The 72,089-nt window shown below is 37.4% G+C and overlaps 3 protein-coding genes and 1 pseudogene across 10 annotated transcripts in view; 3 read left to right on the plus strand and 1 right to left on the minus strand.

Annotated features, from left to right (window-relative positions):
• The first annotated feature begins 7,714 nt into the window (after positions 1-7,714).
• Positions 7,715-15,214, plus strand: LOC137026488 (serine/threonine-protein kinase pim-1-like; annotated as a pseudogene).
• Positions 15,215-22,597: 7,383 nt separating this feature from the next.
• On the minus strand, positions 22,598-24,941 carry LOC137026489 (serine/threonine-protein kinase pim-1-like). The gene is made up of 8 exons (XM_067393841.1): positions 24,635-24,941; positions 24,204-24,407; positions 24,016-24,110; positions 23,778-23,828; positions 23,314-23,689; positions 23,042-23,239; positions 22,815-22,896; positions 22,598-22,700 (listed from the first exon to the last, which is right to left on the minus strand). The coding sequence occupies exons 1-8, from the start codon at positions 24,939-24,941 to the stop codon at positions 22,598-22,600; spliced, it is 1,416 nt and encodes a 471-aa protein (XP_067249942.1).
• A 2,891-nt stretch (positions 24,942-27,832) lies between these two features.
• Positions 27,833-59,068, plus strand: kansl3 (KAT8 regulatory NSL complex subunit 3). Of its 8 annotated transcripts, none has more exons than XM_067395429.1 (22): positions 27,833-27,928; positions 28,633-28,918; positions 30,518-30,688; positions 30,887-30,977; positions 32,412-32,597; positions 32,708-32,839; positions 33,006-33,122; positions 33,332-33,430; positions 34,834-34,905; positions 34,997-35,071; positions 35,205-35,362; positions 35,445-35,508; positions 35,751-35,939; positions 36,822-36,978; positions 37,508-37,585; positions 43,586-43,765; positions 45,130-45,217; positions 45,857-45,984; positions 47,699-47,787; positions 47,915-48,122; positions 56,079-56,191; positions 58,487-59,068. In XM_067395429.1, the coding sequence occupies exons 2-22, from the start codon at positions 28,704-28,706 to the stop codon at positions 58,487-58,489; spliced, it is 2,613 nt and encodes an 870-aa protein (XP_067251530.1). In that variant the 5' UTR covers positions 27,833-27,928; positions 28,633-28,703; the 3' UTR covers positions 58,490-59,068. The 8 variants fall into 8 exon arrangements, 6 of the variants coding, with proteins under 6 accessions (XP_067251530.1, XP_067251529.1, XP_067251534.1 ...); XR_010896022.1 differs by lacking the exon at positions 58,487-59,068 and adding an exon at positions 53,600-54,154 and having other exon boundaries at positions 27,845-28,037; positions 56,079-56,179; XR_010896021.1 differs by lacking the exon at positions 58,487-59,068 and adding an exon at positions 53,600-55,383 and having other exon boundaries at positions 27,845-28,037; positions 56,079-56,146.
• A 10,427-nt stretch (positions 59,069-69,495) lies between these two features.
• bmp1a (bone morphogenetic protein 1a) overlaps positions 69,496-72,089 on the plus strand; it is a 112,474-nt gene continuing 109,880 nt past the window's right edge. Inside the window, exon 1 of the mRNA XM_067395435.1 lies at positions 69,496-69,681. Coding sequence (XP_067251536.1) covers positions 69,537-69,681 — 145 coding nt within the window. The 5' untranslated portion in view covers positions 69,496-69,536. The remainder of the gene's footprint in view (positions 69,682-72,089) is intronic.

The following is a 72,089-nucleotide window of genomic DNA, read 5'->3' on the forward strand; positions in this document are numbered from 1 at the left end:
AACATATTGATTTAAAATTTCCTTTTACAGTAAGATTTTAATTTGACATTATTACAAAGTGCACTTTTTAAAAGTATACTTGAGAAACAGTCAGTCAAACAGTGTCTCTTTAAATACACTTAAGTTGTCTTTTATTTCATTATTATTATACATCTGCAAGTACAGTTTTGTGAAAATATACTTTTTAGATTTAATGTAAAAATGCACATTCGATATAATTAAGCGCACGTATTTTCCACAAGAGAATACTTTAATAGCGCTTATTAATCTTAGTTATTGTTACTGTTTACATATATACATTTTAACCATTTCGAGTTAATGTAATATGAACAATCATGAATTACCGCAATGAACATTAGAATATTTATAAATTAACATTAACCTTGACTACTAAATGCTGTAAAAAAAAATATATATATAAAAATTAATTAAACCTTTTTATAGCTTGATTTTTTTTTATTTTTTTTTTATTTTTTTTGGTAGATTATGTTCATGAATTTAATTATTATTTTTTGTTATTGTCTAAAGTTTTCTCTGACTGAAACTGAGGGACATGTCTAAATTATTTAGTTTTAAAGAACAACATATTTGGTTTTGTTTTGACAACAATTAACATGTTAAATGATTTACGTGTCGCAGCATTCCATCATGCCGGAGGAACATGTGCATCTGGTGCATCTGTCGTTTGTCCAAGCACTTCCTATTGGATGCCGGGATTTATCATAGCCATCTGTACAATATTTTGCCCCTATATAAAAAATTTAAAGTAATTGTGTTAATAGTTATACACAGTTTCCTTGAAACATTTATACATTTTGATATTTTACCTAAATATTTGTTTTGCTGCAAAACAGCAGGGCAATGATTAACTCGTGACACTCTCATGAACCATGCACTTGTATTCCAAATTTTGACTTCATGTTGATTTTAAAAGGCTTTAAATGTCTTAGTAGTGCATTAAAATATTCATTCACAATATGCAAAATATGCTATTATGTGTATGTGTTTTATTTACCTGGTTTTAGAAGTTCACGGAAACAGGCAGAATCACTTAAAGAGACAAAGGCACAAAATACCAAAACCAGAGCCAAAGATGTCTGTAAAGAGAAAAACTAGAAACTTATAGAAAAGACTGGTATACATAAGGTCAATGTTTATGTATAAATTCTGTATTGATGAGTAGCTTTATTAAACTTACCATTTTTGTACGTTTAGCGCAGATGATGGTCTGATGAAATGCAGTCATAGCACATTGGGTCTTTTTAAACAAAACAGAAGAGGGCGGAACATCTGGCCAAACCACATGAGCACATGATCAATTTGTTTGATGACTTTAACAAGATCTTTGCACTTTTGTGCAGCAAAATAGGTGTCATGTCTTCAGTGTACGTGTGATGAGCCTCTTATACCTTTATGGATGTAGAATGAGTGAAATTTATTTTTGCGAATATTTAGTGTTATTGTTGGTTGCTGCATTTGTGGTTCGTTGTGAAATCGTTATCTATTTTCATTGGATCAACAGCAGGCTGTTTCACAATCACTTTCACAACAGATGATAAGTGTTATTCTTACATATTTCTCAATTATATCATGATTGTGTCAGCCCCAAGTGATTTCCTCACTGTGTATTAACAAATGTTGAATTCTTTTTTCCCCACAGCATATTCAATAGCCAACATTATGACCTTAAACACAAGCTAGTCCAGCCAAGCCAGACCAAGAATTTTAATACTCAATATATGAAAGCAAAATTGTGGATATAGAGAAAATGTTAGACAACAAGGTAGAATGTGTCTAACAAAGGAAAATACACTACTGCAATGTGTTTTATTCATTTGCAAGCACAGAAAGTAACCCAGAGATCTTGGTGGAAAGTAAGAGCAGCTTGTACATTCTGCAAAGTTTCTCTTTTGTGATCCACCACCAGGGGTGAAGAAAATTAGGGTTCAATTAAACCCCTTCTCATACAGAGTCGGTGTTCAGGGGCCAGACCTATTGGCCTGTTCACTGTATGACCATGACCATGATTTTAAAAAAAGCAGGGTTCCCACGCGACTTGAAAGTACTTTTTTAGACACATGAATTCAAGGCCTGGAAATACTTATTAATACAAATATTGGTCCTTGAAAGTGCTTGAATTAAATTTGAAATAATTTTGGTGAAAATCATAACATTCCCCTATTTGTCCTAGTATATTTGTTTTGGAACATTATTTTACAATCAGTTTCCAAGTGTTTTCCATTGCAGTACTTCGTCTTGCTTGTTATTAGGCGGGGTTTAGACATTTGAGCTGTGACACTTGCTGTGTCCGAAATGAACGTTCTTATAGGTGTGTGTGCGATTTTGATCGTGGACGATTAAAAGGTCTCCACAATCTGCTTTTGAAGAAATATCGTTGTATCGTGCTATAGTGCTTTCTGTCAGTTGCAGACGTGGTGCCTCTAATACCTAGAATATCAAAATTAACCTTCTCCTATTTGGTATCTAAACTCTGGAACAAACTTCCTAGCATTGTTCGGGAAGCAGACACACTCTGTCAGTTTAAATCTAGACTAAAAACGCATCTCTTTAACCTGGCATACACATAACACGTGATCAGTTTGTATTTTCAAATCCGTTAAAGGATTATTAGGCTGCATAAATTAGGTCAGCCGGAACCGGGAACACTTCCTATAACACCAGATGTACTCGTTACATCAGAAGAAGAATGGCGTCTACGCTAATATTAGTCTTTCTGTTTATCCCGAGGCTTACCGTAGTCAAACACCAGCAAACAGATACAGGAGGGCAAGGCAAAAGAGTAATCCAAACACAGGTAAAGGCAGGCAGCAAACGATCATCAAACAAAGAAACAGTCCAGGGTCAAAAACACAGGCCAGGCAAGGCGGGGGTGGGGGTGGGGGGGATTATAATAATATAATCCTTTTATTTCACTCAATTGCAAAATGTATTTTTATTTTTATTTTATTAAAAAATTTATTTTTTATTTTTATTAATATTCTCTCTATATTGTAACGTTTTACTTAAGTAATGATTCATAAAAAATGAAAAACTAGTATGGTCTTATTTGCATTCAAAGTGCAAATAAGACCAAATGTTTCTCTGATACAGAGCTAAGTTACAACTACACTGCCCATCCTAAAATAGCTTTCATATTGAGAGATATTTGCATTCATCAGGGAGCCGCTTTCAAAATGCGGGGTATTGAAATCATGTTTGAATGCGTGCTCGCGTTTACTTTCACTTTCACGATCGCGCTTAAAGGCCCTTTCACACAGGACGCGGTATGCGCTGTGCTGCAAAACCCATTTGTTTCAATCGCTTGCGCTGCGCGAGGACTGCGTCGACCAAAGCACACGCGCAGCGGTCAAAGTTCAAAATAGTTCAACGTTTGCCGCTGCGCTCTGTGACGATTACCCACACGACCAATAGCAACAGGGCATCCAAACAATCGTAAAGCAAAATGGATGAACAGCTATTTACTGTACAAAACAAGTTTGCTGGTCGTATAGAGACATCGGGAGAAAAGCTGTGCCCCGCAAATCGCTTTGTATCTGAAGGGCTGCGCTGAACCCAGCAGCGAGCGCAGCACATACCGCGTCCTGTGTGAAAGGGCCATAACTCTGTAAATATGGAGCGGTGGCGACCGTTATCCAACTGAATTAAATGTTTTTTATGTAAATATAAAGCAAAACAACAGTGGATGCGTAATGTAAACAAAGCGGTGGCATATTCTTTCCTAATCATCCTAACCACTCTGTCATGGCAACATCACAAGACTACTTTTCGCCTCGACGAGAAATCTCGTCACACCCCTATTAGACATATTTTATGTAATCAGTAAGGTACAAGAGGCTGTGCTGTATCGTGAATAAGTCACAGCTGAAGGGGGCGTTGTTATGCAGGATGCAAAGTGAAGATCAAAGACTGTCTTTATGAGTGTATCAGGCAGTAGTGAAGACTTTTATATTGAAAAGACTGAATTGTTGTGAACACGAAACAAGACGCAACTGACAAATGCTTTCACTAGTGCTGTCAGTCACGTCACATGAAAACCCCTTCAATGTTAAAGGATTAGTTCACTTTCAAATTAAAATTTCCTGATAATTTACTCACCCCATGTCATCCAGGTTGTTCATGTCTTTCTTTCTTCAGTCAAAAAGAAATTAAGGATTTTGATGAAAACATTCCAGGATTTTTCTCCATTTTAATTTTAATTAGAAAGTGAACTAATCCTTTAAAAGGACAAGATAATCCCTCCCTCCCTCTCCTTGAACACGCTCAATGGGGCCCCCTCCCGGAGATTTGCTTAGGGCCCCCAATAACCTAAACATGCCCCTGATCTGGTTACCATGAGAACAGTGTCAGGCGCTGCTGCTTCATCCATCATATGGTAGAAAAAGTCCAAATAAATAAATGTGTTCAACAAACTCCATTTCTTTGTTGAAAGGGTGTAAATGTAACTGTAGTTTTAATGTTTTCTTTGTAAATATTTACTTTCCCAGATGACCTCGGAGGGGCATCCAACAGACACCCTTTTTACAGTCTATGAAGACACCGACACACACTCCATCCTCGACAGTTAAAGACCTGGGTGTTATATTAGACAGCAACTTGTTCTTTGAAAATCATATTTCATATGTTACAAAAGCAGCCTTCTTCCACCTCAGAAACATTGCTAAGATTCGGAATATGTTATCTAGTTCGGATGCAGAAAAGTTGGTTCATGCTTTCATGATGTCTCGACTAGATTACTGTAATGCATTATTAGCTGGTTGTCCTGCTTCCTCAATAAACAAGCTACAATTAGTACAAATGCAGCTGCTAGAGTTCTTACCAGGTCAAGAAAATATGATCATATATCACCAATATTATCATCTCTACACTGGTTACCCATTAAGTTCCGTATCAATTATAAAGTATTGCTAATGACCTATAAGGCTCTAAATGGTTTAGCTCCTGTGTACTTAACCGATCTTCTATCGCCCTACAATCCTTCACGCTCTTTAAGATCTCAAATCTCTAGACTTCTGGTTGTACCTAGGATAGCTAAGTCCACTAAAGGAGGGAGAGCATTTTCACATTTGGCTCCGAAACTCTGGAATAGCCTTCCTGATAATGTTCGGGGCTCAGACTAGATTAAAGACGCATCTTTCTAGCCAAGCATTCACATAATGCATCTCATATCAGATCAATTGCACGTATCTTTGCTTAATGTTAAGAACATCAGCTACACTAATCATTCTCCATTTGCTTTTCTCTAGTCACCTCGGGCGTGTACATCAGCTTCAGTTTGGATCCAGCCTCTTAAGAAGACCTCAGAAGACCAACACCTGTGAAGAGACAGCGCCAACTCCTGCGAGGACTTCAGAAGATGCAACATGCACATTCCCAAATTTCTATATATCCTAATGATTGTTAATATGTAATTCATTTTTCCAGGAGCTCATTGCTTCCACCTTCAAGTAAACTGCTAACAGTGTTTGTAAATTAATTGCCTAAATTATTACATTATTTGCTAACTGCATTCTTTAAATTGTGATGTTGACATGCATTCTCTGTAAAGCTGCTTTGAAACGATATGTATTGTAAAAAGGGCTATACAAATAAATATGAATTGAACTGAATTAAGTGTGAGTAATGCTGGCAAATGTAATGTTAATTATTAAACCAAACAATGTACAAAACTTTCAAAAACACTCAGCTATAGTTGGCACTGATGGCCTCATGGGCAGCGCACCAACATGTAGTGCCAATGTGCTTCGGGTAACGCAAGTTCGAGTCCCGGCTCGTGGTCCTTTCCTGGTCCCGTCACCCTCTCTCTCCCACTTTGCTTCCTGTCTAATCACTGTCCTATCATAATAAAGGCAAAAACACCAAAAATAAATCTTTAAAAAAAACAAAACACTCAACTATGTGATTATTTTATTGAGTGATAGGGAGTGGGTTCACTTAGTGACATTAAACTTAAGTTGGTGTTCACTCAGTGACACCAACTCAAACTGTTTCCCTTAGTGTGTTTTTATACGTAGAAAAGGCTAAAATTGCATTAAACCGTTTTTTTCCTGAACGATGATGTGAGCTCCTTGATTCAGCATAAATTACCTACAATGGTGACATTTTTCACAATCACGACAGAAAATCAATATACTACTCTAACTTCACTAGCAGAAAGGCAGCATGATATAAACAAACCAGACTAGAACTGAACGCAGCGTGACGGCAGCTTCACATTCTCTATATCTATTTGTTGATGGCAGTCAAATCTTTTAATTCAGTAGAAAAATCGCTCCTCTTCATAACATAAGGTTCATGTCCAAAATATGTTGTGATTTTCTGTTTCTAAACCAGCACAGTACGGATTTTTCTCCATCTCTTGCATTCTAATTTTCACTGCTTGCCCTCCACGTGAATTTTGCGAGTCAGCAGAACCACATGATTGCAAACAACCTATTAGGCTGCTGTCCCTTTAAGAACAAATGCATGGATCTAATATACTGTTACATACCCAATTTGCTCCCAGCCATTTACATTCACAGAGGATATAACAGACTGTTTATGTGAATACTCCACACAATGTGCATTTTGACATATTTGTGTGTGTATTTGACCATTCAAGCACAATAAGCTGTGAAAGAGAACTGAATTCTGGATTGCATGCATTAGAGGCGGTAGAAAGATAGAATTGTGATTCATATGTGTATCAAACCTAGAACAACTGCTCCCAAAACTACTGCCTCCCATGCTTCCATGAATGCTGTTTTTTTATCCTCATTCACGTTCTTTAATCTTTCTTCCATCCTCTGTCTCTCCTCTTCCTCTCTCTGCCTCTTCAGAGCTTCCTTGTACATCTCATTTGTACACAAGAAAAGGTTCTATATACAACCTAAAAAGGTTCTATCAGGCGCTTCATATATGGAACCCCTAAAATGTTCTCTATAGAACTCTTTTTAAGGGTTCAACCAAAAGAACCCTTTAGGGTTCTTTATTGCCAGGAAAAAGGTTCTATATAGAACCTTTTATGGGTTCATTTTATTGATTTAGTTTTTAATTTATTTTAATTAAATTGTATGAATTAACCTGCTTATATAGTTACTTTATCACTAGAAAATACCCATAAGCATAACACATCAAAATAATATGTAATCGTTTAAGACATTTTTATTAGCATTTACAATGACACAAGCAATATAAAACACACTGCAATTCATAGAGCAATAGTTAGAAGAGTTAACATAAATAAACGTTTCTAAAAAAAAATGAACTAAAAGACTAGCTAGTAGAATTGTGTTTAAATTCATAAGCGTTAAATGATCATTTAACATTCAGATAAGCATTTAAACAATAAAAACAAATGACCCATGACAAAAGTGAGAAAATTAATATCTCTTACATTATTTTAATTACATTTGCCTAAATCCTTGATATTTTTACACACCTTACATGTTTTTTTCAAGAATCGAAAAGAAGAAATGTGGTTTACGGTGCTATTCTCTGCCAGGAGGTTTGTCATTTCTTACATGAATTCCTGAAAACTCTGTTTAAAAACAGTTGTGGACTGATCAATAATGGTGGCGAGAGTTCAGGTTATATCCTAATACACTTTTCTTTGCACTGTAGATTGTATTGGACCTAGAAAACGCATAAGAAAACAATGTTTCAGGAGCAGTCAAATCATGTGATCACTGTACAGCCAGACTGCACTGTTATAAACATGAATTTAAGAGAAACCCCGAAGAACAAGAGAGGAGCTGATGAAGATGTTTCTTCTGTGGATATAGCTGTATTTGGTGTTTGCAGTTATAGCACACTTTTTTTTTCTGAATTGAAGGCCTAATTTATGCTAAACACTGTATTTGGTTCTTGAAGATGCATTATGAAATGAAGAGTGCAGGAGAAAAGAAAGAGGAAGAAGAAGAAGTGGTGGAGGAGGCTGACCTCTTTCTTCAGAGCTGCCAAAAAACATCCTCCAGAGAGCAGCTCAGGTCAGGGAGAGGTGAAGCTGCAGCAGGATGAGGGGGAGAAGAGGAAGGTAGCATGGGCAGGAAGAAGTGTGGTAAATGACACGACTTAAGAGAATCTAAATTACTACATCTATATTTGACCATGTAATAACGTATACTATCAATACAATCACATACAATATCAAATACACATCAGTAAATATTATACCAAAATCCACATCCATGCCATGATGAGATCTTTACTCCATGACATTAATGTACAAATGTTAAAACCCTAAATATATTCTCTATTCAATTTTACAGGAAATTTAGAGTAGTTTTCGATAAGACACTTCTCTCACGTCAGTGAAGTGTCATGTTATTTTATTTTTTAATAGACTACATCTTCTGCCGCTACAGTGTTGGCGAACAGCTTGGGAAAGGCGGTTTTGGTGTGGTGTAAGAAGGGAGACGTTTGGATGATGATCTTAAAGTAAGTAAAAATAAATAACACATCATCAAGCCATATGTTTGCTCTGTCTCATCGTCCTCTTGTACTCTACATCCTCTTAGTGTGTCTTTTAATTTTTTTCATTAGTTGGCTTTGAAATATGTCACAAAGACCAGGGACACGGAATGTTTATTAATTGTAAGTACATTACACTACAAAACATCTAATTTTAATAACAAATCACTGTTGGAAAACCACCTCCATCTACTGAAGATGAAAATTGTTTGTCTTCTAGCCTGATCATCCAAACCCCCTTCCAATAGAGATCGCCCTCACCATCCTGGCGAATAAAGGTCCCAGCGTGCCAGAGATCATCAGGCTGCTGGACTGGCAGGACCACCCTGACCACTTCGTAATGGTCCTCAAATGTCCCTTTCCCTGTGAGGATCTTGTTCAGTTCATGAAGCGTCACGGTGGGAGACTCAATGAAGAGAAAACGAGGCAAATCATGCGGCAGGCGACTCAAGCTGCAAACATGTGCTGTCTTCGTGGAGTCCTCCAACGAGACATAAAACTGAACAACCTCCTTATTAACAGTGAGACATCTGAAGTCAAGCTGATTGATTTCGGATGTGGGGACATGTTGAGGACTTCGCCATACAGGTCATTCTCTGGTATGTGTTGTCACTCAAAGCTGCAGTTTGGCACTTGACGAGTTACGAGGTAAATCAAACTTACACATCAAACAAAATCTCTTTCCTCCAGGCACAGGAGTGTACTCCCCTCCAGAGTACCATGAGAGGGGGATGTATTATGGCAGGCAGGCGACGGCATGGTCACTTGGGATTTTGATGTTCGCAATGTTATGCGGACATTACCCAAGTGACTATGACCTGCTGCTCCTTAAACGGAAGCTCTGGTCCAAACCTGGCCTGTCAACAGGTGAGATCATTCAGAATCATACAAAACGTCTTAACATGATCAAATAGAGTAGTTGTAAAGTTTAAGGTAATAATCAGATGTCCCTCCCGTCTTCCTGCACAGTGCTGTCATTTACTCAGGGCTCTCCTGCAGGACAAGCTAAGTCGACGACTTGGACTGGGGCTAATCCTGTCCCACAACTGGTTTAAGGTAGTGAACCCTAGATCGGCTAAAAAATCATTTATTTTCTCATGGGAAGACATTGCCAAGTCTTATTTCTGTTTTGTTTCAGGTCGTTGCATAAGGCCACTCCAGTTGGCGTCTCTTATGGCAGCTTGGCTTCTTGCGGGCTGCAATGGGAGACGCTTCCATCCCTCCTCTCGCCTTCGCGTCTTGCGGGGTGAGCAAGCCTTGCATTGCGTCTTGTGCCTTGGCTTGAGGGAGCAGTATTTGCGTCTGGCGGTACTGCTTCCGGAGGGCTGGGAGATGCTTCCATCCCTCCTCTCGCCTTTGCGTCTTGCGGGCGAGCAAGCCTTGCGTTGTGTCTTGTGCCTTGGCTTGAGGAAGCAGTATTTGCGTCTGGCGGTACTGCTCCAGGAGGGATGTGTAGCTCCCTTCTCAACCACCTTGATGCCAGCCACAGGTACTAAAGAGATTTCCAGACCAGTCTGTCAATGCCTCCTCAATGCCAGTGCTCTCAGCAAGTCCTGTCACAGGCACCCTAATGGTGTTGTTGCCTCCACAGATATTCCTGCAAGCACCAAAGGCTGTCTGGTCCCAGATATTCCAGTCATTCCAGCCTGTCAAACCTCAGAGATTCCTCCTATGGCCACTCAAAAGGTTTCTGTGATGGCCACCTCATGTCTGCTCCAGTCACTCAAGAGGTTCCTGCCCAGGTTCCTTGTCTTGGCTAACTCTCTCTGTCTCAACCGCCCTGATGCCAGTACTCCCAGTTTTGGCAGCCCCAGTGATTCCTGCCACAGACACTTCAAAGGCGGCTCCTGTTGTTTCCTCAAGATCGTCTCAGTCACCTTGGTCTCTAAGCTTCCTGTCATGACTGCCTGGTCCTAGACGTTCATGTCACGGCTGCCACAGATGTCCGGGTATCAGAGCTCCCCATTTCATCTACTACTGGTGTCAGAGCTCTTGGTGTCCAACCAGCCAGTAAAAGCAAATCTGAAATAAAAAAAATTAAAATTAATGTTTACATTTAATCATTTTGGGAAATCATTTTGTACTTACTAATTAATGCAGGTAAGTAAAAGTGTAGATCTTTAAATCTATTTATAATATAAAATCTTTAAGACAAATATGTAAAATATTCCACAACATTATTGATTTGGCTTGATTATATGTCAACAAATAAAAATGCAGCATCATTTCTCTAAATAATTTGAAATGTAGGGACATTTTAATAAAACATGAGGTTATTCATAAAATAGTTTTTCTCAGTTATCTGTACTATAATAATGTATTTCCATTCTGTTTGTCACACCAAAGGAAACAATGCATACACGATAAACAAAGCTGTGTTTGGATAAGGTGTTTAATTTCTTTTGTCTTTGAAACAAACAAGAAGTGCAAAAGACAAAAGAAATTATTCGTAATAATAAACGGATGATTAAAAATTAGTTTATAAAATGTGTTTTTTAATAAAAAAGAAAGAGGGATCTTACACATTAATAGTGCACTTACTAAATTTGTATCCTTCAAAAAGAAAATAAATAAAAGAAATTGACAAATCCATTTTTAAATGACGTACACATGACATGCAAGCTCCAGCCATACAGGTAAACAGGGCCTAAAATTAACAATTTTAAAATTAACCAACCACCAAATGAGAGTAAAAATCGGTGTTAATGAGTATATGAAACTGTGTCAATCGTCAGTTGGCCGGTAACATTTTCTACATTTTCATTTCTAATAATGCATTGTTGTGAGAACATGAACGTGAACAAACATGAATGACGCTTGGGACAGTGCTTCATCATCACAAAAGTTTAAGCTTTGCCAATTTAAATATTCAAGTGCAACAAGATGCAAAAGGGAACTCAATTTGTTTCTCGTGCACTGTGTAGGAAGCTTAGTGTGCGCATTTTGTGCAAACATTTGTGTAAACATATGGCTTGAGTGAATGTAAACACTGTGCAGTATCAGTATATTGGATCTGTGCATTAATTCTTAAAGTGACAGCAGCCTAATATTTCTGCTGCTGCCTGTGTTTTTAATGTTAATCAAACAAAAAAAGGTAAAGGAAAAAAAAAAATCACTCTAAAAAGCTAAAATGTTGGTGTCATAAATGGCTATTTTTGCAAAACCAGTTCAATGGCCAGTAAAAAATATGTCACCGGCCACTAACAGGTGTGGCAAAAACTTTTATGCCCTGCAGGTAAGTGTTCCAGAAAAAGCTGTTCAATTCTACATCAGGTTATTGTTTAAAAGCAAACCGTTTTAATGAAAATACTATTATATATGACCGATTACTAGGGCTGGGTATCGTTCAAAAATGTTAGATACCGAGACGATACCGATACCTTGACTTCGATACCGATACCTAAACGATACCTTTTTCGATACCAATTTTATAAAATCTGTTTAAACAAGATTACATAACCTCAAAAAAATCTTTGGTTTTATATTTTAACTTTGTTGACTTTTTTCAGACTCAAAGACTCATCTCCTGAGCCACTGCGGGGAATAATAAAAAAGCACAAATTAACAAAATTTACCCAACACTAAATCACTCAGCAAATGTTCTTCTTCAAAAAATTAATTATTATTAACAAGATCAAAGCGGAAGTAAGAGTGACGCAAGTTTGTTGCGTCTTACCGTGAAATAAGAGTTCTGTGTCTTTATTAAAATCAACACATTAATGATTCATCTCTCATCCACCCGCAATTAATTTGAATGTTATTTTTTTATTACTTGGCCCGACCCGCAGATTATCCGCAGTATCAGGAGGACGCTGATACCCCTTTTTCAGCAGAATTGTTCGCGTTCTGGAGCCAGAGGCAGAGCCTGTGCTCGTGCAGGCGAACGAGCCTGTCACGAACCGGTCGCGTGTTTCCATAGACTTGAGGGACGAACGCTGATGTAAAGCTGCTGTGTGTTGTACCTGTCCATAACTAGTCTAAAAAACATCGCGCGTTCCGCTGTTTCTGCAGGCAGTGCGACACTTTTGTTTTCTGTTAACAGTATCTGTAGTGAACCGGCTGCTCACATAAACAGCCGTTTCTCACCCGTACATTCGGAGATAAACTGAAAACGAAACCGTTGATTCACTCGCCCTCTCGTACATAGGGTCTCTCTCGCGCGTATAGTTTTATATATTTAAATATAATGTAGCGCAACGTTACTTGCTCCTCAACGAGACAGCGCAAGCATTTCTCCGCCCCTCTACTCGGCTCCATTCTGAGGTACCGAAATTTGGTACCGAATGACAAGACACTTTTCGATACTCGATAGTATCGAGGCAGTTCGATCGGTACCTAAAAAGTATCGAGTTCGGTACCCAGCCCTATCGATTACAAATTGTAATCAAACTTGGATTTAAAGATATGGAAACTGTAGTAAAAAAAATCCGGCAGCCTGTCAGCTGTAGACACCGAGAGATTGTGAGTCAGAAGTAAGCACTAGAAAAGAGAACAAAACACACATTAAACACCACAGACCCTTACTCAACTGAAAAAAAATATGTACAAAGACATACACAGCAACTCAAAAATACGCAGTGCTCATTATATAACACACATGAGACTTAGTCTTTTCTGTTGAGATGATCACATTATACTCTACAGTGAGGTAAAAATAATTTGTGTAAAACAGTGTAGGCCTAATATATTTTATATACCAAAAAGTGTTGGAATGGAAATCATTTAGCATAATTAGAATTAATTATCCATGGGTGTTATATATTTTTATGTTTACTATGTGTAATTTAGTTTACCAACATGTTAACCGACAAACTAAACTGAAATCAGTTGAGAGTTGAGTGTCCCGTGTTTGGATGACACACATTTCAAATCCATCTTCCAGTTATCCAAATTCAGTTGTGATACAGCTTTAATAAGCAAGGGAGCTCACTAGATTTTAAAACGAGTATACTACAAGTATATGAACTCTGATCTGGTGAAGCGCGCCAGCGTCCCGAGCCCCACAATTCCTGTTAGGCCGTACATGCAGAGCAAGATGGTGCCAATGATTACATCAGCTCACAGGACGTACGACTGCCAAATGACAAAATAAAGCGCCAGCAGCACTGTGGCGATCAGATTTAAACCTGTGTAGCCCTCACTTTCTTATAGCTTAACCCTGACTCCAGAGGTAGAGAGACTAACGTGAAAACAATTAAATTGTTTTTACAAAACAATAAAAGGATATCGCCAGACTCACCCCTGTACACCCTCAGGACCTCAAGACCGCCATAAGAAACATCAGACACATGTCTAGAGCGAGTCGCCCACCAGTGTAACTCAACACATGAGCTGTTAAAAACCACAAGATACGCATGCGTTTTCATCTCTGAAATTTTGTACACCTCTTCTTAACAAGACAAAAATGTATGGAGTGTTGTTCACTTGCCTAACAATCAGAGCAGTACACAATGAGATAGATAGCTGATAGTTTGAACACGGATTCATGCATGAACGCTTTGAGGCGTTTTATAAGTTAGAAGAGGACTGGTGTCAGTTGCGTGTTCAGACAATGGCAAAAATTTTGTCACCGCAGAAAGAGAATTGCGAGAAGCACTGAGAAACCTGGACCATAACAAAATTGAAAATGCCATGGTACAGAAAGGGATTAAATGGATCTTCAACAGTCCAGCTGGTTCTCATCAAGGTGGGGTTTGGGAGCATCTAATCCGATACTTGGTGCTCTCTCTTCATTCCATCATGTGTGAGGTGGAAAGCATCATCAACAACAGACCAATAACTAGTATCTCAGAAGATCCAAATGACCTTGAGCCACTTTTTTTATCCACAAAACCTTTGCTCTCTAGAAACCATGTCAGTTTGGGTTGAAATTATTTGAAGTTCAAGTATTAGCATTATAAACACTGAATTAATACCAACATATGAAATTAAAATAAGGACCTGCATCAGAAAAATAGACATTTAATATATAACAAGGCATCTGTTTTGTTCAGAGGTTAAACATGTTAAGTTAAGTGAGTTATCTGCAGTATTCCATTCAGTTATCATGGATCAATGTGCAAGCCAGAGAAAGTTTGAGTTTAAAGTTAAACTTAATGTGTTTTGATTGAAATGTGTATTGTTTCGATTGAAATCATTGTTTTTCCAAATTCTCTAGGCATGATTGTTTATATTTACAGTTCTGGTTTGAATTTAAAAATTAAAATCAATAATCACAATCAAGTACTTCTGTTCTTATGTTTAGATAATCTAGTGTGACAACTTACTCGCCGATGGGGCAAATTGTCACAAGTGCACATTCTCTATTCAACAGTCTACAACTTCGTAATGAGATAAGATATGAAAATGTAATAAATACAACAAGACTTCTGTGCCCAAGACTTCCTTCTTTCATTTGGTATGAAATTTATACCATTGTAATGTATGGTGCTCAGATAGACATTGTGAAAACTGTGACAACTTACCACGCACTCCCCTACTGTTTATCCTTGAGGAATGCATACCGTGAATCTGCAGGGATTTCTGTGGCCAAGATTTTACACTGCTTACAGGGACCATCTTCACGGTCTGCGAATTTCCCCACAACCTTACTGGCCATATATCCAGCTATGTAAACCCGTACACTTCCATCATGGTCAAAGGCAGATGCTGGTGGTGAAACTAGTGGCCTCATCTCACTCAGCAGGTCCAGGACACGTTTTGGTAGGACACCCTCAGGGATGTTGATCAGACCCCAGCACAGCATTACTGTTCTGGAAAAACAAAATACATACAAATTTATTTATTTATTTATTTATTTATTTATTTGGAACCCCATTAGCTTCCACGAATGGTCGCTAATCTTCCTGAGGTCCATTTTACAAAATCAAAACATATTATATACAATCACATCACACTTTTTACAATATGTTAGCAAAAGAATAAATACAATTCAATTTGAATCATTACACTTAATTTCCATTACAGATCATACATTTTTTCACCATCTTTTTAAAATAATATCTGTTGCTTATTTGTCTTATACACATTGACAGTTGATTCCAAGCTACCGAGGATCTAAATAATACAGTTCTCCTCATACAATTTGACTGTGCAAAGGGAACAACTAAATCACCAGAGCTGACCTGCCGAGTAATATGTTGGTGGCAATACCCACTGTACACCAATTTATCCACAAAAAATCTGGGATTGTTTTTATAGATGGCATTATGCATGTAGCACAGAAGACTTATCTTTAATTTATCCTGTACCTTCAGCCATACTAATATAGTGTGCATCTCATTCACACTGGTCCTGTACGAACAGCCAAGAGCTACCCTGGCAGCTCTATTCTGTGCAAGTTTAAGTTTTTTCAAGTGCTCCTGTGTAGCACTGGACCAAATAACTGAGCAGTACTCCAGGTGTGACAAGACCAGAGACTGGACAACTGTTCTCATGACTGAGGGTGGACAAAACGGCACACACTTCCTAGACAAAGCAATGCCTCTGCCCATCCTGGAAACAATATGATTTATTTGATCAGTCCATGAGAGCTGATTATCCAGCTTGACACCCAAGAGTTTAGTTTTAGTAACCTGCTCAACCGAAGTTGTATCAATAGTCAAATTTAGGTTACAAGGTTTATTTAACAAATGTTTAGTACCAAAAACGATACATTTGGTTTTGAAAATATTTAGAACTAATTTGTTCAAATTAACCCAGTTGATAATCAAATTTAATTGGTTTTGAAGGTTCAGACTTAGATTGGTGATTGAAGGAGATGCACAAAATAAAGTTGCATCATCTGCATACAGTACAACTTCTGCATTTCTAACAACATGGGGCAAATCATTCACAAAAATTGAAAATAAAAGTGGACCCAAACAGCTGCCCTGTGGAATACCGCATGATATACATTTACTGTCAGAAAAACTACCATTAAAAAATACTTGCTGAGTTCTGCCATTAAGATAACTCCTTATCAGTGAAACAGACAATTGTGAGAACCCATAATACTTGAGCTTTGACAACAGAATATCATGGTCAATTACATCAAATGCAGCTGTAAAATCTAAAAGTACTGCACCAACAAGTCTTTTGTCCTCCATATATGTAAGCCACTGATTGACCATATGCACTAATGCGGTGTTAGTTGAATGGCCTGGTCTATAGGCATGCTGTGAACTAGTAAGCAAATCATTTAATTTAAAGTACTCTAGCATTTGATTAAAAAGTAACCTTTCAAATATTTTGCTTAATACAGGAAGAATATGAATTGGTCTACAATTAGAAGGAGAAAACCCTGCCTTATCCTCTTTAAGTAAAGGTACAATTTTAGACTGTTTCCATAGCTTAGGAAACACTCCGCTGAGTACTGATCTATTAAAGATATGACATATTGGTTTGCACAAAATATTTGCAACAATTTTAAAAATTTTGCCATCAAGATGATCAGTACCAGACGTTTTCTCATCAGATAAAGAAAGAAGCAACTTCTTAACATTGTCCTCACTAAAAGTATAAAATGACAAGGAGCAAGTTTTCCCTCTCATAATAGATCTAACATTGTCACAAGGAGATTCAATATCTAGCATTGTCATACAAGATCTTAATTGTTCTACTTTGCATATAAAAAAAATATTCAAATGATTGGCAATATCATATGGTTTACTAATAATGTCACCATCATTAGTCTCCATGTACATATTCAAATTATTTGGCTTTTTACACATCAATTCCTGTAATACTTTCCACAATTGTTTGCTATCATTCATAGAATTGGAGATTTTTTGTCCATAATATGCTTTCTTTTTTATGTTATTTAATTTTGTAGCTTTGTTTCTCAACTTGCGATAATGTGCTCTATCTACATCACATTTTGATTTGAAGGCCAGATCTTTGACATCGTCCCTTTGCCTCATGAGGGACATTAGCTCTTCATCTAACCATGGAGCGCTGTTGATTTTTATAGATCTTTTCCGGAGAGGTGCATGTTTGTTAACTATTTTACTAAAAGTGTCCATAAAAATGTTAAGAGAAGCATTTACATCCTCCTCCTGAAGAGCTGCAGAACAATTTGAATTATTGACCTCATCAACAAACAGGCTGGGATTAAAGTTTTTATACAATCTACGATACATGATCACTTCACTCTTATTAAAAAAAAAAAAAAAAAAAAAAAAAAACCTTGACTGTTAAAATAATCACCTAATTATTTAAACCTAAAAATGACCTCTGCACATGATCCTTCCACCAGATACATGATCAAACCAACAAATATTAATCATTAGGTTTACCTGATGATATTTCACAAATAAAATTAAATGTGTTATGAGAATTTCCATTAAGATTAAGTGCAGGCTTATTTACAGAGGATTGCATTTGATATGTTTCTCCACTCTTTTAATCGGGTTTTCTCTTTAATTTTACCCCTCTCTGTATATTTTAGTTATCACTGACTCCTTATTAACACCAGCCTACCTAGTCATCTTTGGCCCGTTTACTTTCCTCATTTTACAGTTTGTTTTTGCTTTTGGCATGTCTTTATATATTTTATAGTCTGTTTAACCCCTTGTGTTAATGCATAATTAGTGACAATAAACCAATTCTGATTCTGAGTTGCCTAGACCTCATGTTCTTGTAGATAGCTGGTCCTGTCGGAGTACTCTCCCTGACCTGACTCAGAAGTCAAGTGGATGACCACAGAGCAGTCCATTGGTTCTCCTTGATGAATAAAAATAAAGCTGAGAGCTTATCCCCATCAAAGATGCATTCCTGAGATGCAGCAACCACCTGGCACACCTGTAAAAGACAGCATTGTAGGGTACATGACATTTTCAATACTAAATGAACAAGAACTGCTGAGGAAGTAGAAAAACAGGATAGGCCTACATTCATTCTAAATCAAGAAGGGAATAAGCCTAAAGCCAGTCTGTTTAGTCTATTATCATTTAAATATGCATTGCAGGTAAGTATAAATATGACTACTACATATATTTTGTCCAGTGCAGAGGTCATTTTTAGGTTTAAATAATTAGGAGATTATTTTAACAGTCAAGGTTTTTTTTTTTTTTTTTTTTTTTTTAATAAGAGTGAAGTGATATTAATTTCATCTGACGTTATAATAACGTTAGACCATTTCCCGGGAGGTAGCGTTACACTTAACGTTACATACAAAATAAGTGATCATAAAATGCATGAATTCAGCAAACTAATCTTATAAGATAACTCAGAGGCATATATGTATGTATCTATGACTAGGACATGGAGCTCCTAAAAAGGAATTACATTTACTACTAGACAAAAAAAAAAAAAAAAAAAAACAGTTAAAGTTAGCAACTAAGATAACGCTAGCATGTTCCACTTCAAAACACACAATATTTCTACACTTTTTTAAAAAAAATAATTACCTGTCAGGGTCTTTGGGAAAACGATGAAAGGCAACATTTGTACTATCACACTGATAGTCGCAGTGGATTGCCGAACATTGTGTTCTTTTATTCCACCCTGACTTTAACTTCTCTTTCGTTGTTATTGTTTCTGTGTGTCTGTGCTGTTATCCGGTAAGAATATTCACCCCAAAATGGTGGCCGCGCTACAAATGCGCCACCTCGTGGCTGCTCCCCAAAATGTATCGAAGTGTTGCCTCCTGGTCGCCTCTTGGGTTCTGGGTCATTCTACAGAAACGTCCACTTTTGGTATGACAAAATGTCTTAAAATGTATTTCTTTTTTTAACATAAAACTTACACATAAACTTAGACCACATTATTATATTGTACATTATTGAAATATAAAAAAATTGTAATCCTAAAGTGTTTTTCAAGTGTAATATTTCTGTAAAGTCTAGGGACAGAAAAGTGGACGTTTCTGTAGAATGACCCTTCTACGCTCTTTGCTCTCATTCAAACAGTAGAGCACCACTCGCGTTGTTTTTGTTAAAGGTGCTAAAGAGGATCTTTTCGTCGACTGAGAAACCAAAGAATGTTAGTGAGTTTTTGAAATGAGCACATGCGTAAGAACAACCCCCCTCCTTCACAGCTCGTTTCGAGGGAAAGCCTCCCAAAACTCGTGCACGAGTATTGGAACACGAGTTTTTACCACCGGCATTCGCTGTGTCCTGTTTTTTGGATTCATTATGTCGGACTCACCGCAGGTAACTCATAATCTGCAGTTGTTACTCCTGTCTCCTGACAAAAACATTGCATGCAGCGCCTGTGGAGTGTGGAAAGTTACTGGAGCGCGCAGCAGCACACGTCTCTCACAAGGAACGTCACGGCATTGATTGACAAGCCAGAGGGCCAATCGTTTATGCGATGATCACGTAAACGATTGGCTGATGTTTTATAGGCCCTATACCTCATGCACAGATGATGTATATTAATATTATTCCTTTCAGTGCACCTAATAAATAGTCTTTTATCAGTTAGAAAAGACAGTTTCAAGTAATATTGAAAAAATGTATAAAACAAAACATTCTCTTTAGCACCTTTAAAGTGCGACGCACTTGGGCGTTACCAGTCGGTTCAATGGAGGGGAGTATTTTTTGTCTAATCTATTATGACAAACTAGAAACAAAATTTGACAGATTAGAAACAAAATGATTTGGTACAAAATAAATTATAAATTTGGGGGTAACCAAAAAACTACTCCCCAGGTAGTGTATAGTTTGATATATCATATCAATCAAATACCTGTATACATTTACAGTGGGTACGGAAAGTATTCAGACCCCCTTAAATTTTTCACTCTTTGTTATATTGCAGTCATTTGCTAAAATTATTTAAGTTATTTTTTTTTTCCTCATTAATGTACACACAGCACCCCATATTGACAGAAAAACACAGAATTGTTGACATTTTTGCAGATTTATTAAAAAAGAAAAACTGAAATATCACAATGTCCTAGTATTCAGACCCTTTGCTCAGTATTTAGTAGAAGCACCCTTTTGATCTAATACAGCCATGAGTCTTTTTGGGAAAGATGCAACAAGTTTTCACACCTGGATTTGGGGATCCTCTGCCATTCCTCCTTGCAGATCCTCTCCAGTTCTGTCAGGTTGGATGGTAAACGTTGGTGGACAGCCATTTTTAGATCTCTCCAGAGATGCTCAATTGGGTTTAAGTCAGGGCTCTGGCTGGGCCATTCAAGAACAGTCACGGAGTTGTTGTGAAGCCACTCCTTCGTTATTTTAGATGTGTGCTTAGGGTCATTTTCTTGTTGGAAGGTAAACCTTCGGCCCAGTCTGAGGTCCTGTACACTCTGGAGAAGGTTTTCGTCCAGGATATCCCTGTACTTGGCCGCATTCATCTTTCCCTCGATTGCAACCAGTCGTCCTGTCCCTGCAGCTGAAAAACACCCCCACAGCATGATGCTGCCACCACCATGCTTCACTGTTGGGACTGTATTGGACAGGTGATGAGCAGTGCCTGGTTTCACAGATACCGCTTAGAATGAAGGCCAAAAAGTTCTATCTTGGTCTCATCAGACCAGAGAATCTTATTTCTCACCATCTTGGCAAACTCCATGCGGGCTTTCATGTGTCTTGCACTATTTAGGATGGATAGTATGCGCATTGAGACGCAGATATACTCTTGGTAAAGTTAGTGACGGCTGGTTCTAATCCTGGTGAAACACTCTCTGCTGCGGTTCATTTAATAACATTGGGCATTAGACTGTTCATTAAAGAAAATTAGATTTTCTGAGAGATGCTTCCACCCTATCCGCCCTATAGGGAAACTAAATGTGAAATGCTGGAGAAGCTTAAAAAAAAAAACAAAAAAAAAAAAACACTTTTATGAAACATATTCATCTTCTCTATTATGCACAGGAGCAGATATTAGTCAACAGCCTCCCTGAAGTTTGTAAAAAAAAAAAAAAAAAAAAATTCTTATTATGACCAATATTGCAAAATCATCAATCACATTTAATACCTGCAAAATAAAAACATTCTCTTTTATAAAAGTGTTTCTTTATGGAATTAATTAAACATTCAATGTTAAAGGGATAGTTCACCCAAAAATGAAAATTTGATGTTTATCTGCTTACCCCCAGAGCATCCAAGATGTAGAGGACTTTTTTTCTTCAGTCGAACGCAAATTCAGATTTTTTTAACTGCAACCGCTGCCGTCTGTCAATCAAATAATAGCAGTGATTGGGAACTTGAACAATAAGAGTCGAAAAAACTTCCATAGACAAATCCAAATTAAACCCTGCGGCTCGTGACGGCACATTGATGTCCTAAGACATGAAACAATCGGTTTGTGAGAGAAACCAAACAGTATTTATATAATTTTTACCTCTAATACACCACTATGTCCAACTTCGTTCAGCTTCCGGCTAGTGAGGTCTGATCGCGCTCTGACAACGGAAGTGATGTCTCGCGCTCATTGAAGTATATGGGCGAGTCATCACTTCCGTCATCACATCACATCTACTGCTATTATTTGACTGACAGACGGCAGCGGTTGCAGTTAAAAAAATCATAATTTGCGTTCGACTGAAGAAAAAAAGTCACCTACATCTTGGATGCACTGGGGGTAAGCAGATAAACATCAAATTTTCATTTTTGGGTGAACTATCCCTTTAAGATTTACATTTAGATTCAAGTTTCAATTGAAGGAGTGCAATATGTCAATTCCCATTTATCAATTATGTACAATATGTACAGTATACCATGTACTGTAAAACCATGTCTTTTATTGTTTTGAATATCAAGTATAAAATATACAATTTACAGAAGTTGAAGGCACTGTATGGTAACATATCTGATAACTTTTTCTTTTTTTTTTTTTACTCAACGGTAGACCTCTGAAGGCTCTGACAGCAACCTCTGCGGCTGTTTAGATGAACTAAACTCAAAATATTTGCAAAAGTACAATTACTTATTTTCACATCCTTCAGAAATCAATATTGCCAGATGCTAATGTTGCTGCTTCAAGCCAAGATGCAAGAGGCTAAAGCGGATGGATGGAGACGCCAATGGATTCAGACACACAGATGAACAGATGACACTTCTGAAATGACCGCTCTTACACCTGGAACAAATAAAACAGAAATGAGCTTCACAAAACTACAGTTCAATATTCTCATAAAATGTTTGTCATTTACCATCGGTATTTCTGGATGTTTCCATCTCAGTACTTTGGTCCTTCATCTCATCCTGAGCTCTTGTTTTAAGTGGATTTTTTCATCAAACAGAAGGAGATTTTCTGAACCGATGACACTTCTGGAGTGGCTGTGACCGGTCTTACACCTAGAACAAAAAACAGAAATGAGTTTTATTGCCTAAATTCATTACAATTCGAACAGGTGAGATGTTCAAAATACATCTTAAATAGTTTCTAGCTCATGGCTCAGTACCTAAAACCATTCGTGGTAAGCAATCCTTTCCAGAGCAGGCCGACGCTCAGGCTTCTGCTGCAGAAGAGAGCAGATCAAATGGCAGCAACCTGTGCAGAAAGATGGAGAGACGTCTGATTATTACCGTAAATTTTACATCCGCTCTACTGAATCCTTATTCTAAGATCTTCAGGTCAGAAAGCCGACAAATTCCAATACGGCCATCTCCTATGAAGTTTAGCATTAGAATTTAACTTGAAGTAATAAACAAATCACCTTCTGTCAAGCCCGGTTTGTACCAGGTGTTCATATTGATCCTGTACAGGTCAAAAGTATCTGGAAAGTATCCGCACAGCATTCTGAACAAGAGGATCCCCAGAGTCCAGACCGTCGCCGGCTTTCCATGAAACTCGCCCTTCATCCTGTACTCGGGAGGGCAGTACATGATTGTGCCTGGAGGAAAGAGTTTGTCCCATGAGTCTCTACCGCAGCATGAGTTCACATGAGTTTGGAGAACTAATACACACCACAGAATCTCGTGTAGGCAGATTCTGTCAGGAGATCGCCGCATCCAAAGTCAATGAGTTTGACTTCGAGGTTCTTCAAGTCTATCAGGAGGTTCTCTAATTTGATGTCCCCATGATAAACCCCGCGGCGACAGCACGCCTCAGCGGCTAGTGTTGCCCCCCACATGATGAGCCGAGCAAAGTTCTCGTCGATGCTGCCGCCGTTGCTTTCCACCAAGCGAGACACATCCATGCTGTGCGAGAGACGCTCGAGGACCATGACGTAGAAGTCCTGCTGGTCCTGCCAGTCCAGCAGCTTGATGATGTCCTTCACTGGATCTTTATTGGCCAGGATTGTCAGAGCGACTTCTTTGGGAAGGGGCTCGGGATGATCAGGCTGGAAGAAACAAACATTATATGATGTCAGATGGTTTTAAACAGGGATTTAACTTGAGTTTGTCTATTGAAAAATCACTTATACTCACAATACTGATACATTCCGTGTGTTTTGTCTTTTTGACAAATTTCACTGCCACCTGATGGACAAAACAAAAAGCAATTAATGTGTGTAGAGGTCGTATCATAAATTTCAAGTGAGAGTTTAAGTTCTAACAGATCAAGAGCCCTAAAGAGTGAATATATGATACCGGTAGATGGCTTACATTGGATAAAGTGAGATAATTCAGATCAAAAACCATTTGCTAAGTAAAAAAAACATCAAACCTGATGGCCATCTGCCAAACGAGTGCCTTCATAGACAGCACCAAATCCACCTTGCCCCAGCTTACGGCCAATTGCATATCGGCAGCAGATGTTGTCTATTAAAAGATGAACAGAAGAAGACGATGTTTAGTGGTGCTGATCTGCAGATATTGTGAGATTATTGTTGGGGACTGTGTTAGGAAACTCACCCTCAGGTCTCATGTTCACTTCGTTACGGTCCAGCGGTTTCGTCAGAGGAGACGTTTCACCTGCTGGAGCGTCGTGAACATGAGTTTGGAGCTCTTCAAACTCCAGAGGCTCAGCAGCGGGAAGGACTCGGATAACACCGACAGGAGGTTCCTCGAGATCAGTGACCTCTACAGATCTGGAGATGGACTGTAGAGACTTTTGATCTGAAGAGGAGAATATCAGCACAAGAAGTTAGCTAGCAGTCAATTAACTGGTAAAATACTGATTTAATGGGAACAACGACGCTTTGATATTAAAGTAAATTACTAATTGTTCACCTATTTATTTTTAAAGTGCAAAAATCATCCTATAGGGGGCAGAAACGTTCCTGTCACTAATTTAGGTGTAAATTATGAACTATATAACTTTATAACATAGCTGTGTCATTTACCGTCGGTACTTTTCCTGGGTGTTTCCGTCTCAGTATCTTGGTCCTTCATTTCGCCCTGATCTGAGCTCTTGTTTTTGGTGGATTTTTTCTTCCCACTGAAAGAGAGCCACTTAAAGAAGTTGCCCACTTTATTTTTCTTCTTTTTCGGACGCGAGTTGGGAAGCACGGCTCCCTCTCCCTCAGCAACATCAACAGGCCGATGAGGATGTTGTTCCTCCGCCGTGCTGCTGCTGCTGCTGCTGGGGTTTGGGTCGTGAACCTGCTCGCTATCCGCAAAAGATCGTACTCGTGAACTTCTCTGTCCCATGATGAACCACTAAAGGTATCAATCAATCAGACTAGAGCCGCTACAAACCGAGTGAGTGAATAAAGTGTGAAGAGTGTCTGCTTTTACCCGCGCGACATTCTAAACTCACTTTGACGACATCGTGGATAATAGACACAGTCTTTAATTTGAAAAACAACATCAGAGCAATGTGTAAGATAATAGAATTAAGTTACATCTGAATCTAATGACTGCGCAATAACTTCAAAAAGATGAACAACTTAACTGTGCACGATTACTAATATTTTAAATATTGTACATGTTGGAAATAAACGTATTAAATATATTATGTTAAATACATTTTGTTGAAACAACATTTGAAGTGAGCATTTTTAGAAAATCAGTCTACATGTGTTTTATGTTATGTTATATGTTATGTTATGTTATGTTTATGTGGAATCCAACCATTACACATATTACCTATTGGCTTTCACTTGTCAGTATAATTTCTTTGCTCCACATCAGCTACATAAATTCATCAACTAACCGTTCAGAAGCGTCCTGTTGCATTCGACATGTTGTCACTTCTTCTTGAGTCTCTCCATCATTGTCCAACTTTAGATTGAACAGAAAAGGCTGAACAGTTTCTGACATTTTCAGTGAGTCTGAGGTAATCAGAGCTCCTGAAACTCCACCCTCTTCTTGAGAGCAGCAGCTTATTTGCATTTAAAGGGACACACACAAAAACAGCATTTTTGCTCACCCTCAAAACCAGACAAATTTAACATGCTATAAAATATGATCTGGGGGGTATTTTGAGCTAAAACTTAACATACACACTCTGGGAACACCAGAGACTTATTTTACATCTTATAAAAGTGGCATTATATGACTCCTTTAAAGTTTTATTTTCATCATTTTATTTATTTTGTACTTTTATAACACAAGATGCTTTTCAGTTTTGTAGCTGATTGTGACCAAATATCTTTAGTTTTTAGGCTTATGACCTATGCAAGAGTGTATTATGTTTACTGCTTAGTGCTTACTAACTACACCAAAGGAGGCTGTACTGTACCAACCAGGGGACTAAATGCGGCTAGGTGGAAAAAACTGTAATTTGCACTACTGTCTGTTCAAAATAAATTAAAAGTAACCTGGAATTGTGGATTTGTTGCTTTTCCGGTAACACTTTAGTTTAGGGTCCAATTATCACTATGAAGTAGTTACTTATTAGCATGAATATGACTAGATATTGGCTGTTTAGTACTTATAAAACACATATTAAAGGGATAGTTTTCTGTCATCATTTACTTACCCTCAGGTTGTTCCAAACTTGTATAATTTTTTTTTTTTTTTTTAATGTTGAACACAAAGGAAGATGTTTTAAAGAATGTGGGAAACTGAACAGTTCTGGGCCACCATTGACTTCCATACTATTTTTTTTTTCCTATTATGGAAGTCAATGGCGTCCCAAAGTGGCCTGGTTACAAACTTTCAGGACAAATACATTTTTACAGGTTTGGAACAACTTGAGGGTGAATAAATGATGACAGAATTGTCATTTTTGGGTGAACTATCCCTTTAATGCCTTATTCTGCATGATCATATTCTACATCCCTTAATCCTACCCAATACCTAAACTTAACAACTACCTTAGGGGTTTATTGATGCAAAAGTTGTAGTTAATAGTTAGTTAAGAATTGGACCCTAAAGTATGACCATTTTTTCTATTGTACCGACCTCATATTGAACCATGACCCCAAAACCAAGGTACGAACCATGATGTCTACTATTACATCCCTACTAATTATATAAACAAAATTAAACTATATCATATGTAAAATGGTGGGTAAATGTGTACTCTTTTGATTTTCAATTGGGGTGCTGTGTGGCCCCCTTTTTGCAAAAAAAAAAAGGGCAAATTGCAGGTGAATGCGAAAGTATAAAACCAGTAGCCTATATGCATAACTGGAAATGAATAGGTATAGACACACGCTGTATATGTCTGTCAGTGGGTAATTACTGGAGATATTTATCGTTTACACATTCGCACACTTCATCGGCCAAGCATATTTACATAACATTTTGCACATTTACACGCAAACAGATATTTGCAAGCAAGCATTGATGAAACTATAAAACTAAAAAAAAAACTAAACTTTAAAACTAAAAACTATACTTTAAAACTATACTTGATAAAAATTAAAGAATATACATACACTGCTCTGATGGAGTCACAGAGAATGAACTGCATTTCCTCACACAGTGCAGCAAATATAATAACCTTAGAGAAACTTATTTCACCCAAATAGGTCACATTCTACCTGAATTCCAGCAAGCAAGTGTATCCACCCGGCAGCGCAGTATGTGTCCTCCTGCCATATATTGATGGAGAATGAACCCTCTTCTTTCATTTTTTTTTTCTCAATCTCATTACTGCTCTCTGTATTTATTTACCATGTGGTTTTTTTTTTTTTTTTTACCACTTGTTAAGTTATATGATAACATATAATACAGCCCCATAACCTGTTACATGATTATTGCTTTGGCAACATTGTGCATCCCACAGTCATGCCAATAAAGCTCAATTGAAGTGAATTGAATTGAGAACATGAATGAACTCAGTGTACTGTGTATGATTTACCTCTTATATTAAGTAGGCTAATACAGAAAGCATTTTAGCATTTAAACCAACAATGGATAGCTCATTATAGTTATTCAATTTTAGTGAAATCCAAATATACTAAAATAAGCATATAGTCAACAATATGTACAATATGAAAAATATCACAACAAAACACCAGAATTCAACAAGGTCAACAACAACTTCAAAGGGGGTGCTTTGAAGTGGTGTAACACTGTGACAGTGTGAGTCCAGTCCGGGTTTTACGTAGCCCCCAACAGCTACACCCAGTCACCGACGCCGAACGTACTCCAGTCCGGGTTTTCTGTTGGTCAGCTGTGGCGCGGTAGTTAGTATAACAAAAGACAGTCGTCCGTAGCTGATAGAGTGGATATTTTCAGTCGAGGTTTGTTGTTTTACTCGTCTCGTAAACCCGAGTTCTTCAGTATTATTTACATTATTTAGAAGATCGTTCTTTGGACCGAAATGACATGAAAGGAGCGTGCTAGCGGACAGTGAGTATTGTATAATGAGTTAGCCTCAAAGCTAAGTGCCAGACAGACCATATCATAACACCGTAATGACGACACGTAAACGTTAGAGTTTTCCTACGCATTGCTTCATGGGTCACACAGGGGATATTTCAGGTAGATTATTGTGATATAAAAGCTCAACTGGAGCAAACTGGCATGAATGTGACGGATTGTGTGGCGCGGGCCCTTAAACACGCCCATGCGTGAAGCCTCCCGTGCACGCGCGCGTCAGCCCCCAACTAAAATTGTTACGTTAAAAATTAACATTTAACTAAACTAGGCGCTGCAGCAACACCTCCATCCTCCGTATGCTGTGATTTATAAACTATTTTTGCTAAATTTTTTTGGTGGTAGCAACCGCTTATGATGCTTTCTTGACGTTTAGAAAGCAAGGGTCCCCTACAAATTTTAACCTACAATAATTTACCATAATAATAGTTTTCTCCATTGTTAATGCAATTTAATTTACAAAAAATTACAAAGTTTTGTAAAGTACATAATGATGACACTAACATCACATGAGTGCAAATGTTCTATTTATCAGGTTGCTTGATACTGATGGATTGTTTAATTCTAGGGTCCATGTTTACGGTGCAAGCGTCCCTTTTTTGTGGGAACCACAGAGCCTCCGTGTGGGGCTAGGGGACCATGTTCCGTCCTGGAGGAGATAGAGACTTCCAGACGTCGGCTCGAAGGATGGGAACGTCCCTGCTCTTCCAGCTGTCGGTCCATGAGCGAGAGTTGGACCTCGTGTTCCTTGACCACAGCTATGCCAAACCATGGAATGCCCACCCAGATGCCAGCAGCGCACGGCCCACCCGCATGCTGTTCGTCACCCCCCGACGGCAACCGGATCCTTCTGTGTGAGTATTTTAGATCATTGTCAGAAGCAGAGCATCTTTAAAGGGTTAGTTCACCCAAAAATGAAATTTCATGTTGTTCCACACCCGTAAGACCTTCATTCATCTTCGAAACACAAATTAAGGTATTTTTGATGAAATCCGAGAGGTATATGACTTCTCTATACACAGCAATATAATCACCATTTTCAACGTCCAGAAATGTACTAAAGACAATTAAAACAGTCGACGTGACTGCAGTGGTTCAACCTTAAAGGGTTAGTTCACCTAAAAATTCTGTCATTTATTACTCACCTTCATGCCGTTCCACACGCGTAAGACCTTCGTTCATCTTCAGAACACAAATTAAGATATTTTAGTTGAAATCCGATGGCTCCATGAGTCCTCCGTAGAGAGCAATTTCCTCTCTCAAGATCCATTAATGTACTAAAAACATCAGTTCATGTGAGTACTGTACAGTGGTTTAATATTAATATTATAAAGCGCTGAATACTTTTGGTGCACCAAAATAAACAAAATAACGACTTATATAGTGATGGCCGATTTCAAAACACTGCTTCAGGAAGCTTTGGAGCACAGATGAATCAGATGAAAAAAAACCCACAACTGTATATGCTTTATAAACACAAATAATCGTCTTGCACGTGCTTCCGCTTTCCGTATTCTTCAAAAAGCTTACGCTATATGTCCTACGCCTTTCCTATTCTAATGAACGTGGGGCCAGTTCTGTTTTTTCCGTAAGTAGAATAGGGAAGGCTTAGGACATACAGCGTAAGCTTTTTGAAGAATACGAAAGTGCAGTTTTGATGGAACCAGCTGGAAGGCGCTCATTTGTGTTTCTAAAGCGCATACAGTTGTTGTTTTTTTTTGTTGTTTTTTTTGGGAAATGACCAGTGGTTTCTCTAGATGAGACTCTTATTCCTTGTCTAGTATCGTTTAAAGCCCTTTGAAGCTGCAATGAAACTGTAATTTTGACTTTCAACCGTTTGGAGGCCAGTGAAGTCCACTATATGGAGAAAAATCCTGGAATGTTTTCATCAAAAACCTTAATTTTTATTTTCAACTGAAGAAAGAAGGACATGGACATCTTGGATGACATGGGGGTGAGTAAATTATCAGGAAAATTTTATTTGAAAGTGGACTAATCCTTTAAGGTTGAACCACTGAAGTCACATTGACTATTTTAACGATGTCTTTAGTATCCTTCTTAAAAGTGTTCATTATATTGCTGTCTATGAACAAGTTGTATACCTCTCGGATTTCATCAAAAATATCTTAATTTGTGTTCCGAAGATTCATTTTTGGGTGAACTAACCCTTTAACCTTGTTTACAATTGGAATTGACATCTGTTACGGCCGGGTACATCTCAAATATGTCTTCTTGAGTTCAAATGTGTCAATTGAATTCATAAAATTTGAACAACAATTGAATAAATCTTATAAAATATAATCGAATGAAAATGTAAAAATTCCTTTTATTTTTGGGCAAACGGGTTGTACAGAAATCACAGGGCCCTACATATTTCAAATCTAGTTACCTATTTATCAGTAAACGAATATTACATGATAATATATAATGGGTTGTGATGTTATCCACTACAGTGATTCGGACATTTCCATTGATGTAGAGACGGTCACACCCACTCCAATGCCTCTCTATGACAATCAGAAAGCTCGGAGTGTGATGAACGAGTGTGAACGCCACGTTCTGTTTGCACGAACTGTCGCTGATGGACCACCTCCTCCCGATGATTGGGAAGAACACATCAACAAGTAAGAAAAACTACTGTCAGTTAACTACAAGATCACAGATGTTTGAGAATGAGGGCGTTCATATTTTTGTAGCATCTTTCAGCAACACAGATCCCAATTCATTCGTTTTTATCAGGAATGTTATTTATATGGTCTGACTGTTGCATGAGATTTATGTGTTTGAGATATTGCTGATACGACCGTTCTGTTCTGTTTTAGGGCTGGCTGGTCGTTGGCTCAGAACAAGCTCTTCAATAAAGTATTAAAAGCCCTACAGGCAGAAAGACTCGGCAGACTGGCCAATGAGGGTGTGAGTTTTCAAAACTGGGTTTATCTCGCAAGCTTTGTTTTATAATCAGTCAAATCCATGAGATGCTTTTTCTTAAAGATTCTCCAAGTAATGTTTTCACTGACTTTTATGATAGTAGTCTTAGACTGTATATGGTATATGCGTGTATATATACATTGATCAGGCATAACATTATGAGCACTGACAGGTGTAGTAAATAACACTGATTATCTCTTCATCACAGCACCTGTTAGTGGGTGGATATATTTGGCAGCAAGTGAACATTTTGTCCTCAAAGTTGATGTGTGAGAAGCAGGAAAAATCGTTAGGATTTGAGTGAGTTTGACAAGGGCCAAATTGTGATGGCTGGACAACTGACACGTGAGCATCAGAAATGGACCACAGAGCAATGGAAGAAGGTGGCCTGGTCTGATGAATCACATTTTCTTTTACATCACGTGGATGGCTGGTGCGTGTGCGTCTCTTACCTGGGGAACACATGGCACCAGGATGCACTATGGGAAGAAAGCAAGCTGGCGGAGGCAGTGTGATGCTTTGGGCAATGTTCTGCTGGGAAACCTTGGGTCCTGCCATCCATGTGGATGTTACTTTGACATGTACCACCTACCTAAGCACTGTTGCAGACCATGTACACCAATTCATGAAAACGGTATTCCCTGGTGGCTGTGGCCTCTTTTAGCAGGATAATGCTCCTGCCACAAAGCAAAAATTGCTCAGGAATTTTTCGATGAGCACAACGAGTTTGAGGTGTTGAGATGGCCTCCAAATTCCCCAGATCTCAATCCAATCGAGCATCTGTGGGATGTGCTGAACAAACAAGTCCAATGCATGGAGGATCCACCTCGTAACTTACAGGACTTAAAGGATCTGCTGCTAACATCTTGGTATCAGATACCACAGCACACCTTCAGGGGTCTAGTGGAGTCCATGCCTTGACGGGTCAGGGCTGTTTTGGCAGCAAAAGGGGGACCAACACAATATTAGGAAGGTGGTCATAATGTTATGCCTGATCGGGGTGTGTGTGTCTATATATATATATATATATATATTTTTTTTTTTTTTTTTTAATTTAAAATTATAATCCTAATATTTATGGATATCCTCTTTTCTCTGCTTTCAAATGTTGAATCAGAGCTTTTATTTTGGTGGAAAACCGTAGAGAACTTGTTTTAATATCTTGTGTTTTTTTGTTTTGCCTTTTTTATAGTTGATAAGACTGTCTATTTTTATCATCACTATATTGTTAGATTTTATTATTTGCAGTTAAGCATTGTTTCTCCCTGCTGGCCACTAACCAATCGACACAACCCACCAGTTTGACAATCATTGATACATGATTAGTGCAGTCTCGTGACAGTCTATTAGAAAGAAATTCTTCTGGGAAAGTTTGCAGGTGGTGCTCCCTCTCAGTCTCTATGTCTCTTCTTTCCACAGGCCTGTAATGAACCTGTCCTACGCAGGATAGCTGTGGATAAATGTGCTCATAAGGTACGCCATGCTCTGGCCAGTGTCGGCTGGGACATAAAGCTGACACAGTGGCTGCATAACACACTTGTGGAGTCTTTGAGTCTTGCTATGCTGGCGGCTTACCTTGATGTACTGCAAACACTCAAAAGCAAGGTGGGATGCCTTATCATATTACCACTGTGTGTGTGTAGATTCCATAGCAGGAGTTTACAGAAGGCTGTTTTTATTCTTCTCTAATGACCTCCTCACATATACCCTTTTAGGTACCATCCCTGATTGACAGGATGTTGCTGTCATCTTCTGTAAAAACAGGAGCGGCAGGGGCTGAGGCTCTTTCTCTGCTCCTTAAGCGCCCATGGGACCCTGCTGTGGGTGTACTCTCACACAACAAACCAGTATGTACCAGGCTTTATTTAGTTGGTTTATTCATTCCTATTGATAATTAGAGAGATGTTTCTATAATAAAAAGGTCTTTAACAGAAAATGTCTGTTGTGCTACTACTGATGGACATCTTGATTGCTTTCTGAATCTAATCTGAGTGTTCATGTTTATATTTTCAGAGTAAACTTCCTGGATCTCCTCTGATCCTGATAGCTCCATCAGGGCCAACCAACCCTGCCTTCTCTACCTCTCGCCGAATGAGATTCTGGCAATCTCAGCTCTCCTGTCTAGGGAAGGTATGCAAAATCATAAGCGAAACACTTTGATTTAGTGTTCTCCATAATAATTTCTGATGCTGGCTTCGTTACATTGAGAGTAATTTCATTTTGAGAATAAACTATTGCATTCAGTTTATCATTCTTGCTTTCATAGTTCCTTCAGTTTCTTATTAAAAAAAAAACTGTACTTTTTGAAGTTTGTACTTTGTTTTTGTTTTGTGATTCAGGTTATTCCCATTAACGTTCATGTGGGCAGTGGAGCCAACATCGGAATCACACAGTGTTTAGAGCACATGATTGGCACAGTCAGAGGAAAGGTCATTGAGGTAAAAAATGACACACAGCACTAACTAAACAATACCATTTTTTACTTTGCAGATAAATCAGGGATTGCTTTTTTTCCCTGTATCAGACAGCCATAACTATTAGTATTGTAATTTTACAGTTGTTCTGTAAAATAAATTATTATTTTATTGTTTGTTATATTGAATGCGAAATGAAAACAGGCTTATCTGACAGAGCCTGAATTTTGGTGTGGCTATTGCACATCATTTTACTAATTCCCACAGGTTCCGCACTTATAATGTTCCGCGCTTATAATGTAGGAATTTCCTGCAAACATTTATTCACTATAGCATGCAGGTTGAATGAATAAATGAATTCACACAGATTTTAGCATCAAATCAGTAATTTAAAAAAATAACAAACGGAGTGAGTGATTCACTGCTACTGCATCTTCTCTCTCTGTTCTCTCTCTCGCTCTCCGAGAGACTGTTTTCTGTGCGCTCGCACCTGAAGCCACCTCTCAAACAGCTCGCGAGTACAGACTTTTCTGCAGCTTATTAAGCGATCAAATACTCATTGTCAAAATGCCTGTCTTGGCAAGTATTCACATAAACAGTCGGTTATGCCTTAAATGAATAAGTAAATCGTTGAGAAAGAAAATGTATGTGTAACACTATATTAGATCTGTGCATTAGGTCTTAAGGTTACAGCAGCCTAAAATAACTGGTGCGGTCTGTCATTAAAGTGCCCATTATGCTTTTTTTTTAAAGGTTTTTAATTTTGTTTTGGAGGTCTCCTATAACAGGTTTACATGCATCAAAGGTCAAAAAATGCTTTCATTTTCTCTTATTGTACATTGCACATCACCACATTTTTTCAATGATTCTCAAACGATTCGTCCAATGCTTCAGTCCAATGAAATTCAGACCCTGGCTGATCACATGCCTGATAAATTTAATGCTGTTCTTGTCCATTTGGATGTCCGAAATCTGTAATATTTTAGCAATTTGTGATTATCTTGTAATTATATGAAATTAAAGGCATTAAAATAATTTGGACACATACCAGTTTGTGAAGTATGGAAAAATGTTTACACAGCAGAACACTAGACATATTTCATATAATGCTGTTTAATAATGCTGACCTTTTTATTTTGATCATATATAATAAAGTGAGTCATATTTTAATAGAATGTTCTGCTTTTAATATCACTTGGGAAAACATTTGATTTTGAAAGTTTATTTTTTAATAAATGTTTGAGAAGGTCTCGCCAGAAAAAAAAAAATTATTTCAAATTAAAAAATTAAGAATTAAATTAAAATATCTTGCATAGAACCAACATGTTTTTGCCATGGAAATAATCTTTGATGACATGGCAAAAATAAATTACTTTCTTTTTTATAATGAAATATATTTAAAGATAAATTGTGTGTATTTGCTCTAGGTTCACAGTCACTTTCCTCACAAACCGATCATCTTGGTGGGCTGGAATGTGGGGTCATTGATCTCTTGTCATGTAAGTCTCTCTCAACATTACTTTTCTAATTTGTTATCTATAGTTGGCTAAAAAAATTGATGAATTCATAGATGTATATTTTTGCGTCCAGGTGTCCCTTATGGAGTACATGACGGCTGTTGTGTGTTTGGGTTTCCCTCTTCAAACTGTCAGTGGACCACGAGGGGTGAGGAAACACAGTCCATAGTTTCTCACTCAGTGTACACTGCTCTTTGTCATGATGAGCTACATGAAATCATTTAGCAGATACTTTAAAAAAATAGCTGGCTGAATTGTAATGTTTGTGTTTTGTTTGTCAGGATGTTGATGATCCGCTGTTGGACATGAAGACTCCTGTGCTGTTTGTGGTTGGTCAGAATGCACTACAGTGCAGTCCTGAGAACATGGAGGAGTTCAGGGAAAAGATTCGAGCTGATAACAGCATGGTAGTTGTTGGAGGGGCAGATGACAATTTGAGGTTTGTGTTTTCAGACATTCAAGCATGTTTCTGGGTAATAACTGTGTATAGGTTAGTTGAAAACATTTGGCTTTGTTTACAGGATCAACTCCACTAAGATGAAGACAGAAGGCCTGACCCAGACCATGGTGGATCGCTGCATTCAAGTCAGTACTTTTCATTTGTGTTCCTTACACCGTGATCATTTAAAAGCAAAGTCAGTGAAGCATGATTTAAAATCACTTCCTCGAGATAGATTTCTTAAGACATTCAGGAAGAGACTAAAAGCAAGCAACAGCCAAAGTCTATTTTTAGGGAAAGCTGACCTTAAACGTGAGCTCTGATAAATGCAAAAAAATTGTCTTGTGTGACCTCCTTTAGAATTAATCTTTTTTCCCTTCGTTTTCAGGACGAGATAGTTGATTTTCTGACAGGAGTTTTGACCCGTACTGAGAGTCATGGTCATGGCTCAGGTGAAACACGAGATTTGGATGCAGAGAAGAAGAAAAAACCACGTCGTGAGCTGCCCTTTGACCTTGAGAGGTCAAGACCCTCTTCACCTGCTGTGAGGGTACCCATCTCCCCATCTGGTTCAGAGGTAAGAATATTTTGAAGACAAAAGAAAGTGCTAAAACATGTAGGACATAAAGTGCTGCAGGGATGACATATTTTTGTTGGTCAAAACCTGGAAATGAGTCGGCATTTTAGCACTTCTGCTTCCATCGCACCCCCCACCACCGTTTTTTTGGAATGAGTTTTTTTTGTTTGCATTGAAACGTATTACTTTATGACATCTGTATGCGAGCACAGGAATCATTAAACAGAATTTAAATGCACATGTCTTATCGAATCCCCAGTTCATGGAAATTGGGAACCGGTTCTAAAATGGAACCGTTTCTCGATAAACAACCCTAGAAATGACACATTTTTGTTGGCCAAAACCTGGAAATAAGTTTCCATGTCCAATCCCCATTTTTTTTTTTTTTTTTTTTTTTTTTGGAATGGCTTTTTGGTTTAAATGCTGGAAATAAGATCTGTGGTTAACACAAGCTCATGATATTTTATTGAAGTCAAGGGATCAACCGTAGTGTAGTTTGTTTATAGCTTACATTTCACGATTGGTTTCAAAATTCATAAACGTTATGTTCATGTGTGAAGATTATCATAATGAAAAAAAAAAACATGTAAGAATCATGAATTTTTGTTAGTCTCAGAGTTAATTTTCTGAGATAATCCAAAAGTCACACCCATTGGAAAACTCTAATTGTCTTTTTCTCATGGGAACCAGCTAACTTCCGGGTTGTCTTACAAAAATATGTTGTCACTGCAGCACACTATGGCAGCAGATATGTGTAATGTGAGTGTTAAAGGATTATCTGTAACTACGTAGAAATCTCAAAAACGCATAGTAATATGTCTAAAACCAATCAGAACATGTAGATAATTTAGTTAATCCTAAGCAATAATGTTTCTCCACCAGGATATGTCCAGTGTCTGCAGTAGTCCTACAGCCAGTCCCAAACCCAAGACCGTCGGGCTTTCTCCAGCTCAGAAATCCAGTCTCATTACTGCCACACAGCTACTGAAGACCCACATGCAGCGCTCAGGAACTGTGCTCACACAAAAGCAAGCGCAAGGTGTGTATCTTTCCATGTGCAAATTCACAGATTCGGCCCCAGAACCCTAAGAAAGCTTACATGCAGGATGCATTTTTCGCATTTTGTCTGTGCTATTTTAAATGTTGCTAAGGTTATTTTTGCCTTGTTTGCTACAAATGCATGTAACAAAACTGGTAGCAAAACCAGCAGTTAAAAGTTTGCTTCACAATCCCTGCGATCTGTTCCATTCTGTTTTTTAAGGTGGCGTCCTATGTGTATCTGCATAACTTGAACACTAAAACATGTTTGTTTTACAAGTCTGATGGGCCTCTTTTAACCCAGAGATGTTCTGCCTGTGCATGTTAAATGACCAGGGCTACGCAGTTAACCCTTGAGAAGCTGATCATAGAACTGACATTAACCATCTGGGATGTACAGTCACATCATCCTTATGTTGAGGAGAATCCCAGATCCCATCAAGCAGTAATGTTGTGTGTGATTCCTCTCTTTTCTATCCCCTCTGCTTTCCTTCTTCACTCTCTCCATCTTTGTCTTCCGTTCGCTACAGCTCAGTTTGCTGCTTTTATGAAACATAATATGCTGGTGAGGAAAAGCATTCCTCCTGGCAGCCCTTCATGTCTCTTTGGTGAGTATCTCTCCCTCTCTTTTTCCTTCTGTCTTTTGTCTGTCTGCCCTGTTCATGTCTTTCTTTAAAGTTGTCTGTCATGTCTGTATCACATACATCCCTTTTAATGTTTCACCAGATTGTGTTTGCAAAAGGCAATAACAATAGTTAATGCTTCAAATAATGACTGCTTGCAAAAAGAGCGAGTGTAAAAAAAAAAGGCTTTCCTGTATAATATTAAAAACATTTGTCATCGCTTATTTTCCCTAACAGAGAAGGTGCATTGTTTAGCTTTTAACATGTCAACACTGTTAATGTATTATTTGATGATGTATTTGTTAATGTATAATTGTATCCCTTAAAACTCATCTTTGATCAACAAATGACACATTTAAAGTCCTTGTAAAGTCAATTCTGAGAATTCTTTCTAAACGCATTATAAACGTTACAAATGTATTGCTGAAACACATTACAAAGACTGAATTGTGTAATGCTTAATTGTGAAGATAGAGCATTAAACAGTTTTTCACCAAGTCTCTGTTCAGGATTTTTTGGGCGGAGCTAAAACGGGTCTGATGACACACCCTAACTCTACAGCATCTCGAGTGTCATTGCAGTTATACAGTTATACCCTTTGTACATTTAACTAGTAATGCCTTCGACACGTAAATGCATATTACATGGTTGTTATATACAATACAGCTCGGTTCTTATTTAAATTTCCTAAAACGTTGATATGAAGGGGTGGCTAATTTAGTCTCCTAAAATGATACCGATACTTTCATCATACAGCTGGGATTCACAGATAATCCGCTGTTTTTGGTGAATGTAACTGAACAGACCTTGGCCCCCCTCCCGCCTCGGCCTTCCTACCGACAACCGATGATATGATATGGAGCCGGACAGAGTCTCTCCCGTCCCGGCCTTTGTCTCGTGGCGCCATCATTTATCGACTCGACAACAGTTGGCAGTATGTACCGACCAATGAGTGCAAGATGCCGTGTGTGCTTATGTTATCATTTGTAGGTAGTCCACAGTAAATCTACTAAAATGTGCAACCCTCTAACATGATTCTTTTTATATGCAGCATCAGTATGTTTGACTCATTAGACTCAAGTCAGTTAAGGCTGCAGCTCTCGCGAGTGGGCGTGGTTTCAGCGTCGACAGTGGACATGCCCCCAGCGTTTGAGAGTAGAGAGCGCTGCCTTTTTTTTTTTTTTTTTGAGATTTTGATAACTTATTTCATTTACTTTCAGATTTCACTGGGTGATTAATAACACATTTTTCTGCGGTGTGACAAACTCAGAACACATATTTTAAAATGACTTTACAGGGACTTTAAAAAATTTTTTCTGTGAAAAAAAAATTCTTCATGCCTTAAAAAAGCTTGAATGTAACTCTACACTCTTGCCTCATTTATTATATGTGGATATATGAATATGCTAATTAGCCCCAACTCCACTCGCTCACTATATGTAAAGGTTACTTGACTCTCATGAGCTCAGAGATCCACTCTGTGAACTTACTGAGGTAAACGCTGCACAATGGTATCGCTTTTTACAATGCCAGACACATGACGGTAATTAATATGATTAGCTTTTGGCTTGACTACATTTTCAAACAGCTAATAATGTGTTGCTAATGTTACAAACTAGGGATGTGCAACAGCGATCGAGTACTTGACCGTGACAGCGACAATTGATCATGTAAACGATGATCGAAAAGTTTTTTTTTCTTTTTTCTCCTGATTGGTTAGCAGCACTTTGGGCAGCGCCCTGCGCTCTAATTGTTTAGCTTGCCACAGCATGTGTCAAAAGACATGAGAGAGAATGGCCTCGAAATCACGTAGTGATGTCTGGCTTCACTTTGACAAGTTAGATGAAAATACAGTTCAATGCGAGCTGTGCAGCGCCAAGCTTTTATCTTGTGCTGAAAATATCATTTAAATTCTATTCATAATTAATTAAGCAATAATCTTCAGTGATTTTTATACAGTAAAATAACTTTTTGGTTGTTCAGAGTGCAAATTGAATCCAAAATATTGCTGAAATATTAGAATACATAAAAAAAAGACAATATTGACACAACTCGCAATCTGAGTTACTCTTTCGTTTACGCTCATGTTTGCATTTGCAAACTTTTTGCAGATGACAGTTGTAATAGCTACATCTGATTAATCTAATATACAGGATGCGTTGGGATATCAACATTTATTAACATGCTGAATGCGTTGCATATCAGTGTTCAGTTTCATGCTCAAATGTAATGCCCAATATCTGAGTTATTTGAGACGGTCGTATTGCTTTTAGATGTTTCTTTTAAAAATAAATTAATAAAAATACTGATGTTATAATAATGCAGCAGTTCTATTTTCATCATATTTGTTCAATGGCATAGGCTAATTCGTAAAACGTGCAGGCGATTTATGGAATCACATAATAATGTAGAAGGAAAATAAAGCACAGATCTGTTATAAAAATAGCATTATGATTAGAAGTTTATAGAAATCTATAGTAAATTCTGTCCTTACCCGTGTTTCAGCACGCTGTTATGAAAGCGCATCGTGGCGAGAGCTCTCGCTCATGCTTTCTCGCTCGTAACTTAAACTTCACTGGCATTTGCATGCTTTTGTGCAAATACTAGTTATATGGTACATCTCTGTTATGTATCTAAGTTATCTGATTAATATCATAGGATCGGGCTCATAGAACGGGCTTCAGTTTATTGGCATAAAGTCACTCTTCACCTCAGGCAGCTATTCCTTTTAGATGCTTCTTTATTAATAACATTTCTGCATCATAATCTAACAGTGTTCTTATCACATGTTCATGTTTTCATAGACAGGTTTTCATGTCATATTTTTATTTTTAATACTCATTTTCATAACAGTCTTCAGATATTTTCATTATTGCCATGCCCCGCCCCTCGAGTACTCGATTACTCGTTTTTAAAACCTATCGATGATGGAAATGAAAAATTGCCAAAAACGCCCATCTCTATTACAAAACATGTTCCCATTCGCAAATGAGACAGCTGTCTTATAACACTCAGTATCCTTAGAAATTCTTTGAACACCTTTAACATCAGTGGAGAAAGGCATATAGTTCATAAAATTGTTATATACATCATACACCCACTATCTTGCCAAATCTGATTTTTTTTATATCAACAGAAAAATATATTGAGATTGATTCTCTAGAGACTCTCCTGCTTCAGAGCGGACATGATAAATAATATGCTAAAGCCCGCCAGCACATTGACATGATTGGTTACAAGGTAGTTTGTGATGTCAGAAACACCAGCGATTTCAAACCACAGGTTTTCACTGCAGTTTTGAAGGATTAGTTCACTTTTAAATAAACTTTTCCTGATAATTTACTCACCCCCATGTCATCCAAGATGTCCATGTCTTTCTTTCTTCAGTCGAAAAGAAATTAAAGTTTTTGATGAAAACATTTCAGGATTTTTCTCCTTATAGTGGACTTGAATGGGCACCAAACGATTGAAGGTCAGTGTAAATGCTGCTAAGTGTATTACTGCCCTCCACAGGTCAAAGTTTGAAATAATTGTTATATACTATTGAACCAGAATATTGCATATAAAAATTAGTTCAAACTTTGACCTGAGGAGGGCAGTAATACACTTAGCAGTGTCTACACTGCCGGAATTCAAATAGAGGAGAAGAAGAGAGCTAGTTCAAGATGAGCATTTAAGGTTCAAACTTATATCATTTTCAATTTTTTTTAAGAAAAAGAGCAATGTTTCACTAGATAAGACCCTTATTTCTCATCTGGGATCATGTAGAACAATTTGGAAGCTGCAGTGAAACTAATTTTGACCTTCAATCGTTTGTTGCCAATTCAAGTCCACTATAAGGAGAAAAATCCTGGAATGTTTTCATCAAAAACTTTCTTTTCAACAGAAGAAAGAAAGACATAGACATCTTTGATGACATGGGGGTGAGTAAATTATCAGGAAAAGTTTATTTAAAAGTGAACTATTCCTTTAAAGAGAAAATACTTGTCTTAAAGCATATTAATAACACCACATATAAACAACCAAGGGCGTAGATTTGGTTTCAACATTGGGGGGGGTTGAGCGTTGGTATTATTTTTTTAAATTATTTTTTTATCTATCTATCTATCTATCTATCTATCTATCTATCTATCTATCTATCTATCTATCTATCTATCTATCTATCTATCTATCTATCTATCTATCTATCTATCTATCTATCTATCTATCTATCTATCTATCTATCTATCTATCATAACTTTATGGAATTTATCTATAACCATTAATCAAATTCTAACATAATGGAGTGATTCTAAAAAGAAAGAAATTGTTAAATATTGAAACCGCCAGTAGGTGGCAGCGATTCGACGTTTTAATGAGTAAGCTACTTAAATTGTTCATTCAAGCAAATTCGTTCAAAATCAGATTAATTAAGGAAGAAAACAAACACCGATGTGAATACTTTTGTCACTGATAAGACTATTGAGAAATGAAGTAACAAAACAGACGGCTGTTTTGGTAACCGGTTACAGTTGCACTGATAGTTATGGCTAAATTGCAATGGATTAGCTAGTTAAAATATATGTGGAGTGTACTTAGCTATTACAATGTTTTCATACCTCCTTCTCAGTACATGCTTTATTCTTTTTAACGTCCCTCTTTGAACATAAGTTTAATATAGTCGGCTGGGCAGCGGTTCTCTTCATTTTTTGAGCTACCCGTGCTCTCCTTTCAAACAGTACAGCACCACTCGCGTTGTTTTGGTGAAAGTGCGACGCGCATTGGTTGGGCGTTACCAATTGGTTCAATGGAAGGAGGTATTTTTTTGACTCATTTATTATGACAAATTCAACTCATATTCGATTAGAAACAAAATTATTGTTACAAAATAAATGAATTATACATATGTTAATATAGATCTACTGTGATTTTCATGTTGAAATATTGGGGGGGTTGTAACTGATAGATTTGAATATTGGGGGGGTTACCTCCCCCCCCATCCCCCCCGAAAACTACGCCCCTGTAAACAACAATAAAAACTTGATTTTCACCACAGGGGGACTTGCATTATTGGCATCGGCAAACACTTTTTTTTTTGCTGATAAAAGCATTGAGGACCCAGCACTTGAGCACCGATGCACAAGAGCTCCCATTCTCCATCTTCATTAGTTTAATGTTCTGCACAGATCTTTCTAACAATCAGAGACTTAAATTATACCAAGAATGCTGCACTATATCCAGTTTGCTGCTATCGTACTGTAAGATGATACCTGACCAGTCCACACAAGACATGCCAGATTACATGTGGAACTAGGAAGCATAAATACTAAATGAACTGTCAATTTTTCAACCAGATTTGTATTGTTACAATGTCGGTAGTATAGGTAAATGATCAGTGTGTACTCTTTCTCTCTGTTACCTGCATTCAGATATCACCGTTTATTTGTCAGCAAACGTCTGCTGGATGCTCATTTTGCGTCATCTATCAGACCATTTTTCAGCTCCAGGTCTTTTAACTACAGATGGAACTTTTTTTGAGGTGTGGTGGCACAATCAAAAGAGCTTTATGGTTGTTGAAGTTTTTGGCAAAAGGGAACACCACAGCCCGTTTTGTTTTCTCTAGACATGTAGCACCAATTGCAAAAATGTCTGAGTGCATAGACAGACAAGATCGTCATTAAAGGCATTTTCTGTCAAGACAAGCAGCATTGAGAAATACATAAGGCCAGATTATTTCCATATTAAAATTGCATATTTATTAGTCCATATGAACTGTATGCCCTACCTCTGTTGTCAAGCAGTCTTGAGAGTTCAGAAAGCGTCTTTCATACAAACCAAACACTGATGCCAAAATAATTTTGGGTCATAATCTTTATAAAGCGTCTTAATCTACCCAGAGACCTCTGCAGCATTTCACATTATCTGTATTAACACCTAGTGAACCCCTCAGTGAGCTTGAGCCCGTGGGAGACTTGGAGCTTAACCCTTCAGCATCATGTGTTTCAGTGCCGGTGCCCAGTGAGCAGGTGGAGGGTTTGGACCGAGACGACGTAAGGCTCCACCTCAAGAGAAGACAAACCCCCAGTCCCACTCCCACCAAAGCCTCCAAAAGAGCCAAGATCAAAGTCACCATAGTCTCCCATGGAGACGCGGCAGGAAGCACGACTGGTTCCACTGCTCAGGAAGGTAATGAAAACAAAGGCCTGATTCAGCCCACTGAGCCGCTGATTAAACATATTTAATGTGTGACACATTGATGCATTCAGGCAGAATGAGGAAAGTTTTGATTTAAGCAATTTTCAGCCAGATTGAGTACTTTAATTAAAGTTTAATTTAATTAAACATACACTACCGTTCAAAAGTTTGGGGTTGAAGAGTGCGTTTTTTCTTTTTTTTTTAAAAAAAGGCTGTATTCATTTGATCAAAAATTGTTGTAAATTCAGTAAAACCCTAATATTTTGAATTATTACAATTTAATTTAACTGTTTTCTGTTTGAATATATGTTAAAATGTAATTTATTCCTGTGATCAAAGCTGAATTTTCAGCATCATTACTCCAGTCTTCAGTGTCACATGATCCTTCAGAAATCATTCTAATATGCTGATTTGCTGCTCAGGTAACTTCTTATTATTTTTATCAATGTTGAAAACAGTTGTGATGCTTTAAGGATTAGTTCACTTTCAAATAAAAATTTCCTGATAATTTACTCACCCCCATGTCATCCAAGATGTTCATTTCTGTCTTTCTTCAGTCGAAAAGAAATTAAGGTTCTTGATGAAAACATTCCAGGATTATTTTCCTTATAGTGGACTTCATTTGGCCCCAAATGGTTGAAGGTCAAAATTACATTTTCAAAGGGCTTATCTAGCGAAACGATTGGTCATTTTCTAAAAAAAATAAATAAATAAATTATATATGTTTTGACCATAAACGCTAGTCTTGAACTTGCTCTGTTCTTCTTCTTTTCTATTAGAATTCCGGTATTGTAGACGCTGTTAAGTGTATTACTGCCCTCCATAGGTCAAAATAACTAATTGTTATGTACTTGTACTAGCATATTGTATATGACTATTTAGTTGGAATGTTTTCATCAAGAACCTTAATTTCTTTTTTTGACTGATGAAAGAAGGACATGGACATCTTGGATGACATGGGGGAGAGTAAATTAACAGTAAATTTTTATTTGAAAAAGGAATAATCCTTTAATATTTTTGTGGAAACCATGATGCATTTTTTTTTTTTTTTTTGAACAATAGAAAGTTCAAAAGAACATTTATTTAAACATTTATTTCTTTTGCAACATAAATGTTTTTTATTTCACTTTTGATCAATTTAATGCATCCTTGCTGAATAAAAATATAATTTTTTCAACAACAACAAAAAAACTTACTGACCCCATGTTTTTGAATGTTAGTGTACTTCTTCAGTAAAGCCATTATATAATTAAATCTTGTAATACATAGACCCACATACATTTTGAAAAAGGTGTCTTAGACAGTATCTTGCCACCTGAAGGTGTTTACAGTTGTATTCCTGTTTTTCTGTGCAGTGGGTTTGTCAGGAAAACCCCTTGGACTCACAGTGGGCCAGACGGTGTCGGGGGCCAAAGAACTATCTGAGCTTCTCAGTGCACAAAGGTACCTTTATCTAACACAACAGATAGATTGTACAGAAGAGGAAAAAAGACTCTAAAGGCCTGTTCATACAAACACCACCTAGTCATAGTTTTGTGTGATAGCAGTGGCTCTGGGCATGTGAGCAAAAACGTGAATCTTACTGTATAGCCTGCTTTATTCGCAGTGTGATGGAAAAGACATTAGAACCGTAAATAAAATTGTTGCATTTATGGCATGCGAATATTTATTCATTCAGATGAACCAAATTTTTGCACTAAATTTTAAACTTGGTATTGACAGGCCTTTAATCTTGAAGAAATGTTCAGTTCTACTTCTGTTCTTGTGTAATGAGTTTGCAACCCTGCCCAATGGATAGATTTAGATCTGTGTTTTTGTGACATTTGCATGATTTGTGCAACATCATGCTGTATCAGATCAGATGTGTCCACACTCGCATAACTTCATTACAATGCATTCAGACTGTGTTTTGTAAGTTTTCACTTGTACATAGAACCTTGTAGACTTGTGGAGGGAAAAGCTACAAAAGTGTAGAATGTGGTCGGTTTAATATTTTTTCTTCAGATATATTTTTCCTCAGATCATGTCAGAATCTGTGTTTATGGTGGCTTCATTCTGAGCTGATATCCTGTGCTCTTTTAGGTCTGGAGGTTTGGCAGATGTGTCTGGAGTTTTGGGTTCCAGTGAGGGGTCATTTCACAGCCTTCAGGGGAGTGTGATGTCGGGTTCTTCCTCTCCTGTCCAGGCTCAGGCCCCCACCACTGCACAAGGTGCCACTACCTTTGAATTCTGCCTGCAGAGGCTGCATTTACACTTGGCATTATCATGTGATCACCGTGAGCCAATGAAGCAGATCGAATTATCAGCCAATCAGGGCTTGGCAACATCAACTACCTGGATAACTTATCAGATATCTGTTTCCTGTGCAATTTTTAAAATGAGTCTGTAATGGAAAAACGGCCCCTGTGCAAATCTCACTTTGTATGTGGACAACATCCGGATACAGGTCACATGTTAATGCTAAGTGTAAATGAGCAGAGTCACCTGCAAACTCTTTGTTTAAATTAGTGTTAATTGTTTAAAAAAAAAAATGTTTGATTACCTTTTTTCCCATGACTAAGACGAGACGACATCAACATCATTGAACATTGACTGTGACTATAGCAACATGCAATATTGTCGGCCAAAAAGGCAACACTAAAATGCAGTTTAAAAAATGCAAACTACCAAAAATCTCTATATATTCTTCAACTAAAGCCGAGGACACAGTTAACGATTGTAAGGCTGATTATGAATGTAAATTGATACTTATGACTGATTGCGCTCAAGCGCGTCCAGTCAGAGCCATTTGCGTTCAGTCGGCGATTACAGTTGGTGTTCAGATCCCGTGTGTAAGTATTTAAATCAGCTTCAGTCGCAGGAAACAATAGCTGTATGTTGAGCACAGACTTAGAATGTTTTAGCTAGTCGTTAAATGTGTGCCCGGCTTAAAAAAGGGGAGAAAAAATATTTCAGTCTTTTTCTTAACAAGACTCAAAATTATTCCATGATTTATTCACCCTCAAGCCATCCTAGGTGTATATGACTTTCTACATAAAAAAGTGCACCCATTCATCATAAATAATCTGTACGACTCCAGGGGGTTAATAAAGGCCTTCTGAAGTGAAGCAATGGGTTTTTTTATTAAAAAAAAAAAAAAAAAAATCAAAACATTTAACGATAAAGCTTCCAGTAAATGGCCGTACGCATCGATTTACGGCAGAAGAGTGACCTCTGACCCGACACATGATGTAATGATAGTTATTTTTGATTATAAAGTTTTAAATATGGATATTTTTCTTAAAAAAAACGATCGTTTTGCCTCAGAAGGCCTTTATTAACCCCCTGGAGCCGTGTGGAGTATGTTTATGATGGATGGATGCACTTTTTTGACTTCAAAATCGGGCCCCCCATACACCACCATTATAAAGCTTAGAAGAGCCAGGATATTTTTAAATACAACTCTGATTGTGTGAATCTGAACGAAGATGGTCATATTCACCTTGGATGGTTTGAGGGTGAGTAAATCATGGGATAATTTTCATCTTTGGGTGAACTATCCCTTTAGGCGGTTACATTTTCCACCCTGTCTTTTTACTTGATGTTCGCAACTTGGCAACAATGTGCACAAGCTCTCCTTACACTGAGAAAAAAGCGCAGATGATCTGAAAACACTGACAACCATTTAAGCTGGAGTTCAGCCATCTCTGTTGAGAAATTCTGCTGAAAATGAATGTGTAATACAGTAGGGCTGCAACTAACTATTACTTTGATTAATTTGTTGATTAGGAATATAATTTTGGATTTTTCATCTAAGAAATAATGTTTTAAAGAGTGATCTTCGATTACTGTCCACAGTGTGAACAGGCCGTTAGACTAAATGGGGGAAAAAAAGGCTGACAAATGTAAAACTAGTTTGAATCTTTTTTGACTCTGTGTGTTTAGCTCCCTCTGCCAGTAGTCTTCTGCAGGGCCTCAGCCTCAGTCTGCAGGAGATCAACACGAAATCACCAGGCGTTCCCTCCACCACACAGGTGCCAGCCCAGTCACGCAGCATACTGCTTAAACACAAATTTTGTCTAAAAAAGGTTGTTTTTGCAACCTTTTATAATAAACATGCCCGTATATATCCATCTTGTGCGTGTGTGTCGTGTTCTTCAGGTGTCAGGAGGGAAGCCCCAGTGCCCAGGGCAGGTGTTGAGCTCTCTCAGCTCGAGCAGCGGGACGCTAGTGCGGGCGGTTCCGGTCGTGTCTACTGGCTCCGGGATGACCAAAACCACAGCGATCCACCAGCTCCTCACCAACGGCGGCCTGGCCAAACTAGCCAATAGTCTGCCAGGACTGGCCCATGTCTCCAGTCAGAGCACGGGTACGTCCTCGTCCCCACTGATGACACAACGTTCCAAACAGAGGCGTCCGCGATGAGTAGCTAGAGTAGCAGTAAGGTCAAAGGTCGAATCCATGAAAAGGTTTACAAGAAAAAAAGTGTTGGGCAGGTAAATGTTCTGAAAGAGCAATAAACATCCAGCTGAGCATGTAAATATGTACCATAAACTTTTGTAGATTTTTTTTTTTTTTTTTTTTATGCATGTAAAGAGATTTATTTGGGTGATCTACTACAGTTATCGGGCTGATTAAGTTCTGCTTTCAAACGAATGTACTTTTATACAAGTTGTTCATTTAAGTGCATTCTAGGGGTTGACCTTTTACTCAAACTGCTGTTATGTCCAAAGGACCAAAATATTTAATGGCAGTGCTGTGAAATGACAGCTCTGATAAATTCCCACATCACCAGCTTCATTCAGTGTGCTTAATGTGACCATCTCACTGTTGTTTTATGTTCCATCTTTCTGTTTTTATTTGGTTTCTTTTCTCATTTCTGTTATTTGTTTACCAGTTTCTGTTGGATGAGGTGTATGTAAATCATAAGGCTTGCTCTACTCACAAAGACATTCATTAAATCCCCAACAGCAAATGATTTTTCCTACCTCTTCTGTTTTCATTTTGTCCCAAATCGCATGCATGAGTGTTCTCTATTGTTTGCAGAAGCTATTTAAGTGCAGTGCAAATAAATAAAATAAATAAATAAAAAAACACCACCAAAAAACAAATGATGGATTATTAATCCATAGTTGTTTGGTCAAATGCAATACAGTGTGTAGACTGTATTATGTTTTTAAATGTTAGGCAGTATCGACTGTGCATTAAGCAGAATTCTGGTCTGAACAGCCACTGATTTATCTGATAAGTTTTAATGTTTTAATAATTGGATTCAAAATGCAAAATAAACTATTTAAATGTCAGGACTCACTGAATTAAAGGCACAATATGTAATTTTTTTTTTTATTTAAATATCCAAAAACCACTAAAACAGTGTTATATATTTTGTTGACTTGTGTACTTACATAATCCTAAATATTTCCAAAAATGTTTAAATCCAGATAAATAAGCAATATTAACCAGAGCACCATACATGCGCTGCCCTCGATTTCTGGTTTTATTTTGTAGAAACCACGGGAACACCAAAGACGCTTTAATATATTATGTGTTTTATTAGACAGTTGAGCAGCTGTTTGGATACATTCTTCAACAGAAAGCTAATCATGTTATATAGCTCAACAAAGTCTTGTTGTTTAAATCTTGTTTTCTTGATTTACAGCGAGTACCATGCTTAATATCAATCTAGCTTACTGCAGTGTGCAACAAGTGTCTCATAGCAGCTGCCAAGTGAACGCACAGAGTAGCACTATTACAACTTTCAACACACAAATGTATCTAATATGATAAACAGCGCTGCTTGACCGGATAAAGCAGAAGTGGCGACTGCGGCATAATAAAAGCTCTACTGCTCTTGAGACGTGTCACGCTCGCCTCTCATTAGCAATCGCTCCAGCGGCCGCGTTCAGCTCTAACGGCTTTCAGTCACACCCTGCTTCATACTACGGTATTGTTAATAAATCTTTGATACATTAGCTCATCCATGAATATGATTTCCCATTCTGATTCTTTTCCACCAGCTGTAGAAGTGAAGACAACACCTCCCATGATTCTGTGAAATCAAGGCGTCATCAAGCTAAGCCTTTTTATTGAATAAGCGACCTCTAGTGGTGAAAAATTACATATTGTGCCTTGAAATATACACACAATAAGTTTGTGCATACTTAATCACTATTTTAGTAGTGTGTAGTATCCAGTATATTGTCTGGGTTTCTGCGGGGCTTAAAATAGTTCTTAAATCAAAAATCTTAAAGGATTAGTTCACCCAAAAATGAAAATGTCATTTATTACTCACCCTCATGTCGTTCCACACCCGTAAGACCTTCGTTTATCTTCTGAACACAAATTAAGATATTTTTGTTGAAATCCAATGGCTCAGTGAGGTCTCCATAGCCAGCAATGACATTTCCTCTCTCAAGATCCATTAATGTACTAAAAACATATTTAAATCAGTTCATGTGAGTACAGTGGTTCAATATTAATATTATAAAGCAACGAGAATACTTTTAGTTCACCAAAATAAATAAATAAATAATGACTTTTCAACAAAATAGTGATGGCTGATTACAAAACACTGCTTCAAGGTCTTACGGGTGTGGAACGACATGAGGGTGAGTAATAAATGACATTATTTTTGGGTGAACTTACCCTTTAAATTCATAAACTCATGTTGCATGCATTGCTATAATAATAAAAATAATATCTTCCTCTATATGTTTGTCCTGTTTTCCAATACAATCCCAATATTCCAATATCTTTAAATCAAGATACATTTACATGGGATGCAAATGTAAAAAAATAAAAGGAAAAGAAATCTCGAAATATTCAAATGAGTTTATACTTAAAACAAGAAGAAATATGTTTCAATGAGTTACAAAAGCTTCCTTTTCAATTAAGTTGATTTTTTTGAGCCCATTGGCAGATATTTGTTCTTGTTTTAATAATAGACTCACTTTATTTTGATCAATTTCACATAAAACATGACTTAATATTTTGCATCTCAAGTAAATGTATCTCGATTTAAGAATCTTTAGACAGTTGTACAGGAAACAAGACAAAAATACTGAGGAATGCAGTACATTTCTTTTTGTACTGCAATCAGACAGAAGGTAGAGTAGAAGTTATTTCCAAACAAATGTGTAGAAATGTTAAATGAATGAAAAAGTAATGGATATCTGTTGGAAGTTATCTGTTGAAGATATCACTCAAGTGTTTTTAAAACTCATTGTGTTTTCCCCTAGATATTTACATTTAGAGAACATATTGACACATTGTGTTCCCTTCAACTTATTCCTTTAATTGTCTTTACTTGGTCTTATAAAGATCTTTAAAAAGTCTTAAAATGACCTTCAAAAAAAACAGGATTCGTTTCCATATACTCATTTTTCAGCGCGAACTTTAGCGCCCCCAGCTGACAGCTCAACACAATGCAGTCACATACCCAGAAGTTTACTGCCATTAGATTACTGGTTTGCATGGCCTTTGTTGTTCACAAAATGGTTTATTATACACAACATGGAGAAAAAAAGACTGAATGCAATGTAAAAATCACTGAGGTGCCAAATATTATTTTACATTTATTATTTTACATTTGCATTTCTTTTATGCAACACACCCGCAGTGGGGCAGTTCTGGGGTCCGTGGCCATTTAAACCACCTTTTGATCAAGTTTTGGACTGTAACACTTTAAACAACTACATCAGCTGGGATGTATTTTTATTAAGTAAAGTATTATTAATTATTGCTGGAGCTAAAACTACAAAGGTTATTAAGCTATAGCATGTGTTTTGTAATTAAAAAAGCTTTTCGTAGCGTCTAGACTCTAATAGCAATATTTACAGTTGTTGGGTGCTTTAATGAGGAAAATGAGTTTGCAGGGTCCCTTTGTAGTTTGCAAGATTCGTGGCATCATGTCTTAATGTTTGAAGACACTATTTTTAATACAAAGAGTTTATAATGAGGAACATTTGACCTCAAGTACTTGGTGGCTAATTCGTATGAATTCATACAATCATATTGGTACGTGGCCCTTCACGATTAGGGTAGGATGAGGAAAGATCCACGCCACTTTTAAGAACCATATGGATTTACTTTTAAATTTTAACAAGTTTAGCATATGCAGGATGATGATGCATCTATGGAAGCCCGTTTCCGCCACTAAAGAGAAAAATAAAAACAGTAATTGCAAGTTTATATCTCACAATTCTGACTTTTTTTCTCACAATTCTGACTTTTTTTCTCACAATTGCGAGTTATAAATTCACAATTCTGAGATATACACTTGCAATTTTGAGAAAAAAGTCGCTATTACCGTTTTTACTGGTTTTAATTAGTGTCCGAAATCCATATGCATTAGCCAATGTGTTATTATAGGAAATAAATAGAGGCATTTGCTAATTTGGTTGTTATAGAACTAAATGTCAAATATTAAAAGAGGGGTATGATGGCCCCTACTTGGGTAAGAATCCATCCCCCACAATGTAAATTACTAAATAAAGTAGTGTATTTAAAATTTTATTTTGACAATATAGTTTATAATATTTCAATAACTGATGAAAGACAAAGCAGAATACCAGTAAAATGTATTCATCTGAATGGTAAAATTGTTCTATGACTTACGTACATGCAAATTAATATTTACATATTTATTCACCCATATTTTAATTGACGATGTGTCATAATAGCAACACTATGCAAATTAAATGATTTCACTCATCTAACCTAGAGGTTTTAATGAAAGTGAAGATGCCTGAAATGTATATCTAATTCTTTGAAATATTAAATAATAACCCCATTAATTACAATAATTATTACAGCACATTTAAAAAAAAAAAAAAAAAAAAACACTAGTAAAAACATGGCACTTTGGGCCATCTGTGAGGGTAGAGGGTCATCTTAGCCCAAGACCTTAAGGGTCTAATTTTATCTTTTTACGTCAAAATAAAAACTATAATGTTTAATCCGCAAATCTAAAAACATTAATGTGTCCACAAATCCCCCATTAAAGGGATAGTTCACCTAAAAATAAAAATTACCCCAAGATTTACTCGCCCTCAAGCCATCCTAGGTGTATATGTGTAACGGAGGCCAGGTAGAGCAAGAGATGCTCTAGCGACTAACGCTAGGGGTTGCAGCCTTTAGCCTCCTTGTTAGAGTGTCCGAATCCCACGCCGCAGACCCAGGTTCGAGGCCCGCGCAGAGCGGGGCGAGTAGGATCTGGGTAGAGGGGTTACATATGACTATCTTCTTTCAGACGAACACAAACGGAGGAGATATATTAATAAATATCCTGACTCTTCCAAGCTTTATAATGGCAGTGAATGTGGGGCCCGATTTTGAAGCCCCAAAAAATGCATCCATCCATCCATCCATAATAAAAGTAATCCGTACAGCTCCAGGGGTTTAATAAAGGCCCTCTGAAGGAAGTGATAGGATATCCATATTTAAAACTTTGTAATCTAAGAGAACTAGCTTCTGGCAGACGACCATATGCTGCGCAAGTTGATTTGCGCCACAAGAGTAACCCCTGAAGCAATGTATGACGCAGGATGTTGGAGTATCGTAAGTTTAGACACCTCAGCGCAGTTTAAACAAATAGGGCTGTGCAACAAACTGAAGGTCCTCTTCTCTTGTATTGAAATCTTCTGACATTTCTCTTTAAAAACTATTGTTTTAGACTTCTAATTTGTGACCGGTGTTTTGTTTTGCTCTATCCTCTGTGCTTCTGCATTTGACATTACGTCAGGTCAGAGGTCATTCTTCCACCGCAAATCGATGTGTAGGTCTGTCTGCTGGAAGCTAGTTATTATAGTTAATAATGTTTTAAATATGGATTTTTTTTTTCCACAGAAACCCATCGCTTTGCTTCAGAAGGCCTTTATTAACCCCATGTGGATTACTTTTGTGATGGATGGATGCTTTTTTTTGCTTCAAAATCTCACGCCCCCCATTCACTTCCATTATAAAGCTTGGAAGAGCCAGGATATTTTTAAAATATATCTCAGATTGTGTTTGTCTGAAAGAAGATAGTTGTCACGTTTCTGCCCACTACTGCTTCCTTCTAATCCCCACCAGAGTTCTCTGTTTCACCATTAAAGGTGCCATCGAACATTTTTTCACAAGATGTAATATAAGTCTAAGGTGTCCCCTGAATGTGTCTGTGAAGTTTCAGCTCAAAATACCCCATAGATTTTTTTTAATTCATTTTTTTAACTGCCTATTTCGGGGCATAATTAGAAATGCGCCGATTCATGTTGCGGCCCCTTTAATTCTCGTGCTCTCCGCCCACGGATCTTGCGCTTGCCTTAAACAGTGCATAAACAAAGTTTACACAGCTAATATAACCCTCAAAATGGATCTTTACAAAGTGTTCATCATGCATACTGCATGCATGCGTCGGATTATGTGAGTATTGTATTTATTTGGATGTTTACATTTGATTCTGAATGAGCTTGAGGCTATGCTCTGTGGCTAACGGCTAATGCTACACTGTTGGAATGTACTGAACTCTTGTTATTTAACTATGCCAATATAAATTCTTAATTCTAGGGCACCTTTAAGACTTTTTATTTATTTATTTATTCAAGGATAGCCCCTTGAGATGATCCATCTCTTTTTCAAGGGGGTCCTAAAAAAAATTTCATTGCAAACGCGCAGTCACTTCACTCTGGACTACATTTCCCACAATCCCTCAGCTAGGCACTGATCACACTCACACCTGTTTCCCATCAGGTTCCCTTTATAAGCTGCACACACACACACCCTGCATTCCAATCGGAAGGGCTCATCCCTATGCCCTAATCCCTTCAAAGGGTTAACCCTCCGGAGTGAGAACTTCAAACGGATGAAGGATGTAGGGGGTAAAAAAAAAAACCTCTTTTTTTTGGAACGCACTTCAGCATCATCTTAACGAGACAATCAAAGAGGAGTAGATTGTGTAAGCTGTGCCCTTTAACGTTAGTTAGTTGGTTTATCACACCATATTGTATATTGTGTCTGTATTTGAAACATTTGAATGGACTGATAAAGGGAGCTATAAAGTATTTTTGTTGAAGTACAATGCCATTTTGACCATAATAATGTACCAAATCTAACTCTTATTAATATTACAGTAGTATAGAAAAATACTATACATACATTAATAGGTAAAATCGAACATCAAAGAACTTCCCTGTGCAAAGGATCATGAAGTGTCCATCAGTTGTACCCTTTGAAATCCTTCATTCCGGAGGGCCCTTTGAAGTGGCCAGTTTTGAGCTTGTTTTTCGGTTTAGAACGACCCTTCAAAATGGCGGCCATGATTATTTTCACTCCGAAGTGCACTTCGGAGGGCGACATATCCTGTTTGGAATGCACCGACACTATTGTTTAGCCTTTGTTCGACCTTGTCTCTGTATTCCTTGCCTTGCCTAGTCTAGCCTGTGTTTTTGACCCTGGACTGTTTCCTTGTTTATGATCGTTTGTTGCCTGCCTAGACCTTTGCCTGTGTTTGGATTACTCTTGCCTTGCCTTCCTATATCTGTTTGCTGGTGTTTGACCCTCTCCCTGATTAATAAAGCCTGCACGTGGATCTCCAACTCCGTTGTCCCATCCCATCCGTTACAATAGTCATATACACCTAGGATGGCTTGAAGGTAACTAACCCTTTAAAAAATAGACACATAAATTAGATCAGTTAACCTCAAAACCGTTTTGACTGACTAAATCTCACAAATGTTGATATTCAGAATTGTGAAATCACTGATCAAAAGTGCTGAGTGGGAGAGAAAGAAAATAAAGTGGTTGGGGGGTTCATACCCCAACTGGCCCTACTTTTTTTTTTTCTTTTAAAAATTGTAAAATACAATTTATACCAAATAACGAACGTTTTCTCATCAGACTGGGTTCAGAGTCACGATGGGATAAAAGTGCATGTGAACTATGAATTGCATCTATTAAGATAAAAATATTTCTATTATCAGTAAGTGTGCTTTTGATTATCTGTGAGCTTTAATATAGAAAGTAATTTAAAAAAAATCTATGATTTTGGGACCGTTGCATTCACCTGCATCATAGATGCCCTAACAGTCATTTATTTAATAGGCTACTTGCTATCATGGTGTATCTGTGATAACATTATCAAAACAGGTTGTATTTAATTCTAATTAATAAGCAAGTAAAGAATGACATGTTTGCATGTATAACAACAAGACCTACATCACCTAATGATTTAAATTTACATTTCCAAGCAACCTGTAATATTTCGGGAAAAGAAAAGGCAAACATATTTCTTGTCTTCAAAAAATTTTCTAGACGTATGCGCTGTCTGTAATGTGTGTGTCGTCTGCAGGGCTGAAAGCTCCTACCACCATCACAGTGACGTTGCGAGGGCAGCCCAGCAGATTTCCCGCTCTCAGCCACACGGGGGCGACAGCGCCCTCTCACAGCGCACCTGAGCACCAGGTGTGTGACCCGCAGCTTCCACGCCAAAATACTGCTGTCTGTTCTTTCACTTTATTTGCTTTAAGTACCAGAGCCGAAACAGAACGGTTGGCTTTAGGCTTTCTTTTGCTTTAACTCAAGCTCAACAAATTAGAAGAGCAGCTCATCAAAGTCATTCAGGGTTTTCATTAACATTGATTAGTCCGGTTATTTATTTATTTATTGTTTTTTTACTTGTTGTGTTAAATGATGTTTACTCGGAGCCCCACAGTTCGATAGGCGCCTTTTGTGCTCTGCTGTGCGAGCAATTAGTGTTGCTGTAGTAACCGTCTCATTGATCATGCGGAGAGATGAAGTGTAATTATTTGCTTAATCACTCTGAAGAACATAATTATATGCTTGTCGTTTTTGCTCTGGATCACTTAGTAGTAATGGTTTAGTTCATTGAAGAATCTTATGATTCATAAGAAAATACTATTGGCTAATTGTGTCTGCTTGTAGATATGTTTCACTGCGTATTTAAAGGGTTAGTTCACCAAAAAACAAAAATTCTGTTATTAATTACTCACCCTCATGCCGTTCTACACCCGTAAGACCTTCGTTCATCTTCAGAACACAAATTAAGATATTTTAGTTGAAATCTAATGGCTCCGTGAGGCCTCCATAGCCAGCAAAGACATTTCCTCTCTCAAGATCCATTAATGTACTAAAAACATATTTAAATCAGTTCATGTGAGTACAGTGGTTTAATATTGATATAATAAAGTGACGAGAATATTTTTGGTGCGCCAAAAAAAACAAAATAACAACTTATTTAGTGATGGCCGATTTCAAAACACTGCTTCATGAAGCATCAGAGCATAAATGAATCAGTGTGTCGAATCATGATTCAGATCGCATGTCAAACCAACGGCTGAAATCACGTGACTTTTGCGCTCCGAACAGCATATTCGACACACTGATTCATCTGTGCTCCGAAGCTTCCTGAAGCAGTGTTTTGAAATCGGCCATCACTATATAAGTCGATATTTTGTTTTTTTGGCGCTCCAAAAATATTCTCAATATAAATCACAATATTCTTATTTTTTACTGTATTATGATATCTGTATATCAAATAAATACAGCCTTGGTGATCATACGAGATTTAAAAAAAACATAAGTGGTTATCGCCACCAGAAGGTGGCGATAACTGACTATGTTTATGAGTCATTTGAATAAAAACAATCCTGTTTTTAGTGAACGAGTCATTGAATAATTCACCCAACAGATTCATTTGAAAATGAATCACCACCATAGTGAGTTTCTCTGAGATGTGCAACAGTTGATTGCATTGGCTTCATTTGAAACTTTTTGTTGGCAGAGTGAAAAACAAAGTGACAATACTGAGTCTAAAATGTAAGTAGGCATGAATTAACCCCTCTGGTGCTGTTTGCTAATTTTTGAATTGTTTTTATTTTTTATTTTTTATTTTTTTTACTTAATCAGATTGGTGCGAAACTTGGTAAAAATAAATAAAATAAATAAATAAATAATAATAATAAAAAAAAGAGGCAGGATTCGAAATGGTTAAATGGTCCTGAAACAAAAAAAGCACACTTGTACTCCTGTCAAAAATTACCGCATTGGAAATTAATGGGAGACAAATTTCATCTAGTGGAAACCTTTGGTACTGCGCCCAAACAAAATCTTACTGAAAGCTCTTTTTTTTTTTTTTTTTTTTAGAAATAAACCTCAAATCTGGAGCAAAACTTTTGGAGGCTTTGATTTTGTCAGTTTTACAGTAAAACATTTTGGAAAATGTGTATTTCATATAAAATTTAATTTTAATTTTATTTGATTTCATTTTTCATAATAATAAACAAACTTCTGTAACTTTTTTTTTACTTTCACTTTTCACCTCAGCAATAATCTGCCAAGTGTCCTCTTTAAAAAGAGATCAAACTTAATTAAGTCTGTGCTCCAAAGCATTCATGATTTACAACAGTTAAAGTTGGAAATTTAATTTTCAGTCAATGCTCAAAATGTGATTAGAACAGGCAATAAATGGATCATAACTATTCTATAAATATAATTTAGTACCATAAAATCCCCTTAAAATACAAAATATTACATAAAAAACATTATTGAACTAAAATATAGTACATTTAATTGGAATTTTTTTAAAAAAACTGCTATTTTTGAACACCACGCAAGCAGCACAAGTGGGTTAAATAAACATGCCATTTATAGAAGTATAAGCACTTTTGGAACACCACTCATCTAGAGAACTGTATTGTATGTTCTGGTCATGTGTTCAATCAATATTTTATCTTGCAGTGACCAGAAACGGATGATATGTGAAGCTGAAATGGCCATCACTGAAATCCAACAGCACAAACAGATGAACCCAGAGGAATCAAATGGATTTAAACCCGGTTTAAAGATTTACAGACTGGTGATTTGCCTTACAACCTGCAAGAGCGCCCTCTATAGACACTGTCTTGCACACATGGACCGAAGACTTGACTTTACACTTATGCATTTGTCTATTTGTATTATTTTCCTTTTTTTCTGTGGCACTTTGGCTGTGCAGTGTCATGGGCAATTTTCTATTTTTTATTTGTTTTTCTCCCATTTTAATATATTTTTTTCCATACACCTATTCAAAATATTTATGTGAACATACTGATTTGTTGGAAAAATTCACAATCACTGTTATTGTTCTTAGATATAACAGGTTCTTTTTCTTGCTGTCTCCAAAAAAGAAGAAAAAAAGATGTTTTGCCAGTACAGAATATTTGATTCAGTTGATTTTGCAAAAAAAAAAATAGTTTGTTGTTAAAATGTTTTGCACAAAACCCCAGCGAAGCCTGAGCTTTATTTCCTTACAGCCATAAAGAGCCTGAGAGAAATGGATCACTAAACTGTCAAAAAAGATAATAAATTCAAAACGTTTCAAAGATGATGTGAGAGTTTTTTTAAGTGATTTTTTAGATTAATCATGCATCAATCATCTAATGCTTTTTTGCATGGTTTTCCTCATGACAGCATAAGGCTGTCCTTCAAATAACTGTTATCATTATGCCAGCAGGGACAATAATGTGTCTGCCTGATTAAGTCACAATTGTTTTGATTGCTGATTGCGTTTATTGCCCTTATGAGGGAAACCAGTAGAGGTTGAAAAGCTTGAAACCGAATGATAGACACTGATTAATGCAGTGATTTGTGTCCTCAAAACATTATGTATTTAGAAGAAGAAATTACATGAGATGATTGTGAAGCACTCAAACTGATTACATGAGGGTGTTTAGTTAGTTTCTGGGCTGTTTAGGAGGTTCATAGGGCAGAGGTTATCAAAATGTTTGTCATTGCAGAAGTAATATTTATTAGACACTATAGGGGCCTAAAAATTACTTTTTTGCCAAACCTGCCACAATGGTCAGTGATTTTTACCGACCATGAAAAGCAGGCAGTTATGACACCAAAATTAAAAGTCACAATTCTCCAATTTCAATACCACTGATACCACCAACTAATTAATATACAGTCCAAAAGTTTGGAACCACTAAGATTTTTAATGTTTTTAAAAGAAGTTTCGTCTGCTCACCAAGGCTACACTTATTTAATTAAAAATACAGTAAAAAACAGTAATATTGTGAAATATTATTACAATTTAAAATAACTATTTTCTATTTGAATATATTTCTGTGATGGCAAAGCTGAATTTTCAGCATCATTACTCCAGTCTTCAGTGTCACATGGTCCTTCAGAAATCATTCTAATATGCTGATTTGCTGCTCAAGAAACATTTAATGTGTACAATTGTACAAAATATTTGTGTACAATATTTTTTTTCAGGATTATTTGATGAATAGAAAGTTCAAAAGAACAGTGTTTATCTGAAATCTAATCTTTTGTAACATTATGAATGCCTTTACTGCCACTTTTGATTGATTTAATGCATCCTTGCTGAATAAAAGTATTCATTTCTTTAATTTCTTTAAAAAAAAAAATCAAAATCAAAATTCTTACTGACCCCAAACTTTTGAACGGTAGTGTAAAATGCTACAGAAGCTTTGTATTTCAGATAAATGCTGTTCTTTTGAACTTTCTATTCATCAAGGAATCCTGAAAAGTACACAACTGTTTTCAACAAAAGAAATTAATCATAAATGTTTATTGAGCAGCAAATCATCATATTAGAATGATTTCTGAAGGATCATGTGACACTGAAGACTGGAGTAACGATGCTGAAAATTCAGCTTTGATCACAGGAATAAATTACTTTGTCAAATATATTTAAATAGTACACAGTTTTAAATTGTAATAATATTTCACAATATTACTGTATTTTACTGTATTTTTAATTAAATAAATGTAGCCTTGGTGAGCAGACGAAACTTCTTTTAAAAACATTAAAAATCATGGTGGTTGTAAACTTTTGGACTGTACTGTACATTTAAAACATTATTAGTATTAAAACAAGTTAACAGTCAGTAATAAAATAAGAACAAATAATCAAATAACATGCACTAGCACAAATAAATACAATAAAACTAAGAAACAAATGAAATAAACAGGGTTTTTCCGGTTGGTCTAACAGTATTAGTTTACTGTCACTTTAAACGGGACCTGTAATGTCCCTTTTAAAAGATGTGGGAAATATTCTCTGGTGTCCCCAAAGTCTGTGAAGTTTTAGCTCAAAATACCCCACAGATCATTTATTATAGCTTGTAAAATATGCCTCTATTTGGTTGTGAGCAAAAACACGCCGTTTTTGTGTGTGTCCCTTTAAATGCAAATGAGCTGTTGCTCCCGCCCACTTTCCAGAAGAGGGCGGAGCTTTAACAGCTCGCTCTTCGGTTGCTCAACAACAACAAAGCTGGAGAATTTCACATGATCTGACCCTTGTTTGTGAATCAGTCCGGCGTAAAATGACGGCATGGTAACAACACTCTACAACAACAACTCTTCCTCTTCTCTAAAGCAGCCCTACATGGCATCACCCCCTTTGTTGTGTGTTCTCAGGGGCGGGGTTTATGTAAATGTTAGGGTTAGTGATGTCACTAATCCAGGAAGAAGCTCGTTGTAGTCCTTGAACAGATAATTCTGTAAAAGAAAATATCTCCCTTTGCATTGAACTTTGAGCGTCGTAACTTTGCAGATGTTGTTTATGCTCAAACAGCAACATTACACAATGACTAAAGTTAAAAAAGTGAAATCATAATCAACCGCACCTTTAAGAACTAATGTATGGATCCATTATATTGATACTGTACACATGCATTTTCTCTCTCTATTGTTTATGTTCACTTAAGACATAACCAACTATGTTTAATGGGATACTCAAACGGCGCACAAGTAATGAATTGAGTTCCCTTTCGCATCTTCTTGCGCTTGAACATTTAAATGGGCAATTCTTAAACTTTGGTGACGATGCAGCACTGGCCCGTCAACCGTCCCGAGCGTCGTTTACGTTCTCATTGCATTGTTAGAATTCATAAAAATTCATATACTCGTCAACGCCGATTTCTACTCGCATATGGCAGTTGGCAAGGCCAAATTTTAGGCCCTGGGTACACTATAAGAAAAGTCTGTAAAAAGGGTCCAATGTTCTGTTAATATGAAGGGTTTTTTTCACACTTGTGTTTTAGGGTTAAAGGAAATGTCCGATTTGTCAGATTTTTTTTCTTAGTGTAAAACTATATGCACTACAAAACAGTGTGTTTATGATTAGGATAATAGACAATAATATGATAACAAATACCAGATTGCAATATCGAGCAGCATAAACTGTTTTTGTGCAGTACAGCTAAAATAAGTAGAAGCAGATCAGAAGCCTCATACATTCGAGTTACAAATGAATCTGGGAGATTCCTAGGTGGTAGCTACCAGGGTATTTTGGTTCTTAGATGTCTGTCTGCTGGCTCAAGGGTCAAGAGTTTAAGTATTGAATGGTAAGAGATGTTCAGATGAAAGTGTGTGTGTGTGTGAGCTACAGAAATGCTACAGCTTCACTGTTCCTTCCATCTCTTGTTTTCAGTCCACAAATTCCCGTGGGCATGCTACTATTAAAACCACCTGTCCTGGTTTTCCATCATGTTCTTCTTAACTAAATTGAAAGGATATGATATAATGGTGCCATTGTTTCATTTCCAGTCTCTCAACAGTATGCCTAGAGGGCTCAGGGGGGCATTCCTGATGGTCAGGGCAGGACAGGACAGCACACAAAACTGCAATGTTTCTCTTCCAAACATTATAAATCCCTTTTGACGTCCAGGAGTGATTCTTTTAAGATTATGTTCAGGATTGTGTACATACAAAAATTGATTAAACTTTCCGAAGAATTCCCAGTCGTGCTTCCAGTGGGGGATTTGCATAATGAAATTTGATATGTGACACAAAGATGGTTTTAATCTCAGAAATGTCGCAGTCCTTCCACAATCTATCGGCCGCAGACTAACAGAGCTTTCTAGAAATTATGTTTCCACCCGAAGGATAAAGATGAAACTTAGATAAAATCTTGAGGTGCACATTCTCAGTGGATTTTTGCGTAACAATCTTTCAGAGGGGGGGTAAAGATCATTCCCTTGCTTTCCCCTTTGACACATATAAAACAGGATATACGTACTTGACTATAATCACAAAAAAACAACAGTTTATATCGAGTTTGGTTATTGTCCAAACCACTGACTCAATGCGGGAAGTCACAGAAAACACAAATTGTTTACAATCAGTGTCTTTCCACATAAAGTCAGTGACATTTCTGTGACGCATTGAAATTGTGATAAAACGTTTTCAAGAACTTGTATTCACATTATGACCACTTCCGAGAATTCAAGCCCTTCACTTGTTACTTGTTTTGATATAAACTCTATTAAACTGAGGAAAGACACACAGAAGGTAATGATCAGCAGGTTTTATTTATTCCTTATTCTACTATTATACAGTGGGTACGGCAAGTATTCAGACCCCCTTAAATTTTTCACTCTTTATATTGCAGCCATTTGCTAAAATCATTTAAGTTAATTTTTTTCCTCATTAATGTACACACAGCACCCCATATTTACAGAAAAACACAGAATTGTTGACATTTTTGCAGATTTATTAAAAAAGAAAAACTGAAATATCACATGGTCCTAAGTATTCAGACCCTTTGCTGTGACACTCATATATTTAACTCAGGTGCTGTCCAATTCTTCTGATCATCCTTGGGATGGTTCTACACCTTCATTTGAGTCCAGCTGTGTTTGATTATACTGATTGGACTTGATTAGGAAAGCCACACACCTGTCTATATAAGACCTTACAGCTCACAGTGCATGTCAGAGCAAATGAGAATCATGAGGTCAAAGGAACTGCCTGTAGAGTTCAGAGACAAAATTGTGGGAAGGCACAGATCTGGCCAAGGTTACAATAAAAATTCTGCTGCACTTAAGGTTCCTAAGAGCACAGTGGCCTCCATAATCCTTAAATGGAAGACGTTTGGGACGACCAGAACCCTTCCTAGAGCTGGCCGTCCGGCCAAACTGAGCTATCGGGGAGAAGAGCCTTGGTGAGATAGGTAAAGAAGAACCCAAAGATCACTGTGGCTGAGCTCCAGAGATGCAGTCGGGAGATGCGAGAAAGTTGTAGAAAGTCAACCATGACTGCAGCCCTCCACCAGTCGGGGCTTTATGGCAGAGTGGCCCGACGGAAGCCTCTCCTCAGTGCAAGACACATGAAAGCCCGCATGGAGTTTGCCAAGATGGTGAGAAATAAGATTATCTGGTCTGATGAGACCAAGATAGAAATTGTTGGCCTTAATTCTAAGCGGTATGTGTGGAGAAAACCAGGCACTGCTCATCACCTGTCCAATACAGTCCCAACAGTGAAGCATGGTGGTGCCAGCATCATGCTGTGGGGGTGTTTTACAGCTACAGGGACAGGACGACTGGTTGCAATCGGGGGAAAGATGAATGCGGCCAAGTACAGGGATATCCTGGACGAAAACCTTCTCCAGAGTGCTCAGGACCTCAGACTGGGCCGAAGGTTTACCTTCCAACAAGAAAATGACCCTAAGCACACAGCTAAAATAACGAAGGAGTGGCTTCACAACAACTCCGTGACTGTTCTTGAATGGCCCAGCCAGAGCCCTGACTTAAACCCAATTGAGCATCTCTGGAGAGACCTAAAAATGGCTGTCCACCAACGTTTACCATCCAACCTGACAGAACTGGAGAGGATCTGCAAGGAGGAATGGCAGAGGATCCCCAAATCCAGGTGTGAAAAACTTGTTGCATCTTTCCCAAAAAGACTCATGGCTGTATTAGATCAAAAGGGTGCTTCTACTAAATACTGAGCAAAGGGTCTGAATACTTAGGACCATGTGATATTTCAGTTTTTCTTTTTTAATAAATCTGCAAAAATGTCAACAATTCTGTGTTTTTCTGTCAATATGGGGTGCTGTGTGTACATTAATGAGGAAAAAAATGAACTTAAATGATTTTAGCAAATGGCTGCAATATAACAAAGAGTGAAAAATTTAAGGGGGTCTGAATACTTTCCGTACCCACTGTATATAGGCCTATATATAAGCAATAAGGTATGAGAGGCTGTGATGTATCGTGAATAAGTCACGGCTGAAGGGCGCTATTAGGCACGACACGAAGCGGAGAAAGTAGTCCCTGACCGTGAACAGTAACAAAAGTTACATTATTACGGCATTAGATAGCGGCAAAGACTGACTTTATGAGAGCGTCAGTCAGTAGTGAAGACTTTTACATTGAAAAAAATGAATTGTTATGAACACGGAACAAGACGCAACTGACAAATGCTTTGACTAGTGCTGTCAGTCATGGGAAAACTCCTTAACTGTTAAAAGGACAAGATAATACATCAGACATTTAAACAGATTTGTGAAAAATGCTAAATCTGAATGCAGGTAATAAACTCTCTCAATCAATCTCTTTCTCACAACACTCTTCTAGTTCTACATAATACAGTAAGCTTGAATGTACAATATCAGCTGAGAACAAACAGTTTACGTTGCTAAGAGTGGTTGCTAAGGGTGTTGTATAGTGATACACAGAAGCAGTCATAGCCGTGTTTTATTGTGAATAAAATACAGCTATTGACCAATCAGAATCAAGGACAGGAACTAACCTATATATATAAAAGTTTGTTCAGGTCTTTGAATTTGTTTGGCTGGAGTGTCGTGCATCTTATAGTTGGCAACATGAGCGAGTCATTGAATCATTCATTCACCACACACACACACAAAAAAAGATTTGAACTCCAATTACCTATGATCATTGTTGAGCTGTCAGCCACACCTGCAACTGCGCAGAAATGAATCCGCTGTCTCTCATCGCGTGCATGTCGTGTCGTGCATGGTTAGGAAAAAAACTCTGAATAATATGGAAAATATTGAGAAGATACCTTATGTCGCGTTGTACCTGCATTAAGAGGGCAGAGGCGTTTTACTAAGGCTTTTTTGCTCCTCGGGTATCCAAACCATGACCTTTTTGTTTATGTCAAGATATTGCTTATGACAAGATTAAGGAGTGAAGGAAATACTCCTTAGATAGCCCAACTTAACATTCATTCTTGACTTGGAGTCAAATGCAGGAGGGATTCTCCTTTGAGTATCATTATGATGATTTTTTGTAAAGAAAGGAAGTGACTAAAGACTTATTTAATGTCATATGGGATCTCATATTATATCAGATCCATGTAAACTGTGAGGATTCAGTGTGAGTCAGATGTTAGGCAGAAGTTAACATCATTACATACATAATACAGAAATGCCAACAGATGCATGCAGGGGGAATTCCACTATTCCACTTCACAAAGGCTCTGAGGTTCAAAAAATATGGAATTCCCCTTTAATAAGAAGAAAAGAAGCTGATACAAATGTAGTCTTAAGGAACACCATATTTCACTACAAAATCGGTGGTAACCATTTATTATGTACATGGATTGTGGTGGATTCTGTATTATGCAATGTGATTAGATATGAAGAAATACTGGAAGTATTCATAAGTGACATACATTGTGTGATAAGCTGTTTAGCGACAGTATCTGAACTTCCATCCGTCCTAAACCATACAGTTTGTTGAGAGAATCAGAATAAAGAATGGTATTCCCAGACAAAGAGGCAAAACTAAACTAGACAAATGGATCATGTAATATCTGTACAACAAAACAACAAAATTATTGATGGCAAATACGTTCTAAGTAATTGAGAACAACATTCAGCTGCAACAAATTACATGCTTGGACGCTCCGACCCAATGAAAAGCGTCCCTCTGCAGTATGAAATGTGCTGTTAGTTTGTATGTTGACTGGTGACAAATGAAAGTGTTGTTAATGCAATGTGATTCCACCTATAACATTCATTACTGAGATGGATTTGCAATGTGATATTATCACTGTGTAGCAATGATTAATATTGGCTAAATATGTAGAAATGAGCATAAAAAATAGATGGATGTTTTTGCAAAAATAATTGCGCCTGTGAGCTTTCTACATTTCGAGGTTCTCCGTCAGTTGAAATTGCTACCGATAATTGTCACTGATAACCCCCCCCCCCCAGCGATGGCCTTGCAACCAGGATATTGTCCCTGGGTATATACGTGAAATACATTTGCCTGTCTATTAAACCTTTGACAAAATCACACTAGAACAATCAAATCTGCATTTGCACTGCCACTGACCTAGAGAAAGCAGTTTCAAATGATGATTGTACCAATTATATCATAACGCCACTAGGTGGCGACAAGTGACTGTTAAAAATGTATTTGTCATGTATTCGTCATTTGTCAATATAACACTGAGGCTGTGTCCGAAATCGCTCCCTATACCCTTAAATAGGGTGCTATTTGAGGGGGACAGCCATTTGTAGGGGTGTCCGAAAACATAGTGGACGATATCGAGTACAGCTGCACGATTAATCGTAAAAAGATTGCGATCTCGATTCAAACACCCACGCAATCTTATTTTATTAATGACAATGATTCAACCGTGTCTATTAAACCTTTGACAAAATCATACCGGAACATTCAAATCTGTGTTCATTGTTCATATCTGCATCACAAATATTCAAATTATGACAGAAGTACTGAGATTAAAGTTTAAAGTTAGGATATAAACACTGGTGTTTAGTGCTCAAAATAGAGCAAACCACCTTGAAACTAACATGGTACTTCAAATAACGGTTGTACTGTATCAGTTATATCTTAGCCACTAGGTGGTGACAAGTGACTGTTAAAAATGTATTTGTCATTGAATCATTCATTCAAAAGTTTCGTTCAAAACACAAATTCATCCAGTAATGAAATAAGTATATTTTAATGAGTCATTGAATTCATTCACAACCATTATTAAAAAAAATATTAATTCAAATTAATAAACATTTTTCCAGCAATTAGAGTCAAGCAATTCATATTTTGTCAGAACCTCAAGTAAATTTTATGTTATTTTTTTAGTTGTATATTCAGAATCGTGGGAGAATCGTGATCTCTGTTTGAAATAAAAAAATTGTGATTTTCATTTTATCCATAATCGTGCAGTTCTAATATCGAGTGCACTCATTCAATCCCACAATGCACCGCAATACAAGTGTACAACTGATGTATGCTCAACAGCTAGAGAATAACCATAATGCACTGTGAGAGCCGCATACCGAATTAATTCCCTGGTCCAATATGGCTACAGCATAATATCATACATGTATAAATTAATTTTTAAGTGATTATTAAATTGTTTAATTAAGATTTATACATAGTTTCCATGACAGAATTCAAGATAAATATTTCTATCTTACTACTGGAGCTGCCAGATTGTTAAAGCAGCAGCCCTGAATTCTGGCGCACTCAGTGTCCAAATTCACTCACTCGTTTTCGTTCACTCCTTCAAGTGGGCTATATTAGTGGAGTAATGTAGGGAATAGTGAATGAGGGTATAGGGGGCGATTTCGAACACTGCATGATTCATCCAGTAATGAAACAAGTATTTATGAGTCATTGAATCATTCATTCAAACCGTTTGTTTTTTTCTTCAAATTATTCATTCAAATTTATTAAACATTTTTAAATAAACTGTAGCAATTAACACTTTGCCAGAACCTCTAGTAAATTACGTTTTGTTTTGTTTGTCAGAATTGTGGGAGAATCGTGAGCTCTATTTGAAACAAACAAAAAAAATTGTCTCTCAAGATCCATAACTGTACTAAAAACATATTTAATTCAGTTCATGTGAGTACAGAGGTTCAATATTAATATTATAAAGCTACGATAATATTTTTGGTGGACCAAAAAAACAAAATAATGACTTTTATAGTGATGGCTGATTTCAAAACATTGCTTCAGAAAGCTTCGGAGCACAAATTAATCAGTGTGTCGAATCCGCAGTTCAGAGCACCAAAGTGATTTCAGCAGTTTGACGCAATGATTCGACACGCTGATTCATAACGCTCCGAAGCTTCATGAAGCAGTGTTTTGAAATCGGCCATCACTATAGAAGTCGTTATTTTGTTTTTTTGCCGCACCAAAAATATTCTCGTGGCTTTATAATATTAATATTGAACCACTGTACTCACATGAACCGATTTAAATATGTTTTTAGTACATTAAAGGATCTTGAGAGAGGAAATGTCATTGCTCCCTATGCAGGCCTCACGGAGCCATTGGATTTCAACAAAAATATCTTAATTTGTGGAACTAACCCTTTAACTAAATCTTCTCATTTGTAAAATATCGTCCATTTTGACCAAGCATGTTGTGTCGAATCGATGACCCTCATTTTATTCAAAGAGCCAAATAAAGTGATAGTGTAAACTATGCAGGAGACATCTCAACCTCGACTAGCTTTGAACACAGCGTACCCAATAATACTGATATATTTCATTTAACCATTAAAGTATAGTTGACTTGGATGGCACAGCAGCACTCACAGCAAACAGAGAGCTCTCAGGGAACACAATACATACACAAAACACAATATATGGAGAGTGCACAGAGAACAAAATATAGCCTACACAGCTGCGCACACACTGGAAACACAACATATAGAGCAACGCACAGTATACACCTGGATCTCGGCATACACAGAGGCATGTCACAAACCAGTGCGAGAAGCACAAACACGTCTCTTCTTCAAAGTTTGAAACCTATGCACTGGCACACAGCCCAGCTGCACAAATCACCACACCGCTATGGGAACACAATGTGTGTGTGTGTGTGTGTGTGTGTGTGTGTGTGTGTGGAGGCAGAGCCGTGCTTAAACCCGCCCTCGAGAGGGATCTCATTTCCCCTAAAACCTCCCATTTTCCTCCTGACCTCCCTCCCACCCTCCGCCGATCATCTCTCTCCGTCTGTACCTCTATTCCTGCTCCACTAGCCCAATCATGGACCTCGCAGCGAGGTGTGCGTTCCTGCTCTCCAGCTTCGCCGTGCTCGCAGCGCTCGATTTGGACGCGATTGATCCCGGCTACTATGTGGAGACCAGCAGCCCATCAGATGTGATCGACTATAAAGATCCCTGCAAAGCTGGTGAGCATGAAAGACATTTGTTTACCCTGCTTTGATAGATGCAAGCTTTCGCGCGAGCCACGTAAGGCTGCTGTGATACTGTGCGAACTATAAACTGTAGATGACAGCGGAGCCGCGCAAAATAAACACGCGATCCAGCACGTCAGGAAACAGCTAAATACTTTACGCAAACTGCATGTTGTTGACACAACGGTGTCTTAAAGATTACGCGATGTTTTGACATCCGACACGAAAATATTTACCTGGCTGTGTTTTCGTTTGTCAAATCACAGCCGAAAAGTTTTTCTTCGTTTTTTGGGTTTGTTTACAAGAAGTTTCGCGCAAGTTTGAATTTGCGAATGTATATTATTCAACTTTGACATTTTGTAAATTGTAATACACGTGACGCGTAACTTCTCGTTGGGATTTTGTGATGGTTTGCAACAAAGTTGCAGATTGGGTTGCTATAGCTCTATCTTTATTCCCGAGATAGTGTTCTCAGTTTTGGGGTTGGAACATCCCCCCTTTGCCATGTCACTCTGTTGAATGACGTAGTGACCGGCCGGCTCGATTTTCCTCCACAAGGTGCACTACGTCATCAATTACAAAAGTTGCCCTATGACGTAGGGGATCTATTTAATCCCAATTCCACCACTAGAAACTAAGCGTTAATGCTGCATCCTTTTTTTTTTTTTTTTTTTATATGTGAAACTGTAAGAGTGTTATATTGTTGTCACATGACCGTATTTATTCAGTAAGTGTCAAAAATCTGGTTATTTTGCATTTATAAATGTGAATATCCACACCAATCAAATGATCTGAGGTTAATAAATGGTACAAATCAAATGAAAATGGACAGAATTCACATACTGCGCACAATATACAGTTGTAAGAAAAAGCATGTGAGAACCACTTGCAGAAGCTGTAAAAATGTGAAACATCATATAAAATGCATGTTATTTTTTGTTTAGTACTGTCCTGAGTAAGATATTTTACATAAAAGATGTTTACATATAGTCCGCAAGAAAAAAAAAGGCTGAATTTATTAAAATAACCCCATTCAAAAGTATGTGAAGCATTGATTCTCAATACTGTGTGTGGTTACTGATGATCCATGACTGTTTTTTTGTTTTGTGATGGTTGTTCATGAGTCTCTTGTTTGTTCTGAGCATTTAAACTGAGCTCTGTTCTTCAGAAAAATCCTCCTGCTGATTCTTCAGTTTTCCAGCATCTTTTGCATATTTGAACCCTTTCCAGCAGTGACTGTATGATTTTCAGATCCATTTTATCACACTGAGGATGATTGAGGGACTCAAACACAAACATTCACTGATACTCCAGAAGGAAACATGATGCATTAAGAGTCGAGGGGTGAAAACTTTTGAATTCAAATATCGAGGTAAATTGTACTTATTTTTTCTTCTGGGAAACATGCAATTATCTTCTGTTCCGGAGGGCAGTACTAAATGAAAAGCAATGATCTTTCAATAAAATAAGAAAAATTTAGACATCTTCATCCTGTTCAAATGTTTTCACCCCATGACTCTGCGTCGTGTTTCATCAGTGAATGAATGAACCTTTTTTAATAGTTGTGAGTCCCTCAATTGTCCTCAGTGTGAAAAAATGGATTTCAAAATCATTCAGACACTGCTGGAAAGGGTTCAAATATGCAAAAACTGAAGAATCTACAAGACCTGGAGGATTTTTCTGAAGAACAGAGCTCAGTTTAACTGCTCAGAACAAACAAGAGACTCATGAACAACCATCACAAAACACACAAACAGTCATGGATCATCAGGTAACCACACACAGTATTGAGTATCAAGGGTTCACATACTTTTGAATGGAGCCATTTGAATAAATTCAGCCTTTTTTTTCTTTCTTGTGTACTATATGTAAACATTTTTTATGTAAAATATCTTACTCAGGACAGTACTAAATAAAAAATAACATGCATTTTGTATGATCTCTCTTATTTTGTTAAAATTTTTCACATTTTCGCAGATTCTGCAAGTAGTTCACATACTTTTTCTTACAACTGTACATAGTAAGTGTAGTATAGCTGTATGCGCTTTTTGCACGCAACCAAAGTTGTAAAAAGTGCTTATCTGATGTCCCCAATTTCATGGCTAGACCAGACTTGTACCGTATACCCACATATTCCTGCGGATAACTTTATGTTGACCTAAATTCAACCAATTATGTCTGATATAATTACGGTTTAGTAGCTCTAGGGAGGTAATTAATTCTTTGGGTCCCAGGAGAAGCACTGACTATTTTCACATGTCGTGTTGTCAGGGCAAGCGCCCTTATTTTGTTGTTAGCCAAGAAGAGGTTATTGAGTTTCACAGCTGAAAATGTTTACTAGGAAGGAATGGCCCCAAATATGGCCAAACTTTCAGCATCTGACTAGTGCTTGAAATGTTTTT

This window comes from Chanodichthys erythropterus, chromosome 9 (assembly GCF_024489055.1).
Source record: "Chanodichthys erythropterus isolate Z2021 chromosome 9, ASM2448905v1, whole genome shotgun sequence".
Lineage (NCBI taxonomy): Eukaryota > Metazoa > Chordata > Actinopteri > Cypriniformes > Xenocyprididae > Chanodichthys > Chanodichthys erythropterus.

What these genes read in the sequence shown, in the direction of transcription:
- kansl3 (XM_067395429.1), top strand. Translation starts at nt 28,704, where the DNA reads ATGTTCCGTCCTGGAGGAGATAGAGACTTCCAGACGTCGGCTCGAAGG. An exon ending in AGCTCTCCTGTCTAGGGAAG is followed by an intron (nt 33,123 to 33,331) that starts GTATGCAAAATC and finishes TTTGTGATTCAG; the next exon opens with GTTATTCCCATTAACGTTCA. An exon ending in GCGTTCCCTCCACCACACAG is followed by an intron (nt 47,788 to 47,914) that starts GTGCCAGCCCAG and finishes CGTGTTCTTCAG; the next exon opens with GTGTCAGGAGGGAAGCCCCA.
- LOC137026489 (XM_067393841.1), bottom strand. Translation starts at nt 24,941, where the DNA reads ATGGGACAGAGAAGTTCACGAGTACGATCTTTTGCGGATAGCGAGCAG. An exon ending in ACCCAGGAAAAGTACCGACG is followed by an intron (nt 24,408 to 24,634) that starts GTAAATGACACA and finishes TCTCCTCTTCAG; the next exon opens with ATCAAAAGTCTCTACAGTCC. An exon ending in AGTGAACATGAGACCTGAGG is followed by an intron (nt 24,111 to 24,203) that starts GTGAGTTTCCTA and finishes ATCTTTTAATAG; the next exon opens with ACAACATCTGCTGCCGATAT.